Source organism: Argentina anserina, chromosome 1 (genome assembly GCF_933775445.1).
Source record: "Argentina anserina chromosome 1, drPotAnse1.1, whole genome shotgun sequence".
Taxonomy (NCBI): domain Eukaryota; kingdom Viridiplantae; phylum Streptophyta; class Magnoliopsida; order Rosales; family Rosaceae; genus Argentina; species Argentina anserina.
Window position 1 is genome coordinate 24,229,454 of NC_065872.1, and position 72,089 is coordinate 24,301,542.

At 37.4% G+C, this 72,089-nt stretch overlaps 1 protein-coding gene, 1 long non-coding RNA gene, 1 other non-coding gene and 1 pseudogene across 6 annotated transcripts; all 4 read left to right on the top strand.

The window, feature by feature from the left end:
• The first annotated feature begins 5,737 nt into the window (after window positions 1–5,737).
• LOC126785695 (thioredoxin-like 1-1, chloroplastic) lies at window positions 5,738–7,618 on the top strand. 2 transcript variants are annotated; one of them, XM_050511328.1, is made up of 4 exons: window positions 5,738–6,036; window positions 6,132–6,308; window positions 6,396–6,560; window positions 6,964–7,618. In XM_050511328.1, exons 1-4 carry the CDS (start codon window positions 5,830–5,832, stop codon window positions 7,246–7,248), a joined length of 834 nt encoding a protein of 277 aa, XP_050367285.1. In that variant the 5' UTR covers window positions 5,738–5,829; the 3' UTR covers window positions 7,249–7,618. The 2 variants fall into 2 exon arrangements, with proteins under 2 accessions (XP_050367285.1, XP_050367277.1); XM_050511320.1 differs by having other exon boundaries at window positions 5,739–6,036; window positions 6,129–6,308.
• A 3,761-nt stretch (window positions 7,619–11,379) lies between these two features.
• On the top strand, window positions 11,380–13,032 carry LOC126804766 (uncharacterized protein At2g29880-like; annotated as a pseudogene).
• A 10,442-nt stretch (window positions 13,033–23,474) lies between these two features.
• On the top strand, window positions 23,475–26,520 carry LOC126794412 (uncharacterized). Of its 3 annotated transcripts, none has more exons than XR_007672146.1 (5): window positions 23,475–24,324; window positions 24,753–24,881; window positions 25,120–25,630; window positions 25,715–25,749; window positions 26,039–26,520. It is a non-coding gene; the product is annotated as an uncharacterized LOC126794412 (long non-coding RNA). The 3 variants fall into 3 exon arrangements; XR_007672147.1 differs by having other exon boundaries at window positions 25,120–25,319; XR_007672145.1 differs by having other exon boundaries at window positions 25,120–25,749.
• A 31,659-nt stretch (window positions 26,521–58,179) lies between these two features.
• LOC126805357 (small nucleolar RNA R71) lies at window positions 58,180–58,286 on the top strand. The gene has a single exon (XR_007674028.1). It is a non-coding gene; the product is annotated as a small nucleolar RNA R71 (small nucleolar RNA).
• Window positions 58,287–72,089: the final 13,803 nt, after the last annotated feature.

Sequence of the window (72,089 nt, forward strand, 5' to 3'; positions counted from 1 at the left end):
GAGATTTTGATTTTTTGTTTCAGTTTTTCTTTGGCTTATTTTTTGAATAAAATTTGTTTGATTCAAAATTTTCTCTTTTGTGAAAATAAGGGTTGTGATGACTGGATCTTGAATGATAAGGAATGAATTTGTTGGATGACTTTCTTCGTCTAGAGGGAGGTAAAGATGGTAAACGATATTGTTTACAAAATTTCCTAACTCATACTTGGCTAATTTGTTTTCCTGATTTTAGTTGAGAATTTGGTTTCATATCAATACACATTTTCATGCCTTTTTTTGGATAACTGTAATTATGTTTCCATAGGTTAAGGAGTCATTTAATAAATCATGTTTCATTACTGAGGACTTGTCTTATTTTATTTGCAAAAAGTTTGGGAATACCATTTATGAATTTTTCTTTCCAAAATGATTGGTTACTGTCATCTCGAAGCATTACTCTAGATATGAAAACATATTTATACCATTTAAAATCACTTAAGGTTGGAAATTTTAAATTACTGAGTTGATCATGAATTCGAGAAGTGATATGACTCGGAGTACCTATAAAATGCTGAATGATTGTATAGAATAAGGTGTTTATAGCATCTGAAAAATACCCATATTGCAATGTTCATCAAAGATGGGGTCACATCTGGTTCATATTGTATAGCATGTTTAATATCAGATCATGCATCATGAGTGAGATGTTTTTCCCACCAAGAATGCAGCATTCCGGTAAATCTAGAGGATAAAATATCAATAATTTCAGGTTGTGTGAAGTTGTGATCTGTGATATAACTATTTGCTACCATAGACATGTGAAGTAGTTTATTTAATATTTCTTGTTTTGATAAATTGTCAATGTTCCACTCATATGTTTTGTCAAAAGAAACTACAAATTTGGTATTTGAAGGAGTGATGGGTTGAATATCTATTAGGAGTGGTCTTTCAGTCTAATTTATAGACCTCTTTATTCAAGAATATATATATATATATATATATATATATATATGCATGTTTCATTCAAGTTCACAACCTTTCCTAGTTGATTGTAAAACATTCATGTGAATGTTCAATGTGCTTATTAGATATTTGTATGATGTACATGTAGTAAAAGAGTCCCAAATGTGGAGATGGTTGGTTTCATCAACACTTCATTGATTGGTAATAAAGGGTGTGTGAGTGCAACAGTGAGACCCCGAACAATAGCAAAAAATCTTCAAAAGTGCCTCTCCAAATAAGATTTTTTTATCTTACCTTGAAGATCGAGTATGCGTATGCTTAAGCCAAAATTTAGTCATATGTTAAATTTCTACATAGAACTATTTGTAATATAATTTTTCGGTTACTTTAGTTTCATTGAACCTTGACCGTGATCGATCCAGACCATAACATCGTCTACTATTTGGATCCATTATATATATATATATATATATATATATATATATATAGATGTCCCAATGTTTAGAGTCAATTGAAAGATATTCTTAACTCGTAAATTGTTCTTCAAAACTAATTGTTACCGAATGTTGTTTATACAGTGTTGGTCTTTTAAAATGTTGGTCAACTGTTCTGTTGATAGTCTGGTCTTTTTAAAATGTTGGTCAACTGATATGTTGATGGTCAACTTGTATATAGTGCCACGGCAAAGTAATGAGATCAAAGCTGCTGAATGGAAGCACTTGCCAGTGAGTGCTCGAATTTCTACTTCCTTTTGGCTAATAATTAGTCTAGTGAGCTGGTAGTACTATATACTATATAAATACATATATGCGAGTCAAATAACAAACTTATATCTGTAATTTCAAAACGAACCTTGGAACTTGATTGAGACTATACATACATATATGTGTGTATGCATACAGAGCGCTTCTAGTGAGGGATTTTTTTTGTCTGAAAAAGGGATAGATTATTACACAAACTTTTAAATCATCAAATAACATTTCCACCGTTATGTTTATAGCTCTATATGAGTACATAACTTATACAAATTTTTAGATGATTTGGTGATTGCTAAGGCCTTTAAAAGTGTGATTTATTTTTAATTACCTCGGACGATTCATGATTCTCATAAATTATTGAACTTTTTGACTTAATCACAGATCACGGTGTCTCCCTCAAAGCCACAAGGTCATGAAAAAAAACAAATTGTGGCTCCTTTTTCTTGTAGGAGAATTACTCTCTGTAATCAAGATAAAAAATGATATATAATCCGTTATTCTACCAGATTCTTAATGTAATGCATATATAAAGGTCTTCTTATCAATGAATAAAGATGATGCTTCTCCCTATTATAATGTGTATTACATTCTTCTGTAATATGTTATCAGCACGTAATTCTAACTTTGAGTTCCTAGTTCTAGAACCCTAGTTTTTTAAGAAGAAAAAAATTCATTATGCCATGAAACAATTTGGCAAAAGATGACTGAAAATACAAAAAAAAAAAAACAAAAATCGGTTTGTCCAAGGGCACCCAGAAATTTGATATGGGCACCCTTCCTCTTCTCCGATCTACGTTGATTGGCGATCCTCCTCGCTGACTATCGTCAGTTCCAGCGTTCGTCTCCAGATCCCCATCGTCGATCCAGATCGCGCCGGCAGCGAAAAGACCAGCAAGAACAAAGACCATCGACGACGACGCTCCGACTCTGCCAAGACCCAGATCACGGTGTCTCCCTCTGCCCTGGCGTCGCTCTCTTTCGACGACAGCAAGCAACCTAGGCCACGACGCCTTGAAACCTCGACGTTCGTCAAGCCCCCTTCCTTGTTGCACCGCCGTAGCGACCTCGACCCGAATTCAGGGTCCGACCCGCATCGGTGATTTTTTATCCGACAGAGTTGAGAGGTTTTCTTACCTCTCGGGTAACTGGTAAAAAGGGGTATGATAATTTTGTCCTAGGTAAGCAGTGTGTTTACCCTCAGTTATTTTATTCAGTGATTTACTTTGATTTTATATATGGTGATTTTAACTAATCATATGATTTTATTTTCTATGAAATTAATCGCGTGACGATACAAAATACAATAGTGAGAGTTAATTCACCGCCTATTTGTGGAAATGTGGATTCAAGCATAATCATGGAATCAGCAAGAGCAACACTTATACGTTGTTCACTTGGCAAACAACCAAGTATGTTTTAATTAGCGTTACTGCTTTCATGCAAATTTAAATTTCTCTGAATCTTGTCTTTCATCGGGTAAGTTCAACCTCCCTTCTTTTCAACCTGATTCTTTCGCTTCTCGTGTGGTATACAAGGATATGAATCCCCTGGTACGAAGTTTTAGGAGCGGCTAGGAGTGCTGCTTTTACCATCTGTAGCTGTTGTGTGTAGTTACATGTTTAAAAACACGGGACAAACATCGGTTTGCGACAGAAAATGTCGCTGTTTGTGACTGAAATTGTCACTTATACCATTGTGACATAATAAGTCATGATTTATCGATTTAAGTTACCACACTTTGGGAGTTGAACTACAATTCAGTACTTGGAAGTTGTATCGGATTTGATACTAATGAATATTCCCTCTTGTTGACCACAACATACCCCTGGAATTTGGCATTTTCAAGTTGGATGTATTTATGCACCTGGTCTGGATTAATTTGCTTTGGTGCAACATAATTTCATTAAAAGACAGAAACAATATGGTCAAAATATACAAGAGTTAGATATGAGAAGTTCTTGAAACAAGACACTCATTATATGGAAGAACATAAGAATATCTTCTCACTATTACGGATTACAAAAACAATTATTCATTGCGGTTGTAAAATGAAAAGAATGAAGCATAAAACTTCGGTTAATAGTATGAATGACTACAAATCCGTGTATTTTCCCAAGTTTTTGTGAACATATTCACTGCACAAGTAAACAATACACTTTGAATTGATTTCATGGTCAGGATCTCAATACAATTGTTGGCTATAATTTTCTCATGTAGTTCAAGTAAACAAACATACAAGAATGTTTTGATATGATTTAATTATCAAAAGTTGTTTGTTAATGTACTGTAATGCATTACATACTACATGATACTACCTACATAAGACCACATTTTTTATTGTGGCATTAGTAAGGCTTAATCTTTGTGTGGCGCAATGCACACTTATATGATCTTTGATTTTGTTATTATACATATGTTTTCGAATCTCCACAATCTTTGGCAGATTAGGTCATTATCTATTTGATTTTGATCAACACTTTGCAACCTAGCATTGTAAAATGCCGAAGGACTCCGAGCCATGAGCATTTGCTCTCAGCTTTATTTCGAACCGGGAATGCTTGTTGTAGCATACTTATGCCTTATTGGCATGTTGAAGCCTTGATTAATGTCTAGTTATGACATGTTTCCACCTTGTTTTAGTGATAATTTGTAGTGTTACACGTCATGTAATGCACTCTATGTTCCACCGGTTTTAAAATATGGTGATGTTTTCACAAAGTTCGAATTGAACTAACGCTCGAAAGACTAGGATGAGTGGCAAGGCTATAACAGGTTTTGCGAGATGGTCTTGTCTTCGGCCAAGATGCTCCGTTCGCGGCCCGGTTTTACCCCAAATGGCGCAAAAAAATAGCTAAGCACTTGACTCGGTCCCTTATTCCCCCTCGGCAGCCCCCTACAGACTCCCCCCCCCCCCCCCCCCCGCAAACCCCCACAACCCCCGTGCACGGCCTCTTCACGAATTCCAAGCCTTTTCAACTTTAATTTTTTGACGCCGGTAACCCTTTTTGGGTATGTATAGGCAACACTGATTCTTGTATTTGAATCTATGGTGTATATACATGATATTTGCATGTCAATTCATTAATCGTGAATGACGTTTAAGGGTTCAAAACCCTTGAGTAATGTTGAGCGGCCATTCGGGACTACTTTACTGTACTTTCCGAGCTTTATACTGTGATGTTTATATGTCTTAACATAAGATTACTTGTCTCTATATTCTTGTTTTTGAATATGTTAAAGAGATTGCATAGCTAAAGAAAGCTATTAATGGATTTAGTTTTTGTTAATCTATTGTGACTACGATGACTAGATCATCGCAAAAGAATCAAAGAGTGATTTATAGCTCAAGTTTTAATGTCTTATGACGTTATGATTCAAGTCACATGTTTTTATGCATCAAGAGAACAATTAAACCTATGAATTGGTTTTTGTTATAGTAGTTGTCTATATTGATGAATTAACAACAGAAAATGATTTTTTTATAAATTAAAATATTATCGGACACTTATTAATAATTTATTATTTGTATTATTATTTAACGGTTACAACGATTCAGACTTAAAAAGACAACCGTATCAACTCTTTACTTAAAAAAAAAGAAAAAAGAAGAAGAAGACGGTCAAACTCTGATGTATTTTTCGGGTGGCATGACTGTGTTTCTCGGGTCCGGCTTTTCGTAATTTCGTATGGATTGCTTTATCATCAAATAAAGGTCGTCATTCTCCCTTGAATCAAGTGGCCTTGGCTTTCGCCTTTTTCTATGGAAATGACCCACACAATTTGACATAGAGAGCGTCGCGATAAAGCAAAGTTGCCAAAGACAGGTGTTGAGTGGTAAGACTTAACATACGTCGACTAAACCACCACCGGAACCGGACCCATTCTCCTATCCAATTATACGTTATCCACTTTACAACCTCCTTCATTCTTTCCGGCCGTTGGATTCCATCGACGGTTGTGGACGTTCCAGACAACAACATTCTAGAAACTAGAAACCAACCCCCGTAAGTCTCATCCATTCCTTCCTTTTTCATTTGCTTCATTCATCTCTCTCATTCTCCTTCTCTCTTTCTCTCTCTGGTTCGGTTTGTTTTTGATTTTATATAGATTTTGATTTTGGTGGAGATTTATGGCGGAGGTGGTTGTGAGCAAGACCGGTTTGTTCTCGTCATGCCATCATCAAAACATGTCTTTGTTTCCCAAGACTTCTGGGTCTTCTAATCTCTCGGTCTCGTTCCCACCAAAGAGCGACTTTCATGGCCAACGGATTGGGCTTCAACAGCTCGGACGACCCTTTCCCACTCCGCAATTCCAACCTGTTCATTCACAGCTTCAGGTTTGCCTTCTGTACATGATGCCCCAAATACTTGATTGAATCAATTACTGTTGATCGCTGATTTGTTTTTTTCTGGTTTTTGGGGCAATCAGCAGCCGGGTTTTCGGATCGGTAAAGCTCATAAATGGTGGGAAAAAGGGAATCAGCCCAATATGAAAGAGGTGACATCAGCACAAGACCTTGTGGATTCCCTTTTGAACGCAGGAGATAAGCTTGTCGTGCTTGATTTCTTCTCTCCCGGTTGTGGTGGCTGCAAAGCTCTTCATCCCAAGGTCTGTTTCAGTAGTTGATCTCATCTTGTAAATGATTAATAGTTATATTTTTCTTAATTGTTGCTGATGCTCTTTAATCTTTTGCAGATATGTCAATTTGCAGAGATGAACCCAGATGTTCAATTTCTTCAGGTGAACTATGAGGAACACAAATCCATGTGTTATAGCCTCAATGTTCATGTCCTACCCTTCTTCCGCTTCTATAGTGGAGCTCAGGGTCGTGTATGCAGCTTTAGCTGTACAAATGCCACGGTGGGTTTAACTAGTCTATTGAATCCTTATGAAACTGGGTTATTTTTAAATAAATGTTTGTAATTTGTTTATGAAATTATACCTACGTACATGAATGTGTCATCAGTCTCACCTCCGTCGAAACCTACATGGGTTAATTTAGAATACATGTTTGTAATTGGTTTTAGTCCAAATGGCTATAATTTAGTGTTGCATTCTATTTACATTGACAGTTGTGATCCATCAATCTATTCTGATCTTTCGTGTTCTATAGCTCGAAATATTTATGTCATATTAACCTCTGGCCGGGTATCTTGAGTATATATGCAATATCCAGTATATCTGTGCTTTTGATAGGGTAATCTGGATCTCTATGTTTCTGTTTGATTATTTCTTAACTTGGTTGTGGCCATGACTGATGCAGATAAAAAAATTTAAAGATGCGTTAGCCAAACACAAGCCAGAACGCTGCAGCCTTGGGCCAACTAAGGGGTTGGAGGAGAAAGAGCTCCTTGCTCTCTCCGCTAATAAAGATCTTGAATTCACCTACACCCCTAAAGAAGTTGAGGCCGTGCCTGCAAGAGCGGTTGAGGAAAGTTTTGTGACAGCACCATCTTGTTCAGTTCGGGAATCATTTCCTCTGCCTTCAACAACATTGAAGTCTGGTAAAATCTCCGAGGAGAGGAGCATAGTCAGTGCTGGGAGATGATGCGATGCAGTCAGGTTTTTACAGTCCGTCTCTGTCATTAGAGCCCCTGTACAGCTGTGATGTTTTCTTACTGTATTGTAAAGATGCATGCTAGGGATCAGGATAATAGTGAAGGTTAAGTCAATACTGAGAGTTGTAGCAGGCTTTGGGATATGTTTTTGGGGAATCCTTGGCTGAAATATGGGAGTAAATTGATGAGCTACCAATTGTACGTAATCATTGGTTTGCTCTGTTATGTTGTAATTGTGTAATGTAAAATGCTTATCCATGCTTTATCCGTGGATGGAAGAATTATTGGAGTGTATCTGTAAGTATGCAACCATATTTGATAACTAGCGTTAGCGATTGAATAAATTATACTCTTCCAATTTGTATGTATGTGTAAATTCCCCCTCATTTTTTTTTAAACTCTACTCCCCGATTTTTTTTGCATGCAATTGTTGGTGAGATTTTGGTTTGACTTGGATCTTAGAGAAGTTATAGGTAATCTTTCCTATTGGCTGGTAGTCTTGAGATCGGATTCTCCGACCTACCATTGGCAGGCGAAAACGTGGCCGGCCACCTGCTTGTGGTTTTGATTAGCCTAGCCTTAGGGGGTTGTATTGAATTAGGAATCTATAGGATTGTGTTGCATTTCAAGAATCCTTTAATTTGTAGGTATTCAATCATGATTTTAAAAACTTCTTTAAACTCTTGAGGTATTTAATCATTATTTAAAAAACTCATGCTAAATTAGGTAGTATTCAAAATTCCACCGATTTTGATAGATTTATGAAGGTTGATTTTAAGAGATTCTAAGGGGCTTGGTATAAATACCAAATCCTATCAGAAATCATTATATTTGTGGCCTGATTTCTCTCTCTGAAGATAAAATACAAAGGCAAAGGGAGAAGAACACTAACTGACTTGCTTCCCCGACAAGCTAATTTGCGGTTAGAAGATGAACTGCGGGGGTGAATCGCACTGGAATCTCTCACTTGTTCACAAGGTATATATCAATCTCTTTTTCTCCATATCTCTGGTAGATCTACATCCATGTGCTTGTGAAGTTACATTGGATATAAGAAAAATTAAACAATTAGAAGAAACAACACCAGCAACTCGGTAAGTTCCCTCTAGGGGTGGACAAACTGATCCGAAAACCGAAAAAACCGGACCCGAACCCAAACCGAACCCGAAAAAACCGAAACTCGAATAAAACAGAACCGAAAATAAAAAAACCGAACCGAACCGAATCTGTTTGGGTTGGGTTTTGGGTTCAGTCCCTTAGAAACCGAACCGACCCGAAAAACCCGAAGTCAATGGTCAACGTTACAAAACGACATCATTTTGTCATATTTATAATTTTACATTATTATTATTTTTTTAATAAAAAAAATAGTGTAGTCGGCCTCATAGCCGCACGTAATTTCTAACTTAATTGACCTAATGTATAAGAGGCGTATTATTTAGCCGTCTTGCTTCCTTCATATAGTCGCTTCATAATGTGATAGTTCTATTTTAAACCTAATATAAAGGTTATGATATATTAGTTGACACTTAGGCAATCACCAACTCTAATTCGAAATATGGTCGATCGACACCAGCAGATGTCATCGTTTTATATATATAGGGACCACGTAAAAATTTCATCCATTTTGAACATAATTTGACCGTTCGTACCTACGGTTAACTAAAAAAGAGGCGTTTTGACATATTGAAACCCTATTGACCGGGATTTTGCCAAATAGATTTCTTTTGTGCGACCGCGCACGATAGGTAACAAAAATTAGGTGATTTCAGATATGCAAACAGCTTTCGGCGTTCGCATATTTGTAATAGGTCCTCCCTTAGGGCATAATAGTGGTGTTTTCGATATACAGAAAATTCCGACGGTCAAATGAGGTCTGAATTGGATGAAATTTTTATAGGGTCACTAAATATATATACCGATCACATCAGCTGGTGTCGATCGATCCCTATAAATTTTCTTCATATAGTCGCTTCATAATGCGATAGTTTTATTTTAAACCTAATATAATGGTTATGATACATTAGTTGACACTTAGGTGATCGTCAACTCTAATTCGAAATATGGTCGATCGACACCTACAGATGTGATCGGTATATATATTTAGGGACCCCGTAAAAATTTCATCCGTTTTGGACATGGTTTGACCGTTCGGACCTACGGTCAACAAAAAAAGAGGCGTTTTCACATAATAAAACCTCATTGACCGGGGTTTTGCCAAATAGATTTTTTCAGTGCGACCGCGCACGATAGGTAACAAAAATTAGTTGACTTCAAATATGCAAACGGCTTTCGGCGTTCGCATATTTGTAATAGGTCCTCCCTTAGGGCATAATAGTGGTGTTTTCGATTTACCGAAAATTCCGAGGGTCAAATGAGGTATGAACTTGATGAAATTTTTATAGGGTCACTAAATATATATACCGATCACATCAGCTGGTGTCGATCAATCCCTAGAAATTTTCTTCATATAGTCGCTTCATAATGCGATAGTTTTATTTTAAACCTAATATAAAGGTTATGATACATTAGTTGACACTTAGGTGATCGTCATCTCTAATTCGAAATATGGTCGATCGACACTAGCAGATGTGATCGGTATATATATTTAGGGACCCCGTAAAAATTTCGTCCGTTTTGGACATGATTTGACCGTTCGGACTTACGGTCAACTAAAAAAGAGGCGTTTTCACATAATAAAACCTCATTGACCGGGGTTTAGCCAAATAGATTTCTTCTGTGCGACCACGCACGATAGGTAACAAAATTAGTTGACTTCAAATATGCAAACGGCTTTCGGCGTTCGCATCTTTGTAATAGATCCTCCCGTAGGGCACAATAGTGGTGTTTTCAATTTACCGAAAATTCCAACGGTCAAATGAGGTCTGAATTGGATGAAATTTTTATAGGGTCACTAAATATATATACCGATCACATCAGCTGGTGTCGATCGACCCCTAGAAGTTTTCTTCATATAGTCGTTTCATAATGCGATAGTTTTATTTTAAACCTAATATAAAGGTTATGATACATTAGTTGACACTTAGGTGATCGTCAACTCTAATTCGAAATATGGTCGATCGACACCAGCAGATGTGATCGGTATATATATTTAGGGACCCCGTAAAAATTTCGTCCGTTTTGGACATGATTTGACCGTTCGGACTTACGGTCAACCAAAAAAGAGGCGTTTTCACATAATAAAACCTCATTGACCGGGGTTTTGCCAAATAGATTTCTTCAGTGCGACCACGCACGATAGGTAACAAAATTAGTTGACTTCAAATATGCAAACGGCTTTCGGCGTTCGCATCTTTGTAATGGATCCTCCCTTAGGGCATAATAGTGGTTTTCAATTTACCGAAAATTCTGACGGTCAAATGAGGTCTGAATTGGATGAATTAATATATATATATATATATAATATTACGTATTTTACATACGGGTAAAACCGAAAAAAAACCGAACCGAACCGTACGGGTTGGGTTGGGTTGTGGGTTACAGTCTCTAAAATAGAAAAACCGAACCGAACCGAACCGAATTTAAAATTTGGGTTGGGTTATGGGTTTTGTCCAAAACCGAACCGAATGGACCCGTGTCCACCCCTAGTTCCCTCCTGAGATATTGCTTTTCAGGGTTGCTGATAGAATTGATCATTGCAGAGAAATAGTGATCAAACAATCCTCCATCAATTAGCTATTTAGGGACGTACATGTATAAGAAAGGCCGATCTATATTCCAAGTTTTTTCTTTCTGAGAATTTAATTGATAGATGTTCAGATCTAGATCAGTGGTGATTGAGTATAGTTTAATCTTTCATTTGTTGGGTTGGTGTCTTACTAGTTGGCTGCTAATTTATATCTTTGTTTGGAAAGATATGAAGATGCAGGACAATTGTGGAGATTTCAATAGTTGAGTTAGAGTAAGGCATAAGATGATGTTTGCTTCATCCAGTTAAAATACTGTGAAGAATGAGTCTGCACCATTTAACAAAATTATGATGTTACCACTACAAAAATATTCCCAACAAATTCTTCGATTGTAAAAATACAAAATTCAATTCATTGTTTACATTTTATGAAACTATTTTATAAATACTATTTTGGAAATCATTACCGAACATGCCGTAAGAGACCATGAATCTATGTGGGACTATGTTGGTGAGTGATTGGGGGTTTGGGTTTGCATAGATCAATCCCTTAACAATTCTCAATAAGTTTATTTTTTGAAAAACTTATCAGCAGACCAGTGAATATAAAAATTCACAACTAATTGTAAAAATTCTAATTTTGAGTAGATTTCAACTTCGAAATAACCTTTAAGATGTCTACTATGGTATTATGAAGACACCAAATTGAGTTGTTAAAGAACTTTTTCAGTTTTTAGTAAAACTACAATTGATGTATATGATTTTTCTCAAAAACCTTTATGCAGCATACTTGTAACTTTCGAAAATCATAAATTATAATATAAAAATCATTTTTAAGAGATTCAAACTTTGAAAAAAAACCTTTAGGATGTCTTATATAATTATCATGAAGACACCAAATTGAGTTGTTAATGCAATTTTTCAGTTTTTAGAAAAAAATTTAACTAATGTATCATTTTTCTCGAAAACCAGAATTTATTCTAAATAATCATTTCCTTTAAGATGTCTACTATAACTATGATGAAGACACCGAATTGAGACAACCAACGAATTTATATATTTTTCAGTAAAAATGTAACTAGTTCAAAATCTCATAAACACATCTTCAAGTTTGCAGATTCCATTGGGTCTAACTAATGGATCTCAATTCTTTTGCGATTGGTTTTGCAGGGGCACCACATGTTTATTTTATCTGTTGGGAGCTATAATCTTTGATCCTTGGAGTTAATATAAGGTACACTAGCTAGCTGCAGTTAACATGCATTTTATATCCTTATATGATCATGCAACATATATAGGTCATAGTACTTAAAACACTATGTTCTTATTATGGCTTATTTGCATTTGTGTTAACTTTTTTCGAGTTAAAGAATAAGAAACAAAAAAAAAGATTATATATATACTAATGAAACAAAATGTCTATGTATGTATAATATAGTATAATCAGCATGGCTATGGACAACAAGATGGGAAAAAAATAGAAATTATCAGTAGTGGACCAAGGAAGAGAGTGATGCCTTATTAATACTCATGGTTGATGCCACCAATAGGGGATAGCATGACAACAATGACATATCTTTAGTAAGCAAACTGTGGAAGAAATAATACTACATGTTCTTAATAAGAACATTGGATGTAACGAGACCTACAAAAACTATAAAAGCAGGTTGAGATGGTTTAAAGATCGATGGGCATCTTACTGTAGCCTCTTGAAATTTAGCTCGGGGTTTGGATATGAAACAACTACAAAAAGTTCACTACTCCTAGTGAAGTTTGGGATGGATACCTTGAGTGAGCTTCTTAAATATACGAATCTTCCCTATTCTTATAATAAACATGTAGTTAAAATTGATGCAATAATAATTTAAATATTTTTTTATAGGCTCATCCAAAGGATTCTGACTTGCGCTATGGGACAATTGATGATTATGAGGACTTATAAATTACTGTTGGGAATTGTGTAGTTGTCGGGAAATATTCAGTTGGATTGGGTAGTGCTACTAATACAAGGACAATAGGTGTTGGAGAAGGTAGAGAGGTCAATATCCATGACCTTTATTGTGAAATAGATTGTGGATCATTTGTTGGAACAAATCAAGATATGTCATTAACTGTGTGGAGTTGAAATAATCTGTGGATTTTGAGAATCCATAGAATCTAATAAATCAATTATAATTATTTAAAATCAGAGTTGAATACAACCCGCTTAGTGTGAGCTCGGCAGAGCATTGCCGGGCTTTGTGCCTTGATTGTTTATAGTTTTTGTTTTCTTTTTAGTTTCATTTATCTGCATTAGTGATTTTAGGTACCGATAAGCCTAGGATTGTGGGTTAGCCACTAATGCACGATGTACGATAAAATTGGGCTAAATACTTCCCTTACTTGATAATGATACCTTCGCTTGCGTTCAAGTCATTATCAGTCTCCTTCCAAGAAGAGTTCCTTATTAGCCAACTTTTCAGTCATATTTCCACACACACCACCAGACACACACTTTTTCAGTCACATTTTCACACACACCACCACCACACACACACACACACACACACCCAATGGGTGTAATAAGGAGAACTCAACTTTTCAGTCAAAACCACTCCAGTAAACCTGGAGCGTGTACAACCAAATTAAAACCCTAGGTTTTGGTAGTAGTGAGAAGGCGGCGGAATTCCTCCACCGGTCTTTGGTTCATTCAAGTCGGTGCCCAAGGGCGTAGTATGATGCTTGTGTATATTGATTTGCCATTTGGATTGACATCATATCTTAAGGGTGTAAACAACGTTGTTGTCAGTGTCCATTAAACAATGGGATTGTTGCGGGTTCTCCAAGGCTGCAAATAGTGGCTACAGTGGTTGTTCTCCAAGACTATCTCAGCGCACGGAGGCAGCTGTAGGCGGTGAAGCTTAGGTTTTGAAGTTGAAAAGTGGTGGTGACATGGGTCCTATGGTTGGGAGACCGCCAGACTGATTAGGCAGTGGGGCTGCTCGGAACTCTTCATAGGTTGGGGTTGACTTGGTGGCCATAGAGAGTTGGGCTAGTGGGCTGACAACTTCTTAGTGCCGTAGTGGTGTGGTCTGGAAGCTGGGCTCATGCAGTTTTCTCTTTTCCGTCTTAGTTGGGCTAGGTCTATTGGAGCTTTTTGGAAAAGTGACATCTCTAGCCTATACGATAGTCTGATTGAAGTTTTACTGGTCTGTTGAGTGGAAATGTACACCATGAGGGTCTTAGGCGTCATATTTGCTAAGACATATGCTTTGGTCTTCGATAGTATATGAGAAGGGGTTCTTTCATTTGCTTTTTTAGTTGTAGTTCTAGATGTCCACCTTTTTATAATGGATTTTTTTAGGCTTAACTAGTTTGTTTTTCTTTCATTGCTTTATTTTTGAAACTCTCTAGTTTTGAAGCCTTGGCTTCTGCTTGACCTAGCATAAGCTGGTCACAAGGTGTTCTCGCCTTTGGAATACAATGCATAACTTAAAAAAAAGGGTGTGATAAATTTATATATATATAATAAATAGGGATTTACAACATAATAGTAGAAGACAGTGGGGTAGTTACAATACATGGAAGTTATCTGCAAAGGAAAATAATTTTCATTTTTTTTGTTTTCGCTTTTGCTTTTGCCTTTTTATCCCTTAATTGTATTATTCAATTTTGAATTAGTAAATGATTCCAAAATCTATCTGTAATCTCACATCCAATTCGGCTAGCAAGACATGTTCTCGTTATAATAATACTAGCCACATACATGTACGATGCACGTGATATTCATTTTACGAGGTTGCAAAACTTTGTGTTCCTCAAAAGGTGATCTTTTTATGTAATTATGTTTACAATAAAGGCTACTTTTAGGAAAAGACATTGGTAAAACATTTGAGATTTTACGTAGTCATCCCTATGTCTAATTCTCAAGCCTGAGGGTACGTAAGATAACAAAATGGCAGATCTGGCAGAACATATTTTGGTGGTACTCTCACTGCTAGCTTTATAGTAGTGTATATACATATGTGTGTGTATATATATATATATACAAGTATATATGCACAGCAAGATGTGAAAATGTGACAAAAAAGTTGACCAAATAAAGACCTCCGCTCTTGAAGGGGATTGTATATATATATATATATATATATATATATATATATATATATACATGTATATATGTATACAATCCCCTTCAAGAGCTATTTGGTCAACTTTTTTGTTAAATTAATACTTAATTAATTAATAACCTCGCTAAAATAATAACTTTGTCGGACCCGACTCGGTGCTAATGTGCTAAATTAGTATTTCTCCAAAGAATCAGGGATTCATATCTATTACATTAAGGCATAATCTACTCTAATAAGGGAACCTATTTAGGTTAAGACACATGAGAATAAAACTGTAATATCCCGAAACACTCCCGCTTGTGTTGCATGGTTAAGTTGCATGGTGCACAAAACGCTGTCTCGGTAAAAACCTTGTAAAGAAAAATAGAAACCTATTGGATCTTAGGAAACAAGATTGCATAACAACACAAAACAAGATTTTGGAATGAAAATTAGATTCTCGCATGGAATGACCTTCATTCACTTAGATGACCATAACGTTTTTGTCACAACAGGTATGACCGAACCGTAAAATATCCTAGAAAGTAGACACCCGTGGCTTTCTAGTGACATAAAGCTCACACCCTAAATTGACTAGATCTGTTCACAAAGCTCCTTCGAAGTTCACTGACTTGCAAATTCTCGGAAAGAACTGTCATACTTTGCTAAAACGGCCATAATTCACTCAATACGATAGATATAGTCGAATGATTGGTGTTTTTGAAAAGTAGAGACATAGATCTTTTCAACGGTACCAAATTCACCATTTTTTTATTGAGTGAGCTGTTATGTATGTCTTCTTGAAGTTTACTTACGAAACTGAACAGATTCTGATTTGTCACATTTAATGTGTCTTTCACAATGGAATGGGGGAATGTACCAATGCAATGGGGAAATTGCCCAAAAATATACTTCTCCTAACTCTAGAATCTAATGTGCTTCATCCTCGAGCCTTGCTCCACCTTGACGTTCTTCCGGAGGTACTTTGGGGAATTAAAAGCGTAAAACATGACTCAATTGTTATTTTTATGTTTCATACCTTCGTATTTCATTAGAATGTTATGGATTTTAGGGTTTGGTTTATCTTTGACGTTGAGAACATGATTGTTTTATTAACTTACAGATTCTATAAATTTATGTTCTTGCTCTGGAAAAATTACTATTGTACCCTTGTGTGTGTCTTAGCCTTATCATGTTTCCTGTTAGAGATAGATACGCATCTCTCTAATAGATTAGGACTCCGAATCCTACGAGATTGTGGTTATGTAATGCCTATATATAGACCCTATTATAAATCAATAAACGGTTATGTTATGTTCTATTACTTTGTTATTATTCTCGTTTCGTTCCTCCTCCAACACGTTATCATGCACTTTATTCTAAAGTATCTGAGCGACGAGGCCACCACTAAAAAAATAACCCTAGCCCTGAGATCTTGTCCCCCGGCGACCTATTTGCCTTGTATTGTCGGAAAATTAGATCATAGGCCGACAAATTGTTGTCGGAAAAGAAAGAAAAAGAAACAACAGAAATCGTTTATGCTCTGGGCACCCATACAGTTGCTATGGGCACCCATCCTCTCCTTGGCTGCTCGCCCAACGCCGCCTTATCGTCATCGAGGGACCACAGACCAATGCCGCCGTGCGCCCTCTGCCCAGAATCCGTACGTCCTCCGCCCTGGACTAGTGTCTGCGCATGGCGGGTTTCCCGATCCGCGATCACGACTTTCTTCACGTCCCTACGACGCCTTTTCTGGGTCGTCGACAACCCATGCATCACATCATTGATGCCTTGAGCTTCCAACAACGATGCTTTTCTCCGTTCGGCAACCCAACACTGCATCTCCAAACTGGCATCGACCCAGATATGCAGAGTTCGACCCGTCTGACCCTATCTCAACCCCAAGCCAACTCGTCTCGGATTTGGGCCTATGGCCTGATGAGCCCGACAACCCTTTGGGCCTTTAAACTATTTTTTTCATTTTCTTTTCCTATTGATTCATTACATCATTTATTTGCCATTTTAGTTTTCTAATTATGTTTCACGTTGCATATAAAAAGTGATCACTTGTCGTACTATGGTGATGACATTCATGCCGAGATGGACGATACTTTTGTCATTTACATGCGATTTCAATCGTATCCTCGCAAGATTTTTATGTCATCGGACGAAGATCGAAAATGAATTCATCAAGCAACTTCTTGCATGACGATCAATTTGTAGAGCAATTTAATTATATGCGGTCTATTTGGCAGACCAAAAAATATGTTTTTCTTAAAGTTGCTTCTTTTGAACACATATAAATTATAGGGCGCTATTAGCCTTCTTCATGTCTCATTTTCGGCCTTTCTTATAACGCCGATGAGACCAAAGAGAGATATGTTTCCCTTTATTGGTCGACGTTTTTCCTGTGACGGTCTTGGGGAGTCACGTTATTATTTAAAGGGAACAAATCGATTTCGTGTGGTCGCCTGAGTGCACCTCTATTTTGGGTGCGATCATGAGAATCGCCGATATGCATCGATTATTTTGTGACCATATACATCACAACCATTCTAATTTCAGTTACAGACTTGAATAGTTTCGATTATTCGAAACCTATACAACCCTCGTTTCTTATGGATGCGTCGCCATCGAGACGGTTATTTTCTCAAACTCATGTCTATAAACGATAATCCCAAGGTTTACGTATTTATTTATTTGAGTTGAAATTTATTACTCTGATGGAGCACTATTTGCTGACAAAACATCTCAAAAATAAAAACATTCTATGGGACGCACACACTTAACGTAATTCAATAACCGTCTATGACGTTGTAATACCAGAGTTGACCTTGATGCATATTCCACATCCAAGAAACACATGCCATTTTTTTGGCACCTGTATCTATTTATTTGAGGGAACATTTGAAATGGAAACGCCCGCCCGATCCGATATGCAAAATTTTGTTGCTACGAACTTTTGATTAGTCAATCTATTTTCACTATGTTTTCTACTTACTATTTTTCAAGTATGACGTTGGCATTGGCATGTTTCTTGCTTGATTTTAGCTTAAGTCGTCTATTGGAATTGGAAGCTTGGTTGTGTTGTATTAAATATTGGCATATTCAATAAAATTTCTCGTATTCCTTGTTTACAAGATGAACACGTGAGAATTTTATTTGCCTTAAACCTAGCATGAATGGTCAACGTTTGCAACTCACGTGGTTTTTAATGGGCTGCTTTTGGGTTACATGAGACCCTAATAGTACAATATTGAGAATTTAGACCTTAAAATTTAGTAAAAAATTGACGTTGTTTTTCCTGGTTACTGTTTCGACATTTTCGGAACATTTTGTCGGCGTTTTGGCCGCCTTCCAGCCACTTGCCGTCGTTTTCGGCGCCACCATCCGGTTCATGCCGGTGTCCCCTGTTATACATGCCGCTCCGGCCGCCGCCGCCATTTTCCGGCATTTTGTTCGTCATTTCTCGTCATGTTTCCGGTATATTTTCAGCAGTTTTTATTGCCATGTTTTCCCAGTCCAATTTTCACCTGGTTTTGAGTTAATTTGACATGGTTTTCCGGTTAATTTTCCGGTTTTTCTCCAAATCGTTTCATAGCTCAAACGATTTTATTATTGTTGGTGACCACCTTCACCAATTACATGGATTTTACCACCCTAATTGTTTGATATTCAACTGCTACAATACCATGTTTTTCCAACCCTTAAAGTTGAAGAATGTAATTCTATTGCCATGTGATACATTCGATGGGATTGCACTTTGGTTCAATCCCCCCACCCAGACTGTTCTACGGCACATGTAGTTGTTTTACAGATCTCATGCGGAGATTGTGTTCTATATCTTCGTGCCTTGCTAAGTTTTAAAAGGCCATACATGCCAATGACGAATTTTCATCTTGATATTTGTGTTAAGAATGGAGAGGAATAAATCTGTCAGATTTCATTGACATTAGCTTTGTTAGCCTGCAGACATAGCTTTGCTTGCCTGTAGCAGTAGCTTTATGTAACTCAAGATTCTTTGAATCATGGGTTCGGTTGTTGTCTTCTCGATTTTGACATGATGATTTTTGGTCATTTTGAACGAGATATGATGATTAGAGTTCTTTGAAATTCACATGATCATCTATTTTTCATGTTCATAAAGTGATTGGAGGACCACCTCACCTGTGCTCCACATGGTGAGGCCATGCCTATCTGTGACTTGCACGGTAGGGCCGAGCATGCCCCTCTCGGCGGCTCCATAGCATTTACGCCGTCGGTGGCGGCATCCCCTCCTTCACAGGAGCTTGTGATGCCTCCCATGTTTTCTAATTCCTCCGTGGCAATCTCTGATGCTCATCGCTCATTTTGCAAAGCTTGTTGTCTTGCTAAATTTCAAGGAAGTCCTTCATTTGCTAAGGCTCCAACCGAGAATATTCCATTCTTCCATTCTTACAAAGTATTTAAAGTGCCATTAGTGGACCCTATCCAACCAAATGCGGACATTTTTTTGGTATTTTTATGGTATAGGTTAAGAGCATCGACACGTTGGTCACACGTCGCTTTTCTTTCCACATTGAACGCTGAATTTGTTAAAGTTTTTATCTATGATCATCATACTAAGGGATCACCACTTTTCCCATCCTCTCAAATCTATTTGATTTGATACCGTTGGAAAGTTCACCTCCACGACTTTGATGATTTCGTTTTGCATATCTACTGGGATCGTCGTTGAACATATTGTTTCTCATATTCATTCACTACATGATCTAGCAGAGGCTCAAACTTGGTTATGGGTACTAACCTGCCGATTTTTGCATAGAGATATGTAATGATGTTGCATGCAGCGACACTTTTTTGCTTCAGACTCAAAACTCACCAAGCGTTTAGTTCGTACCAGATGGTCATTGGATACGGTCGCAATGTTCTTTTTACTAATGCCTATTTGGTTAAGTTATTTATGTGCCTCTTTTGTAGTAATCTCAATGGGTCTACAACGTGCACGTGTGTTGAATGGATTGATCTCCCATGATTGATGATGTATTCGCTTATGCTCTTATTCCGTTGTAAAGTATCAATGATGAGCAACTTGGCCGAAGTGGAAAGAATCAATACAGGCTAAACTAGACTTGTTATGTTGGTCGTTGTTCGTAGGTGTAATGAGAAAGATGAAGTCATGAGATATTTGCAGGACTTATGGCGCAAAGATTGTCTCATTATCCTAGTATTGACTACGATGAGTTATATTCTCTCATTATGGACATAATTGCTTTCTGCTACTTAATCAGTAGTAGTGTCTATGAAAATTGATTTGTAGCATATGATATTGGTCATAACATATCTGTAAAGGGATCTTGACACAGATATGAGAGTGCCCGAGGGACTTTAAATGCCTCTAGACCACGTAGATCTTATGTAATCAAATTGCGACGTTTGAGAGAATGTAGTACAATCGGTTACAAGAACTTATACCCATACATGTTCATATAAAAGCCAATTTTGGACTCTCTATTCAATCTAAGTAAAGATGATGAAGAGATTCAATGAGCTATGGATTCATACATGTAAGCATTGTTGGGACACTATTGCTTTCATTATGATGTGATCAACTATGTGCCTATGCATCGTCATTGGATTTGCATTGCTCCTTTGACATGGGTTTAGTTATACACTTAGTGAACCAACACAAATCCTATCCACACCAACGCCGCCACTAGCTCCAGCAACATCACGTATGCCTTAGTGTAGCAGTCGACACTGGTAGCCTAGAGGATGCGTACGGCTCCGTCTCTGACCAAAATCAGTCCTTCATTGGTCCATTCTCCCATTCCTTTGTGAAAGACACATTGAATATGACAAATCAGAATCTGTCCAGTTTCGTAGATCAACTTCAACGAGACTTACATAACAGATCGCTCAATGAAATATGGTGAATTTGATACCGTTGGAAATGTCTATGTGTATACTTTCAAGGGCCACCAATAACTTGTTCATATCTATCGTATTGAGTGAGTTATGGCCGTTTTAGCAAAGTAGGACAATTCTGTCCGGGAATTTTCAAGTCAGCCAACTTCGACAGAGCACTGTGAACTACTCCGATGGAATTAGGTTGTGAACTTTATGTCATTGGAAAGCCACAAGTGTCTACTTTCCAGAATATTTTATAGTTCGCTGATACCTATTGTGACGAAGACATTATGGCCGTTTAAGTGAGTGAATGTCATTCTACACGTGAATCTGATTTTCATTGCAAACTCTTATTTTGAGTTGTTATGCAATCTTGTTTCCTAAGATCTAAGTTTGGCTAAGTATAGCATGTATGATCTAAGGATGTGTGGTTAGATTAATGATTAATCATTAGCCCAAAACTACTTTTGAGACGCATGAAATGAACATTGTATACGTTATACTTCGTACTACATGATTATGGCACTAATCAGGGGGAGTTGTTTCGTAGATTTCAGGGGGAGTCTACCTCACATGATGCTATCAAATGTAGATGGTGCGTTGTGCTCTTGTTCCCTTCGATCATGTTTTTTTTTACCCAAGAGGTTTTAATTTTGCTTGACAATGTTTTTACCGAGGCAACGATGTGTGCATCATGAAACTTAGGCATGCGACACAAGGGGGAGTGTTCTGGGAGAATTACTATTCTACCCTTGTGTGTGTTTCAGTCTTATTAGGTTTCCTGTTAGAGATAGATTCACATATCTGTAATAGATTAGGACTCTGAATCCTACGGGATTGTGGTTATGTTATGCCTATATATAATTCTATTACGTTGTTATTATTCTCGTTTCGTTCCTCCTCCAACAGTTCTTGAATTTTTGACGAGGATTGTGTCACTTTGGATCATGTCATGCTTGATGTGTTGAAAACTTGTGGTCTGAGCTTTGTTAAACACTAATTTGTGCAGGTTAATATAACTATTAACTTATGCTATGCCGCTAAGAAAAGCATCGGTTAAACAAGTGGTAAAGGTTGAGGTTCATTGACGTGGGTTTCAACTTTGATCATTAGTTGCATGTCTAAATTCTTTCTTTGATCTTAATGATTCATGTTATATGTTGAATGGATGCGCTACATATTAACGTAACATATTACATGAAATTTCTTAGGGTTAGAACTACTCACTTAGGATATCATAGAAGATTATATGTGGTATATAGCCACTACAGAATATACTTCAAATTTAATTCTCGTATTCAACTTGCATGATTTAAGGCTACATGATTTGAAACAATTCAATTACATGACTTTGTGATATTCTATGCAGGGGAGGTGATCAAGTGTATATAATTGTATATATAGTAGATAGGTCTTGTATTTCTTTATGTTCTTGATAAAACAATTTCTCAAACTCTTTAAAAAAATTTATATATAATTGTATATAATACTTGTAGATAAGATATATTTGTAAATAGTAGTAGTTCCTAACGCTCGATCTTGCAGAGTACCCTCAATCTCCAACATATAACGATACCCTCATTATGCCAATACTGTCTATATATGACACATATCAGGCGACATATGTTGGGTTAAATGTTGTTCGGAGGTTTGGAGTGATATAAATATTTGTATATGTCGTCTGAATAGAGTCATAAATTCAAAGTTCTTTGGGTTGAAAAAAGGGTAATATTTAGGCGACTTATATATGTCGTATGACGTTTTACCTTAATTCTAGAGGGATTCTAAAATTGACCAAAAAATGAAGCAACAATAAGACGACATATTTATGTCATCTGATTTTGGAGTATAATTTGGAGGGATATCAAAATTTGACTTCTTCAACTCCCTCTCAAACACCCATAGTTGACTAAATTAGTGGTGTTAATCAGGTGACATATAAATGTCATCTGAAACAACTCATGGTTGACTGAGATAATGATGATAATCATACAACATATTTTTGACATCTGATGATGTTAGTCAGACGACATATAAATGACGTTTCTAACACCCCATAGGTGGTGACATTGAGATTACATATATAGGTCATCTGATATTTAAGCTTTATGACCTAAGTTTTCGAAGAATACATCGTTGAAATTTACTTTATCTCCCTCCCAAATTTCTCCTCAATTAGCCATATACTTGACTAGATAAGACGACATTAATATGTCATTTAATATTTGACATCATTGTTTTAAATCAAATTTAAGATCAATTTCCCGAACTCTTGGAGTAATACTATATATATATTGAAATGAAAAAACGTTTGGAGGCAAAACGTCATTAAATACACTTTTCATGGCGTTTTTATGAAAAAACGTTATTAAATTTCCGAATCCAAACATTAATGGCGTTTCAAAATGCCGTATATATTAATGACGTTTCTAAAACGCCATGGCAATATTATTCAATGGCATTTTCAAACACCCTAAACTATTTTGAAACACAAACACCGTAGAATTGCCATATTCCAATATTTAACAAGTGTTTTTTTTTTAAGTTTGCCTCTTGAATCGTAAGAGGGGGTCTGGAGTAAAAACAAAGTCTTCTCACCCCTTCTCCAGAAACCAACTTCACTCTCCACAAGTCCTCTCTAGCGAAAAGCCAATTTTTACAAAATTCTTCTTTAAATTCCTAAATTCTTGATGCCCATTCTTACCAATTACTGATCGGGGGTCTAGTAGAGTTCAAAGAATTCTAGGTCTAGAGCTTTAGGATTTCTGGGTTTAGAGTTGGAGGATTTCTCGATCTAGAGTTCAAGGACTTATGGGTCTAGTATTCGAGGATTTATGGGTCTAGTGTTCGAGGACTTCCGGGATTAGAATTCGATGATTTCTGGGTTTAGTGTTCGAGGGCTTCTGGGTTTTAATGTTCGAAGACTTCTAGGTTTTGAGCTCGTGGCTTTCTGGGTTCGAGGACGAGGCTTTCTGGGTCGACGAGAAGACGAGGTTTTCTATGTATTCTTCAATTTAAATTTTGGTCCCAAATTTTAGGGTTTTATCTTTTCAATTCATTTTAAAGGTTGAAATGGTATTCATTTCAACTAATAGCAGATCTACTGGCATTTGCTATCCACAATATTGGGTATTAGGTTATTTATGTTTGATTTTGGGGTTCTTTGTTGGATATTGCTTTCGACATTTTGGAAAATTAGGGCTTTGATATGACAATTTGTATTTTTGATCACTATACGGAGTATGTATTCTTGAATTATCTCTATTTTTTGGTCTTCTTGGTTTCTTTCTCTCTTGTCTGGGATTTGCAGGGTAGGTTAATTATTACCTGATCGAATCATGTTAATTAGCTTCTTTTGTTCTTATTCCATAAGAATGAAGCTAGTTTGAAGAAGGACCGATCAAGTTGCTTTGCATTCGGAACATCCTAAATGAAGCAAGGTAATAGTATTATCAGTTCTTATATCTTAAACCTTAATTAAGTTGCGCACATGGCAAGGTAGCTACTAGATCATTTTTATAAGGACTTCATCATTTTTATGAACCTTGATAAAAAAAAAGAGGACTCATTTCATGTTTTTTTTTGTGGTTGCGTTAACCTACCTTTGTGTTGAAAATTCCAAAATTAATTCTTTGATTTCGTGTTCAAAATTGTTGTGTACGTGTTCACCGCATACTCTTTTCATCCATAGTAGACAATGTGGTATATAGTATACGGCTACAATTAGAACTGATGAAAAGAGAACTGTAATGTCAACATCCTTGCATGTTTAGACCTCTTTCAATAACCTCCTTTCATTTGGTTCTTTATGTGCTTAATTTTTTGTTAGTTTTTGTTTTTTATTTGCTTTTTATCTCTTAATACTTAGGGTGACTGAAGAGGGAGTCGATGCAACTGAAAGAACCTGGGTGATGAGAAGCCTATGGGGGAGGTAGATGCAGCAAATGGCAACAAATATACTACTGCTGAGGAACTAAAAGAAAAGGATCATGAGAAGGTGAGTTATCAAATTCAAATGCCAAAGTAACATATATCCTGAATTACTATCTAGTAGTTTTATAGTTACCTTTAATATTAGAAATACTAAAACCCTGTGGTATACAGATACATACTCTGCACCAGATAAAGATTTTTCACGTACTAGTTAAAATGGCTATTGGATCCAAAACTGGAAATTTCTCCTATTAATAGAGATCAAATGTTAACATGCATCAATATTGGTCTGTTGTGCACAGAAGAAAATGCAGATGACCGACCCACCATGTCAGATGCGATGTCTATGTTGACAAGGGACAGAGTGCCTTCGCCCAAACCAACAATGCCATCATTTTCTAGATACAATAATCTGATGAGTACTAATAGTATAGAAGGAAATGAGCAAGAAACCATGTCCTTCAGTGGTTTATCAATATTTGGCCAAAATATTGACTACGGTGTATGTGCTTTCATATGTAACTACTTTTAAATTTTAATTAATTGGATCATTATTAATTTGTTTTGAATGTGACATCATATTACTTTCTCACTGTTTTTTTTGTTCATTATAAAAAATTGACTAGTACTGTGATTCTTCTATTCATTGATAACTCACCAGTTGCTAATGCTCTCCCTTTCTTTTTATGAAGGTTTAGTTTTGTCTTCTTTTACTTTGTAAATTTGCTCCTTTCTTTGTGGATCTAGTACATCTATCTTAGTATCTTACTGCATGTGTGCTTTGTTCATCTAACATCTTCAAGTTCCTAAAAGGTATGTACGTATTGATGCTAACTTGGTGACATTGTTTACAACATGTCGCAAATCTGTCTAACAAAACTCTTTTGCTTCTTGCAGGGATTTGAGAACGGGGAGCAAATGTATATGGACCGGTAATCTCCAAGTTTTCATTTATCAATATTCTCCAAATTTTCATTTATTCTTTGATTTTCTTTTGGTGGTCATTCAACCTTTTTTATATTTTTTATTTTTGTAATTTCAGCAATCACATTGTATACGTTGGATTCTGTGTTTTTGAGTTGTTTATGCTTCATATTGCTTATAGATTTCTATTAGATTTAGCTAGTTTAGTTTCATCATTTCTTTGGTTTTTGATATTGTTATTTAATACTAAGGTCCTACTACGTTTTCTTATATATATTCATGTTTCTTATTTAACAGGGAATGTTCCTGTTTCATATTTGAATTTGTGTTGTCGTAACTCCTAAGAAGCTTGCTGCGATCTTCAAATTCAGTTGCTATTGTGACATTTCCACCTAATCTTCTTTCATCATCCTCATCTACAAGATGGCAACATGTGGCGGACACCTTGATGTGTTAGTTGAAGTGATTCATGTTGTTCGGTACGCAGTAGTAACTTGCTATAAGTAGTTAGATATGCATTGTAAGCATCGATCTGAAGGTTGAATTTGGACATGGCCGATGTCGCATCTTTTGCGAGCTATTTTGATGTGCAAGTTGTTTAGTTGGTTGCCCTTGGATCAAAAGCCAATCAATGGTTGAGATAATTCTGCCGAGCTCACTGGACCTTTGAGTAATGATTCGATCATATTTCCCTGTAGGAATAAGATATTGATTTGATTCCAAATCATACAAAAACTAGACTCACACAACTTTCTATCCATATAATGTACGTCTTCTAACTCCATCGCAGCTATCCAGAAGAGCCCGTCAAAGTTGGACTACGAATCTTGACAGCATTTTGATTCTTGCATGGATTGGGTTTTTAAGTGCATATCTTGTTCTCTTTCCTTGTGGAATTAGGATTGTTTTCTTTCTTCAACATGTATTTGTATTTCCTAATAAGAATAAGTACGTTAAAAACAAAGAAATACGAAAGAATGAATCCTATTCGAACAAGGAATCATATCTCAACAAGGATTCTGAACACTTAGCACGATTTCTGCATCAATTCACTCATAATTGATATAAGCTCTACCTAGACACTTATTCATACAAACGAAACTAAAACATACTAAATAAGAGGTAACAAAGAGTAAGAATAAGACATAATCACATTAAGAACGTCACACTTTGCGCTCCTATCAGTAAGCAGTAGTAACTTACTATAAGTAGTTAGATATGCATTGTAAGCATCGATCTGCAGGTTGAATTTGGACATGGCCGATGTTGCATCTTTTGCGAACTATTTTAATGTGCAAGTTGTTTTGTTGGTTGCCCTTTGTGTACAACTGCTACTTGTAGTACTTTATGATGGTTTTGTGTTACAAGGATAATATATACATGGGATGTAAACTATTAAAAATAATTTTATGGTGATTTGTGATTATTGATTCTCAGGTTTTTATGAAACAACATACAAGCAATACTCTATTTGGAATGTGTTATCTTAAAGAGGCAGAGACACCATATATGTGTAATATCGGCTGCATAGAATGCAACATATAATATCTATCGCTGAAAAGAACATCAGGCGACATAAGACTTTTTTCACATATGTCACCTAATACACTTTCCAGCGACATATATTATAAGTCGTCTGATAACTATAACGGCAACAGGCTGCTATGCGACATATTTGAATTTTCTCCAGCGACACAACACATATGTCGCCTGAAGGCATAATTGGCCTAGTGCCTTTCTTACACTATATTATCTTCTACATGGTTTTATTGATGGCTTTAAAAATTCTTAATCAAATGGCACCGTTGTCAGGGATTGAAATAACTCACTTTTCTATCCATAATTGATGCTTAGAAAAACCCTAGTAGTAGTCTAATTCGGCTGACATCTTCTTTCCTTTCTTGACTAGGATTGCTTATCCTCGGACAACTCGACATCTTCTCAATAATCAAACATAACTTCCTCCAGAAAATTGATATTGATGAGATTCTAATAGTTCTAGAAACGAGACTCATAGGGATTTCCATCGATATATTATTCATAATTTTCCTCAATGTAGTTTTCCTGCTATGATCCATCAAAGTTGATTGTTCCGGAGAGGCAGAATCCCGGTTTTGGGTTTTATTGCTCCTTTAGGTTCTTTAAACATATATTCCTCTTATTTTGCTCCAACATACCTAAAAATAAATAACTAAGTTAAAATAGACATTATTAAGAGAATAACTAAACTAAATGAGAGAGATAACATATTAAGAACGTCACATTATATGCTCCTATCACTGTTCAAGTAGCGGTTCACTATTATGTCAATAACGAAAGAATATACTTCATCGTAGTTAATATTAGGATAATGAAACAATTATTGCGCCATAAGTCCTTTAAATGTTGCATGACTTTATCATTCTCATTACACTTATGAACAATGACTAACTTAACAAGTCTAGTTCAGCCTATGTTGATACTTTCCACTTCGGTCACACTGCTCATTGTTGATACTTTTCAACAGAATAAGAGCATAAGCGAATACATCATCAATCATAAAAGATTAATCCATTAACACATATGCGTGTTTATACGATCAATTAAGAGATTTTTTTTGTTTATCAACTAAAGAAATTTGTAGTGTCCCACAGAAGCTTAGTTGATAGATATGTTTAGAGAATATCTCTTGATAATAAGCGGAATAATTGTGCCTTCGCGTTTCGCTTCTTTCTCGTTATTGATTCTAGAGAATTTAATGGTCTCCCCCTCTTCCGGGTAGGAACCAATACCGAAGTTGTGACATTTACTAGTCCATCTTTGCATTTGCCGCCCTTGTTTTGTGGTGCAATACCACGAGCGCCGTCAACACCATAGCGTACAATGGTGGCAACGGTGAGGGATGATGCCAACGGTGCTAGGACCAAGTCATATGAAATTCTCTCATATTTTGGGAGTTCTAATATTACCAGCACATCACATCATTTATGTGCAATCTCATCACTTTTGCAATTATCGGTAATGTCATGGAGCATCATTTCTTTGACTTTCTAGAGGTCGATAATGCGTTGTACTTCTTACTCACTTTGAGTAGTGTGAGATCTTAATGAGACATAGTGCCACACCATGTCAATTTTTGACGTTACACCTGGAATGTGAGCATTCCATATTTCCCCTATTGATGGGAAGTATGTCTCATCAAAGTGACCGTCTGTGAATATCACATGATAGATATCTACAGTTGTAGAGTGGAAATAACAGACTTTGTTGGTGATTCATAACCAACCAAAATACTTAATCGTCTCACGTAGACTCATTGAGATACTAAAATTAAGGCACATAAGCAACTTAACTAAATAGGCGTTTAGTGAACAAAAATGTTGGGAACATATCTAGTAACCATCTAGTACATACTAAATGCTTAGTTAGCTAAATGTTTGAAACGAATAAGTGTCGTTGCATGCAACATCACTACATATTCCCATGTAAAGACTGGGAAGTTAGTACCCATAACCAAGTTTGAGCAACAAGCCGAAAAATCTTGATGTTAGCCTATACTAGATCGTTATGTGAATGAACATAGGGAAGAAAATGTTCAACGATGATCCTAGTAGACATGAAAAATCATCAAAGGCATTGGAGGTGAATTCTACATCGGTGTCAAATCGAATAGAATTGATAAGATGGTAAGGGTGATGAGCCATTAATTTGATGTTCTCAGCTAATAACTTAGCAAATGCAGCATTCCTTGTGGATAACCAAACGACGTGTGACCAACGCATCGATGGATCAACTTATACCATAAAATACCAAAAAAGGTCTGCATTCCGATAGGTTAGGTCCACAAATATCACCTTGACTACGTTGTAAGAATGAAATATGCTCGATTGGAGCCTTCACATTAGAAGGTTGACAATATCAATTGAGCAGCTTTTGTAAAATGAGTGATGGGCATGAAGAAATAGCTATGATAGCATAACAAGAGGCATCACAAGCCCATGTGAAGGGGTGGACATCACGGCCGACAGAAAGGCTAGAACATAGCCGTGAGGAGGCCTCACGGTCCCCCACGGAATGACATGGAGAAAAATCTTCCAAACGCTTTTGGAACATGAAAAACATTTGATCATGTGAATTCCAAAGAACTTTAATCATGATATCATGTCCATAATGACAAAAAATGATCATGTCAAACCCAATAAGGCAGCAAAACCAAACCCATGATTCAAAGAATCTCGGGCTACATAAAGCTACAGTTGTAGGCAAGCAAAGCTACATCTGCAGACTAATAAACCTACTGCCAAAGCTTGAAAAAGCTATTGTCAGCAAAATCTAACAGATATATTCCTCTCCATTCTCAACATAAGTATCCAGGTGAAAAATCATTGGCATGTATGACCTTAGCAAGGTGCGAAGATATATAAAACACAATCTTCACACAAAATTCGTAAAACAACTGCCTGAGCCGTAGAACAGTGTAGATGGTTGTGCAATCAACAAGACACTCGACATCACCGTGGGACAACATAAACATAAATTAAGAGAGTCAGCGACACGGAGAGCATGTCTAAACAATATACTGTAGAATATAGTATGAACGACAATCAGAACAAAGTGCAATCCCATTAAGTGTATCACATGCAATGGTACTACATTCTTCAACTTACATGTTGGAAATGGATGTTAGAAAGAAACCATCCAAATGGTGCGGGGTGCTCACCATTAAGAAAACTAGTTCAGCTATGAAATGACTTGGAGAAAACCAGAAAAGATAACCGGAAAACCATGTCAAAATATGCTTAAAACTGAATGAAACTTTGGTAGGAAAACGCTTCAACAAAGAATGTTATAAAGATGCTGGAAAAACAACGAGAAAATGGTGAAAAATCACCGGAAACTGGCCGGCAGGAGCTGGTATATAGGCCGGGTAGGGTGCCTGCGGGGTGACGGGGCCGTGCAGGGAGCTGCGGAGGCCGTGTAGGGGCTACCAGAGTGGCGGCAGGAGGCTGGACATGACATGGATCAAAACGAAGTCAAAATTTGATGTTTCATTGTTCGTTTTCCAAATTTCTAGTGTCAAATTCACAATGGAGTGCTATTAGGGTTCCATGTAACTGAAAAGCGGCCAATTTAAGAACCACAACAAGTTGCAAATGTTCATTCATGCTAGATTTAAGGTAAATAAAATTCTCAAGATATCAACTTGTAAACAAGAAATACTAGAAATTTTATTGAATGTCAATCTTTAAAACATCAAAATCAAACTTGCAATTCCAAGAAATGACTTGGGCGACGTGGTGGCATGAAAGATTTAGATGTGACGATGACTATGATGTTGTTTATGAGTCTGATTGTAAATGATTGATTCAATGCATGTCATGCATTGTTGAAATGTAAGTACTTACAATATGCAGTTTGTAAGTGATAGAGCTTTCATGTTGAAATGTACAATTTGTATTATTAGTTACATGGTTAGTTACCTGAGTACATTTTTTCAATTATATGAGCAGTTACTTGACCATATACATAGATAGCTACTTGTTCAATAACATAGCCTAGTGACAAGGTTGAGAAATATTATTATCATGATGCTTAAGTAGTTATAAGACTAGTTATATCATGCAATGATCAGTATCTTTAACTATTACAATACCGGTAACATAAGTAGTGCTCAGTTGCTTGAGTAGTTATATGAGAAGTTTTTGAATAGTTGATAGGAACATTTTATGCGACATTCTTAAAATATTTTTATCTCCATTTGTACTTTGCATAGCCCTTATTGTTGTAATATTAAGTCATGGAGTCGAGTTAAGGGTCTATGGCGGCGTTGGTTGCATTTTGGTGCTAAAATGGGTATAAAACGCAAAAATTGTTGAGAGTACTTTATAGAGTAGTATTCCTTGTCGAATTAGGAAATCTAATTGGGTTAGGAGTTTTATTATTCGACATTTCTGTAACATTTGTGAATTATTTTATCCTTATTATTTTCTTTTCTTATTTTCAAAATTAAATGAGAGATAAAAACTTGGAAACAAAACAAGAAAAAGGAAAGAAGTAAATTAGTTTCTGAATGAGATAAAAATGAAGAAGTATGCAGCATCAAAGGAGGAAATGTTCATCTGGCCATAAATAGAAAATAAGAAGAAAAGAAGAAAAAGGAAAGAGAGAACTAAGAGATATTTCAGAAGAATGCATGTAGTCTAGAAGAATGGAGAATGCATGTCAGTAACAAAGATAATGATCATTCAATGGTGAAGGAAAGAAAAGAAGAAAAAAGAAAGAGAGAATCAGCTTATAACCATGCAATCCCTCTCCCTCATTCCTCTATAAATTGCATGACATTTTTTTTCACATTTGCATCTCTTCTCTCATGCAAAAATTCTCCCAAAACTCTGCCAAAATAACACCGTAGACTCCCCCATAAAAATCAACAAGCTTTACATCATTCCACCACCGTTCTACGACCACCATCACCACCGAGTTTCATACCTTGCAGCTGTACCTCTAAGGTTCCTACAAAGTGTGATCTCGCGATTTATCTTCATGACTTTGTTTATTTTTGTTATTCTATAATTCGTTGTCTATGAAAATTGTAGTTTGTTGTCTATGTTGAAACAATGGTTTTGTATTTTTCTCAAAAGTTTCATATTATATTTGATATATTTTCGAGACTATTCAGCCCTTTGTTCTAATAATTATCTTTCTATTCGTGCGTTCTACATATGATTTACATGCTCTTAGATAATTTTCAGATTCGTGCGCACGAATTTAGTGCTTGAATGCAGTCCATGAGATTGTGTTTGAGTGCTATTTTCATCAACCATATTGATACAAATCGAATCATGCCTTAAGTAGATTTGGTTTGCGTTAATTAAAGTGGAAAAATTATGGAAATTTACATGTATGTCATGGTGAGTGACGCCTCCATGTTAACATGTCTCCAACAAAGATTTGGTGCTTTAATGTGATTTTGTTTGACTTATACTTTTAAGTGTTTTCAAACTTAATTGCATGCAATTTAGGTGAGGCCCTAAGTCAACCTAAACGATATTAGAAATCTTGCATGATTAGATGTTTCTCCTAAGGCTCTAATTGTACCGGTGTCTAAAAGTATGTGATCAAGTATGTTAGAATGCATGTTAGAACCCAATTTTTAATTATGTGGTGCGTTGGTAAATTTGGTTTTGTTTGGTAAAAGTGTCACTTTGTATTAGGAATATATATTTATCATAATTAGTTTCCTTAGTAGTTTAGGTGTGTATCTTGTATATAAACCACGTTGTTGGTGAAGAGTAATATATCTGAAATTCCCTTTGCTTTGTTCTGTTTGACTTGGCATCAGAGCCGTAGTCTGATCTGGGTTCTTTTGTGGTTTTCGCTGCAAGAAAAAAATTCAGCTCCTTTTGTTGTTTGGTTCTTGTGAACGTCACAGTACTTTTTCTTTGGTTGTTTCTGCTGGTCCCTTTGAAGTTGTTTTTGGTTCTTTTTTAATTTGGTGGTTTCTCTCTTTGAAAGTTGGTGGTCCTCTTCTTGATTTGTTGCTGGTTCTATTCTGTTTTGTCTCCATCGATTTGCTGGTCCTTGAAGTTTTTTATTTGATAGTGGAAAAAAATAGTAAAGATGGTGTTACCGATTGAAGGACATAAAGATCCATATGAGAGTGCATATGGAGAGAAGAATCCTATGACTCATGAGGTTGTAATTGTTTAGAATATCACTGACAATTCTACTTTTGGTGGAAAACTCGATGGTACTAATTATCAATTCTGGCAGAGACTCATGAAGCTTCATATTCAGGGTATTGGAAATTGGGGTTATGTTGAAGGTACTAAACCGAGACTTGTTGCAGGAACCAAAGCTGAGGATTGGGATATAGCAAATACTAATGTGATGGCAGTTCTTCTCAAGGCCATGATTCCAGAGATAATGAGATTGTTCTCTAATTATGGTTCTCCAAAGGAAATTTGGGATGCTGTTGCTGCTAAATACTATGATGGGAGTGATTTTGCTTGTGTTCATGAATTGATTGCTAAGGCATTCAAAACCACTCAGAGCGGACAACCAGTTGCAACCTTCTATGCAAACTTGAAGACAATTTGGCAGGAGCTTTATCAAAGAAACCCTCACCCTATGACATGTGAGGCAGACATCAAGTCTTATCAGACCGAGCAAGACAAGATGCGTGTCCACATCTTTCTTGGTGGTTTAGATCCTCGTTTTGAAGGAGCAAAGAATGAGTTGTTGCGTCGTGAAACTCCACCTACACTGGAGCAAGTATTTGCTTATGTTCGGAGAGATGAAGGTCATAAAGTAGTTGCTGAAAATCTCCATAATGAGATCTCTAGCCTAGTAGTCCAAGCTGCACCTCCTTATATTGGGAACACTACCCTAATTCCATCTCAAAATCAGTATCAATCAAGGAATCAGGGATATCAGCAGAATCAAAATTATAGCCAATAATTTGTCACTATTGCAAGGATTTTGGCCATATCAAGAATCAATGCCCCAAGCTACGACCTTTAGGTTCCAAGTCAGGGTGGAGAGGAGGCAACAACAACAATAGAGGACGTGGAGGCCGTAGTGGTGGACAAAGAGGCAAAGCAGTAGTTCAATTGGTGTCGCAACCTGACTTCTACGGTGGTATTGAAGGGCAAGACCCTGCAAAGGGTAAGGAAGCTCGAGGTAAAATTGGTATTGCATTGTATGTTTCTGACTTTACTGGTAGTAATACTTGGATAATTGACTCTGGCGCGTCTGATCATATGTCGTATGATAAAACGTCTTTCATTTCTATGTCTTCCCCCACTATATCCCATGTGTCAAATGCCAATGGTGACTCTTTTCCAGTCTTAGGTATTGGGTATATTCAGGTCACACCATCCATCATATTGCATAACGTACTTTATGTACCCTCGTTGTCTCATCATCTTTTGTCTGTTTCTCAATTATGTGCACAAAATAGGTGTTCTATAACCTTTTACCCCATGTATGTTGTGTTTCAGAGTCTGTGTACCAGGGTGATCATTGGCAAGGGAGACCTGAGGGGGAGACTGTTTCACTTGGATTGCATGTACACAGAACCGACACAAGTGCCAAAACAGCCTTTAGCCCTGACATTGAGTTCTGACAGATTGAGCGAGATATGGTTATGGCACATATGATTGGGACATCCGTCTTTTAGTGTGATGAAGAAGTCCATGCCTTCGTTATTTTTGGGAGTTCGTGAGTCTAGCCTACATTGTGAAACTTGTGCTTTAGCTAAGAGTCATCGGTCTAGTTATCCTTTGAGTTTCCATTCTAGTACTATGCCTTTTGAGTTGATTCATTTGGATTTATGGGGTCCATCTAAACATTCTACCCTTTTAGGGATGCGATATTTTGTGTTATTCATTGATGATTTTACTTGATTATCTTGGGTAGTATTGCTTAAGACCAAAGATTCTGTTTTCTCTGCTTTTACAGCATTTCATAATCTGATTTGTACTCAATATGATGCTCATGTTAAAAATTTTCATTTTGATAATGGGGTTGAATTTGTCAATCATATGTTTCATGAGTATTTCAACAACATGGCATCATACATCAAACTTCATGTCCACAAACACTTGAGCAAAATGGGGTGTCTGAAAGAAAAAATTGACATCTTCTGGACATGGCTCGGTCTCTCCTTTTGAGTGCTAATATACCTAAGTACCTTTGGGGTGAGGCTGTGCTGTGTGCGTCTCATTTTATTAATCGCCTTCCATCAGTTCCTCTTCAAGGTCGTGTCCCGTTGGATGTTATATCGTGTTTTTGGATGTGTTGCATATGTTCATTTGTACAAGAATCAGAGAACAAAATTAGATGCTAGAGCTCTTAAGTGTGTGTTTGTTGGATATAGTACTAATCAGAAAGGCTACAAATGTTATCATCCTCCATCGCAGATATTTTATACTACCATGGATGTTACGTTCAGTGAAAATTTATGTTATTTCCTTCCTCCAGCGGTCCCTCGTGAGGGGGAGCCATCATGATATTATGAAGATATGTTCAGTAGGCAAGATGGAAGACTGGTTGACTTTTCAGGTTTAGAAATGGCAGATTTGGAAAACAAAAAGTTGACTGATGGCTCAGACATGAATGGCGATACAGAGAACCCGACCAACCCATCCCTGACGTCGAGTCCCAGTCATGGGGAGACGTCACCGACGTCGACCGGAGGAGAAACTGAACAGACGCCCCCGATGTCGACTGGTCTGGGTTTTGTACCGACGTCGATCGGAGGAGAGGAAACATCAGTTGCGCGTGCGCCGACGTCGGCTGGTTTGGGTCCGGTGCCGACAATGGTATTTGGAGAGGAACGATCTGACCTGTGCAACAAATCATTGGGATCCGATCCGCTTGGGATTTATCAAGCAATTGTGAACAGTTCTCCAAGCTTCCCCTCTCCTACGCAAGTCTCACACGCCAATTCATCACCCGAGGTATGTTCTCGTCATTCTCATGTGTCCACTAATGTTCCATTAAAGCAATTACCTAGTCGTTCTACTTGTGGTCAGCCTCAGAAACACTATGAACCCAGTTTCAATGCAAAATCGAAATATCATGTTGCTAATTATGTGTCGACCCATAGGTTGTCTAAACCATATGTTACTTTTGTGAGTCAATTATCTTCGGTATCTCTTCCTAGTAAAGTGCAGGATGCAATGAATGATGGAAAGTGGATGCATGCAATGACAGTCGAAATGAATGCTCTCGAGAAGAATGGTACATGGGAGTTAGTGTTCTTACCGCTAGGAAAGAAAACAGTTGGTTGTAGGTGGGTGTATAATGTGAAACACAATTCTGATGGTTCGGTGGATAGGTACAAGGCAAGATTAGTGGCTAAGGGCTACACTCAGAAGTATGGGGTGGATTACAATGAGACATTTGCACCATTGGCCAAAATTAATACCATTCGGGTGCTTCTTTCATTAGCTGCCAATCTTGATTTACATGGTAACTTGCATGAGGAGGTTTATATGGATTTACCTCCTGGGTATGGCGTGTCTACAGGAGAACAAGTAGTGTGCAAATTGAAGAAGTCACTTTATGGGTTGAAGCAATCTCCTAGCGCTTGGTTTGGGAGATTCACCAAGTTCATGAGAAAAATTGGGTACTGGCAAAGCCATTCAGATCATACGTTGTTTCTGAAACATAAAGGTGGTAAGGTGACTGCCTTAATTATTTATGTTGATGATATGGTTGTAACAGGTGATGACCTCGAGGAGATTGAAAATTTACAAAACCAGTTATCTTATGAGTTTGACATGAAGGATTTAGGAAATCTAAAGTATTTTCGAGGAATTGAAGTTGCTCGTGATAAAGATTGTATTGTGTTGAGCCAAAGGAAATATGCTCTTGATTTGTTGGCAGAAATAAGTATGCTTGATTGCAAGCCTACCGATACTCCTACTGAGCAAAATCATTGGTTAGCAGAGTATTTGGATCAGGTTCCCACCAATAAGGCGCAATATCAGAGATTAGTTGGCCGGTTGATTTATTTATCTCACACTAGACCTGATTTTCCGTATGCAGTTAGTGTAGTGAGTCAGTTTATGCATAATCCAAGTGAGGCTCATATGGATGATGTAGTCTGAATCTTGCGATATTTGAAGTCCGCTCCAAGGAAGGGATTAGTGTTTTCAAAACATCGTCATTTAGATGTTTCTGGATACACTGATGCAGATTGGGCAGGTAATATTACAGATCGCCGGTCCACATAGGGTTATTTTACGTTTGTTGGTGGTAACTTAGTCACCTGGAAGAGCAAGAAACAGAAGGTGGTGTCTCGTTCTAGTGCAGAAGCATAGTACAGAGGAATGGCTCGAGGTCTTTGTGAGATGTTGTGGTTGAGACATTTGTTGAGAGACTTGGGGTTCAGACAGAGAAAAGCTATGCCTCTCTATTGTGATAATAAGGCTGCAATTGAAATTACACACAATCCTGTGCAACATGATCGAACTAAACATGTGGAGGTAGATCGACATTTTATTAAAGAGAAGTTGGATGACCAGATTATCTATTTCCCGTTTGTCCCCACTACGGAGCAGCTGGCTGATATTCTTACGAAGGCTCTTTCCACTAACGCATTTCATGACTCGCTTAGCAAGTTGGACATTTGTGATTTGTATGCACCAACTTGAGGGGGAGTGTTGACATGAGTAATCTTCTCGTGTGTAATTAGGTGTAATATCCTAAACTACTTTGTTTGTTTTATTAGGTTATTTTTAGTTTTATTGAGATTTTAGGTATTTTTACTGTTGTAAAAAAAAAAAATTTTTTACTTCTGCGTTCAGTAAGAACGCAGCAATCATTTTCTTTTTTTTTGTCGTGCTCTCTCTCAGCACGCATGCAAAGTGAGAGATGGCATACATAGGAGAACCTAGAGTGTTGGGCTAGTTGATTAGGATGGATTGGGAAAAGAGGAGGGTGGATTTCGATCAAAACAGATGGGAGGAGTAAAGAGAGAGTTTTGGAAAAACAGATAGAAACTTAGTGGGTGTGAGAGGGAAACTCAGTTTGGTCTTGTCTCTGTGTAAGGTATGATTCTCATCCCCTTGGGTATTTTCGAATTTAGTTCTTGAGATGGATGAGGATTACTTGCTATTACCTTGATTCTTAGTTTTGTTCAATTATATGTTTCCTATGATTAATTGTACAGTAGTATTTGGACTTCGAATTCACAGACATGGTTAGACATCAGAGTTAATTATAATTTCATTATGTTTTGATTAGAAGTCATAGTGATTGCAGCTCTAAAAGAATGGTGTTCTTGAGATGTTCTTGAGTTGGGTGTCCAAAACAGATTTTGGATCTTTTTGATTCATTGTTGATTGTGTTTAGGATCGTCTTAGAGCTCTGGACTTACTGTAAAACTGTTTTGAAGCTTTATAATCTTTTATACTACCCCATAAATTGAATCAAAGTCTGAAAATTTGAAATTCTATGTTGCTGGAAATTTTTCCAGAAAGGTGCAGAAAACCATGGTTTCGGACCAACTTTGCAACATCATAACTTTTAGCTCAGTTCTTGTTTTCGATTCCAAAAGTGGTATTGTAAACTTCATATATCCCTCTATATGCATACCAAATTTCATTAGGTTTGGTGTACTTTTGGTATGTGAAAATCCTTCCTAAAATCTATCAGTTACACAGCTATATCTGTTTTTACTGGTGCATATCAGTAGACTTTCGAAATTCATAACTATTTCTAGAAAAATCATTTTTAGGTGATTCAACTTCTGAGATTTTTATTAGGATGTTTAGTTTATTTCCTCAGAAGACTACAAAGTTAAATTCTTTATGGTTTTACCCAGATTTCATTGTGAAAGGGGCTGGGTCAGGAAACTGTTTTAGTATTGGTTGTGTTAAGTTAGATTTCTTGTGGTTTACTTCAAATCCTTTGTTTGTTAAAGTGTCCAGACAGTAAATTGCTTAAGGTTATGACATCAATTTATGCCTTTTTGGCAATTGAAAGTTCCTTGTGTTGAGTTACTTGTAAGGTAGTTTACTAACTTTGTATGTACTTTACCATTTGGTAAGGTTCCGGAGAAGTGGTTGGTGATCCACAAGAGTAGGCAACGAAACTAGAGCTCGGGTTTGCGCTGTGAAATTCGAGGTAGGGTTTGATGGGGTGCTTGTTTCATGTTGTGTTTATGCATGATTTGTTTGGCTATTGTTAGAATTGTTTGACATTGATGTGTGAAATTTTGTTGGCGTTGCTTTATATTGAATTGTTCATATGACTTAGATATATGATTATTAGAGATTAAGCTTATTGATTTGATTATGATATGCTCATTTATGAAGTCATGTTCTACTTGATTTATTATTACATGACATTGTGGGAAAAGTGAGTAGTGTGTTAGAAGTTAAAAGAGGAGTGAGTTTTGGAATTATATGGGATATTGTTAGTAGGAAATCATTTGTGTAGTTGAGTTTCCTCATGGGGCATTCAAGATCCAGGTTAGCCCACACGTGCACAAGTTTGGGGAAAGTAAGCCCTTTCGACGTCTGGAGTCGATGAAATTATCTTATCGGGTTTCGGGTTTGGAGACCATGAGTATAACAAGATGACTAACAAATGAGAAGAGTTTTATGAGGGTGATGTGAGGTGTGGGAAGAGTTAAGTTGATCATCGCATGCTTGCATTCTTAATATGTCTATTTGTTTCGTTGTCATTATTGTCATGTGCCGTATCTATTTATCTAGTTTTATTGAGTGTAGCTCACCCCATTCAAACCCATTGCAGGTATTTCTTGAAGTGTTTGGGAATCTTATAATGTAAATTAGAACCTTCTTGCTTTTGTTTGTAAATAGAGCTTGAATAAAGAATAGTCGTTATGAGGAGTAACGCTATTCTTGTTTTGGTTTGTTTGTTGTTTGTTTGTAAACACTTTAAACTTGTGTGCATTTAGCACCTTTTTTAAAGGTTTGTAATATAAATAAAGGTACAATCGTTTCTTGTCTTACGTTATGTAATGATATCAGTCTCATTTTAATTATGGATATTAAGCTGTCTGTAATTAGAGTGTGATTCACATCTTAACTCGAGATTATACCTTTACTTGAGTTGGGGTGTGACATTAGGTTACTACTTTGTATTAGGAATATATATTTATCATAATTAGTTTCCTTAGTAGTTTAGGTGTGTATCTTGTATATAAACCACGTTGTTGGTGAAGAGCAATATATCTGAAATTCCCTTTGCTTTGTTCTGTTTGACTACCCATGAGCCTCTCTAAGGCTCTAGAGAGTTAGAGAGATGTCCAAAGGGTGATCAAACCTTCTAGAGACTTTCAAGACTTTCCATAGCCTTCTATGACTCTCTAGAGGCTTCTATGACAATCCAAAGGATTCCATGACCTCCAGAGGTTTCCATAACCTCTTATGACAATCCAAAGGGTTCTAAAACTTTTTTTAATATTCTGGATGCTCTCAGAATGCTCATGCTTCTCCCTTACCTTCCTTGAGTCACGCTTGCCTTAAATATACTTGAGGAAACTTCTTTCAAGATTGGTTGGGTGTGACATCTCCCCTACCTAAGCACTCGATGCCCTCATTGCGCATTCCTCGTTGTAACGCTGGATTTTATCCTTGAATTGTCATAGTTTATCTGCAGACTTCAGGCTTGCTTCCTTATTGGGCAAGCCCCTCCACTTGATGAGTTACTCTTTATGCCTTGGCATGCCTCGACGTCAAGTGACTCAATTTACAAGTACTTTATCCAGTTCTTTGCATAAAGAAGTGACAGTCGTTGTTGGTGCCTGTAATACCCGAGATTTTTAATCTCGTTTAACCGACACATTAGAACTAATTAATCGACAACTAGAATAAATGTCGAGTAACGTGGTTTAATACGTCGTTATTAAACTACATGTCGTCATGTGTTATTGACGCTTAAATTTATTTTTACTAACTTTACAAATATTTTCTTGAGTTTAAAATGATTTACTCAATTTGGCTTTTACTGACTAAAATCGTAATCATCAATTTTCCATCGCAAAACTCGTAGCCGTTGAATTAGTTTTCGATAACTAGTCACAGTCATGGCTGTGGAAAAACCCATACCTGTTTTCTTATTTTAATAACAAATCTAAAGCCCAATTTTCAGCCCAAAATTCCCTTCCTTATAATTATAGTTATAAATCTTATCAGACCCCCTCACTCTTTCTTTCACTTCCTCGGTGACAACAACACAGTGAGAGAGAGAGAGAACATCTCCCACTTTTCCGCCGAACACCTCCACCTCTCTTTATCTTGCCACCATTTGACTAAAGCATCAACATGCAATCACACCGATAGATTCACCCTCTCTTTCTCTACCCGATGATATCCATCAATCATCAGTTCAACCAAATTATGGATTTTGACAAAAAGCTATGCATTAAATGCATGCAAAGAACCCGAGACTAGAAAACTTTTAAAATAGGATTGTTTAGAATGTTATAGACCTGAGAGTAATGGGATTCTGGGATACCGGTCCAGGACCCCTCGATGTCGAAACCGTAAAACTTCCGGAGGGACAATGCCCTGTTACTATTCCACTTTGCTCGCTATTCATTTATTTTAGGGTATTGTCTTAAATGGACACTCTCGCTCCCTTATTGTTTTTAGCAATAAGGGCGGTTGGCCTCGACTTAAGAGGTGACTCGTTCGCCTATTAGTCGTTAGGATCGGTCATGCATTCCATTATATATATTACAATTCTATGAAAAGGTGCCTACTGATTTAGCATGATGTATTTATTAAACTTGCATTGTTTTGAAAAGATTTTTCTACGGATATCCAAATAACCTACCCTCAAATGTTTCATAAAACCTTATTTCTTTACCCGATTTTGGTTTTCAAACTCATGTCCAAAAATTTTATTCACGGATTTTTCATCATCTTAGTGAGCGTAATACTTGAATTACACTTGTTAATCGTTAAATTATCTCAAATATACTGCTTGCATTCCTTTCTGGGATGTGACAGTGACTATTGTTAAAGTCCCCTTGTTGTGTCTTCCTTGAATTGTAATGCCGACAACATCTTTATGCCTTATTTTACGCCTCTAGTTGTCGGTACTACACAAGACTTGTTGCCGTCCATGATAAAGGTGGGCATAAAAACCCATCCAGAATTTTACCGAGATGGGACGAGATTAAAATTTAGAAACGTCAATCCCATCTCGGTTATGTCATGTTTGATTACGGTGGGATGAGACGTGGGACCAACAGTTCAAGTCCCGTTTATTCCCGTCTCATCCCACTTTTAATGAAAACTTAAAAATTATTATACATTTGTGTCAAAATGAAACTACTTTATGTTCTCGATAATTTTGAAGTTAAACCATTTATATAATAATTGTAATTGGTGATACTTTAAAATATTATATGTATTTCTTTTGTTAAAATTTTATTGTTAAATATTAATTTGTTAATGAAAAATTAAAAATTATAGGTTTTTATTCAAATTTCGAGACGGTGGGATTAGGCATGTCCTGATTCTGATCGTGATTAATCCCGGTGGGATGAAATGTTAAAAACACAAGGCATGTCCCATCTCGTCCCATGCCTAGCCGTAGTCCATGATGTACATGATGTTAGTGAATGGCACCAGGAATGCCTCGACTTCATCATGGAATTCCAACCCCAGGATAATTTATGTTGGTCTTGACTCCTCGAAGTTGCCATAAATGGGTTGAGCAGGTGAATTAATCGCTTTGATGGAGCCCCCTCCATCATTCCCTTTAAGTCTTGGCCTTCGGGCCTATTCGATGAAAATGAAGTTGTCGAGCATCGTCGTCGTTGACTATCCACCTATACTGATGTATGTGAAGAGTAAACTTTTGGCTTGGAGCTTAGGTGTGGATTCGATTGTAGTGAGGAGCCCCAAAGACCCCATGTATGCACCAGTATTGTTGCCCTTGACTTCCATTTCACTTTGATGACTCCCAAAGAAGGTGCTTAGGGCTTTTTTTTTGTGGGCAATCCCTAGCCCAATATGGACTGTGGCAGATGAGTCACTTATTGTTGTTAGGCTAACCCGAGCTTCTTGTTTCATTTTGCTTACCTTTATTTTTAGTCCTTGCCGAGTAGCTGTCTTGACAAAACTCGTCTTTGCGTTGGCCTTTGTCTCCCCCACCATTGGTATGCCCCTCCCTTGACTTAATAGACTCCGTTAGGCTAGTATAGTCGATTAGGCTTTCGGCCACAACTATGGTGGTAGCAAGGTCTTACACCCCACATTGACTTAGCTCGGTCTTAGCACATGGTTGGAGACCATCCATAAAGTTGAAAAGAGCATCATGATGGAATCTCAAGCACTAAGTTGGTGAAATCCGTGATGTAACTCTAAATGCTTGAGTCTTCACAAACAAGTTCGTGCCTCATCCTCAACAATCTTAGTATAAAATTGTCCCTTAAGCTCTTTAGTAAATTCATCAAAGGAATTAATGGTGCGCATACCTATTTCAACATTTCCTCGCATTCTCCAACATCATGGAAATGTCGGTGAGGTAGAGAGTTGCGGTCCTGATCTTGACATCCTCCTCTGTGATGCCTATGGCTCTAATGTACTAGTCGAGCCCCATAAGAAGTTATCCACTTCACGAGCGTTGCACAATCCTTCGAAGCCCTCAAGCTTTGGGACCTTACGACCTTGATATGCTTAGTCTCCACGGCACTGCTGGTGCTGGCTCCATAGCCAATGCATGATTGCATAGGGCCAAGTCCCCATGCATCTTCTCCATGCTTTCAAGTGTGTTGTTATGCTCCCCCTCGTGGACTTCACGCATTTTGGCAAGTTCACCCATGAACTCCTTGCGAATCTTCCCTATCTCGCGCCGCAATGACTCCTCTAACTGGAGTAACATGCCCTTGATCTCAGTATGGATGACGACATCCTCCGCCTCTAAGCCTTCCACCCGTTGTCCTAGTTCATCCACCAGGGCCCCCATGTCACTCACGCTTTCTTGATCGGTTCGATTACTCGAGATCAATATTAACCCTGTAAGCATCGTTAGTAGTATAAAGCAAAAGGGTATCGTTCACAAACCGGGGATCCAACCAGGGCATAGAATCACAAACATTTAACAACGAATTCATTCGAGTTTAAAAGAGTTTGATATATAGGATCGGGTTGAAAGATAAAAACAGAAAATAAAACCTAAACTAATATATACATGTGATCAACCAACCAACACATAAACAATCACCAAAACAATTCACATAGAGAAATCGAAACAAGTCCTATGTCTCCCTTTTAGAGTCATGCCGAGATTAGCTCATGAACAACTAAGGTTAGATCATGCAATTTAAGTTCCAAATCAGTAACCTATATGCATAGACACTTAACACATTCAATTCTTGCCACTCGGCTTCATTGAAATCTAACATGTTCATCTTACCATACAATCCCAAAGCCATGCATATCGAATTCATCAAGTATGTCACCTACTTAACCCCCAATCATGCAATTTCGAAAATCATATAGAAAAGAATAAACATGTTCATAGCATAAGTCTTTAATCCAACAACCTAAATATCATGCTACAATCGCATACATAACACTTAGGAATCGAAATTGTTCATACATAGTACACGGCAGAAACCAAAAACAGAAAATCCATAAAACCAAAACATAAATTCGAATCTTTATATAAATTGAATCAAGTAGCTATTTCATAGACAAAATTGAAACAAGATTACACTACACAAATCACATACTCATCCAAGAACAAGAAAACCAAAAACCGAATTGAAACAAAGAGAGAATCATGGTTACACTTTATCAATCAATAGATTCTACAAGGTGTAGCCAAGACTTCTAGGGGAATGGAACCTCTTCTCAATCGTGCTTGAAGGCTATAGATGAAGTTGAAGAATGGTGGAATCGGGTTTAGGATTTATTGGAAGGGTGAGGGATTGATTCGGCAGAGCTATGGCTTGTGCTTGTGTGCAAGGTTGATGATGATTTTATGTGGAAATGAGGTGCTATATATAGAGGAAGAAACCCAAGGGAGGATGGCCACAAAGTCCACAAAGTTGAAACCAAATTGGTTGAGGTTTCTTAGATTCGGCAGATTTGACCTTTGTCCCTTGTTGTGGCCATAACTTTCTCTAGAAAATAGATATTGAGATGATTCCAACTGGCAATTTCAACTAGACTTCCGTGGCTTTTCATCCATATATCATGCACTTTCTCAATCATTCTGAGCTGTCCAGTAGAACTCGTCAAAGTTGGATGATCTGCAGTGCCAGAATTCTGATTTCTATAAAGATTGCATATCTTTTGCATTAATTGCATATCTTCTTCCTCCTTTAATGCTGATTTCTTTTGCACAAATTTCTTCCTTTGAATTAGGGAGGCAGCAAAAGTCTTAATTGTTGCAGCCATGTTTGATTTTTCTTACCTCTCCTCATTAAATTTGCTGCATGCCTTCTTTGACTCTCTTGCCTCTTCTCATTTAATTTGCTGCATGCCTTCTTTGACATTCTTTGATGCAGGGATTTATGGAGATTCTGATCATATTTGTGCTCTATATGCAGGAGAAAAAATGTCCCAAGTTTCCCTCATAGCCCTTGGATCAAAAGCAAATCAATGGCTGAGATAATTCCGTCGAGTTCACTGGACCTCCGATCAATGATTCGGTCATCTCTCCCTGTAGGAATAAGATATTGATTTGATTTAAAATCCTACAGAAACTAGACTCAAAATCCTTTTTATCCATATAAGGTACGTCTTCTAACTCGATCGGAGCTATCCATGGGAGCCCGTCGAAGTTGGACTATGAATCTTGACAGCATTTTGATTTCTTGCATGGATTGGGCTTTTAAGTGTATTTTCTTCTCTTTCCTTGTGGAACTAGGATTGCTTTCCTTCTCCAACATGGATTTGTATTTCCTAATAAGAATAAGTATGTTAGAAACAAAGAAATACAAAAGGATGAATCCTACTCGAACAAGAATCATATCTCAACAAGGATTATTAACACTTAGCACGATTTCATCATCAATTCATTCATAATTGACATAAGCTCTACCTAGACACTTATTCATACAAACGAAACTAAAACATACTAAATAAGAGGTAACAAAGAGTAAGAATAGGGCATAAACGTATTAAGAACGTCACACTTTGTGCTCCTATCATTTCTTACGACCACCGAGATAGGTGTGAATCGAATGCAGCTATTATGTCATTGGACCGTTCCTGTCATTGAACGACATGGTTGCCGAGCTCTTCGTGACCTCTTTCTTGCGTGTCGTCGGAAGCATCTCCTCGAGCAGGTTTGGTAGCACTGTGCTTCACCATTGTGCCAAGCGAGTCTTTGATTGAATTTCGTCTCTAATACCCCCTTTCAGGAGCTTACTCTTTTGCCATGCTATTCATGTAGCCTTAGCATGTCTCCTATGCTAAGTCAAACTTGCTCACGCAAATACTTAGCTAGAACAAATGAAAGAGTGGAGAAGATCTCTAAAGAGAACATTACGAGAGCATTACAAGATTGTTTACAAGAGAGCTTGATTCCTCTATCTCTCCATGATCCAAATGAGAGGGGTGCCTCCCTAGGACATTTACAAGTATAGAGTGTTACAGAAAATTCTATACATCCCTAAGAGATTCATTGAGTATTCTAGAGACTTATGGAGTGTCTTTGACCCATGAGCGCCTCTAAGGTTCTAGAGAATTCCAGATATGTCTGAACGGTCCCCCAACCTTCTAGAGACTTCTATGACATTCCAAAGGGTTCTAAAACCTTTTGTAATTTTCTGAATGCTCTCAAATGATCATGTCCTCTCCCATACATTCCTTGAGTCATGCTTGCCTTAAAAATTCTCGAGGAAAATTCTCTTTAGATTGGTGGGGCATGACACATAGCTACCCAACCGATAGTATCGTCGCCATTGAAATGTTACAACTCGATTTTCCACATGGTGCCTCTTGTTTATGTTGTTGATTTGGTATGTGCTTTTGAAGGCCAAAATTTGGGAGTTGTTGGAAGTTGGGATTAGGAGTGGGTTGATGTTGGTGAAAATTTTGGTGGGGACCGGTTTTGTGTTGCTGTAATGGTGTGTTTGGGTTGGATTTTTCGTTTGAAATTTGCTTGTTGGAATTGTTTTAGAGTTCCGTTGAGTACTCCGGAGCTTGGAGGTTCCTCATTGGAGCCACTCCAACTCTGATACCAGATAGTAAGATATAAATAAGAGGAAAGCTAAGATTAGGTAATGCATAAAAGTTAATTGATTGAATTATAGCCCAAATTAGGTTGATAGTTACATATATAGGCATGTTGCCTTACAATGAAAATTGTAGCAATTGATCTACGGACCGCCCAAGCTCACAATGGGACAATAAAACAGTACCTGAGAATGTAAACAAGAGATGCAGTTTGCAGCTACAGAAGGCATCGGTGTATTGAGCACTGTACTACCGTACTTGGTGATGCGGATCGTATCTGGTGCTGACAGTTGTTGTCCAATAGTAACAACATACCATCTTACTCGCAATCTTTATTTTCTGTTCATTCCTATATTTGTTTTCCTTTTAGAAGAGTCCTCACATGGTGAAGCTTAAGATATTGCCAAGTCAATAGATGAGTGTAATAGTTATGATAAAGAAATAATATTAGGATCAATGATGGCTTACGTTTTTCATTATATATCAAGGACTTTATTTTGTTTGAAGAATGGTCAACTGGTGCTTGCACCATTGTTTTCGGGTCAAGGGTTTCTAACCTATTCTGAAAGTAGCTAAATGTCTTTAGTTTATAAATTACCTAGAATTTAGGTGGTAACTTGAGAGTGAAGAGTATATTCATGCATGAACTATAGTGTACTTGTAGTGCACGTTTGTTTCACGGGTCTAACCTTACTACCTTAATTAAGATCCCAAAAGGATTTTGGCCTGCTTTTGTTCCAATGCGGCAATGGCATTACCTAGTACCCGAACATCAGTTTCACCTCTTGACTCGCCTAAGCATGGGTAGAGCAAAAGCTTTACCTTAGCTAAGACGATGAGAGCCACCCAATCTCAAAATGAACAAGTCTTCTTCCTAATCGATTCCTCAAATTAATTCCTTTCTCTCTCAAGATTCTTAGCACCCAATTTCCTCTTTGCTTATTCTCTATTACAATCTGGATTTCCGTAAAATTAATCATTGATCCTACTGTTAGTGCTCCGTTTGGAGAAGAACTCTTCAGCAACAAATTGGGGATTGACGAAGATTTCGCTCAACATCTTCTACAAAGCTTTGGATCGGGTTTTTGGATCTGGGTTTTGGGGGTTTAGTGATTTAGGGTTCTGGGTTCTATGGCTTTCTTTGATTTCCTTTGTTACCATCTTCCTTGGTTGTGCATTAGAGAGTTGGCGTGTATAATTGGGTTTTGTTAGGCTAATTCTCTTGTTCTGGTTTGACATGAAACACTTGGTAAGAATTGATGCTTTTGTTCTGGTATGCAAGAATGAAAGATGAAATTGGGTTTTCTCCACCAGATTGTAGTGCCTCCTTATGCACACAAAACATGGTCCAAATCAGTTTTCCGTGAGCCTACTCAAGTGAAGGTAGGACAAGCACTAATATAAGAGTGACTCAGAACAATCCCAAGTACCAAACACACACATAAGCTAGTAGTTGCCATTATGGCCAGTCATCAATTTAGAAAAATGGTTACCCGTTTCAGGCATGTTTACCAGAACTCAAATACATAATTTATTTTTTTATTACTGGGTATCTGGACTGAACATATGTGATAATCGCCCTTTGTGTTTCAGACTTTCAGGTACCGTGCACCAAACTGATTAAGGAGCAGATCTAAGTGGTTCTTTTGACATCATGAGTGTCACCTTCTGTCGTTTATGGTTTATAGTTTTGCTTTGAAATTTGATGCTTCCTTGATAGATTGAGCTTCTGATGTCTCAAACTTGTACTTAGGGAAAGTGGGAGTAGCTTTGTAGGTTATGAAATCCTTACTGGGAGGCTCCTTTTGGTCTTATATGGATGCCCAAAACATGCATTTTTGATAATTCACTCAGTAAATTTATTTTGTCATGTATATATGAAAGCCGATGTTCTTGTGCGTTTTATATACCAGATATTTATGTCTTATTTATATTATTTTATGGGCATCTAGCGCATTTAATCACCGTCAACTTTAGGATGGATTGATTTTAATTTACTTGGTGCTGGAAATTGCTTGGAAATTTCCCTTAAGTTGTACTGGTTAAATTCCTAAATCTGACCATTTAGCTTTGGATACCTCTGTCATTTCTCATATTTTCTACCACCAAACTGCTCAACATCCTTATACCTCGTTTTGGCTTAAATCTTGAAACCAGATATTCCTTCAAAGGTTAACTTTTTGCTTGGCTCATTTTTAAATTCAGATTACGCACTAGTCTTGTGTTTCGTATTTCATCTATTCCTTGCCGATGCTCATTTGGAATCTGTTGATCATTTGTTCCTTTGGATTGGTTTGGTGATTTTCTTTATTGGCTTAAATCGTTAGTTTTCTACTCAATCTACCAAAAATCAATTGAATTTCCCCATATTGAGGCATCTCCCGGTACTTTCTATCATATGTGTTGCAAAGATTTTCTTGAAGGCCAGTCATGTTCATTATGGTCTGTCCGGGAAACTTAACTTTGATATCGATGTCAAAGCTACTATAGGTTTTATTATAACGTGTTGGTGTTTTGGAAAACAGTTCCATTTTGTGAGTGAATGGAGTGCAGATGATCTTCTCCGTGCTTTTGGGTTGTGTTTCAGGTGTGATACTTGCTCGATTACTCGACATCAATATTTAACATTGTACGCATCATTAGTAGTATAAAGCAAGAGGGTATCCGTTCACAAACCGGAGATCCAGCCAGGGCTTAGGATCACAAACACTTAACACGAATTCATAAAGATAATAAGGAGTTGATATATATGATCGGATTGAAAGATAAAAACAGAAAATAAAACCTAAGCTAATATATACATGTGATCAACTAACCAACACACAATACATCACCAAAACAAATCACATAAAGCTAACAAAAACAAGTTCTATGTCTCTTTTTAGAATCATGCCGAGACTCCTTATGAACACTTAAGGTTGGATCATGCAATTAGGGTTCTAAGCAGTAACCTAATCTCATAGACACTTAACATTCGATTAATACCAAGCAGCCATAATCGAAATCTAACATGTTCATTTTATCATGTAATTCCAAAGCCATGCACATTGAATTCATTAAGCATGTCACCTACTTAACCAACAACCATGCAATTCGAAACTTACATATAAAAGAATAAACATGTTCTTAGCATAAGTCTTTAATACAACAACCTAAATATCATGCTACAAGCATAATCATAACACTTAGGAATCGAAATTATTTAAGAACAAGGCACGGCAGAAACCAAAACAGAAAATTCATAAAACCAAAACATGAAATCGCATCTTTATATAAATTGAATAAGTAGCTATTTCATAGACAAAATCGAAACAAGATTACTCTACACAAATCGCATACACAATCCAAGAACAAGAAAACCAAAACTGAATTAATCAAACTGAATTAATCATGGTTACACTTTATCAACCAAGCGATTCTACAAGGTGTAGCCATGGCTTCTAAGGGGATGGAACCTCTTCACAAGCGTGCTTGAAGGTTAAGGATGATGATGGAGAATGGTGGAATCAGTTTTAGGATTTTCTGAATTGGTGAGTATGGAATTTGGCAGAGCTATGGCTTGTGCTTATGTGCAATGTTGATGATGAATGAATGGGGAGGCCGAGCCTCTATATATAGGAGTCAATGAAGCCTTCTTGCCGTCCCAATTAGGAGATAAAATCTAATTGGGAAGCTGAAATCTTCTTTGTTATGGATTTTGATTCATGTACTCCAAATCTAACTCTATGTAGGAAACCAAATCCAATAGGGAGAACACATATGGGCTGCACGGCATCTCTCCTTGTTCAACTAGGAATAGCTAGGACGGCCTCTTCTTCTCCTTCTTCAACTCGGATATGATTTCCTTGTCTCACTAGGAATGCATCACAACATCACTACTTCTTTTCCAAGTGTGATTTGTCTTTCCTGAAAAAAAATCGACGATTAAGGAATATGAAAGAATGAAAATAGGAAAGTAGAGTCCTAGTCGAGTAAGGAATCCTAGCTCAATAAGGATTTCTAACACTTAGCACAATTTCATCATCAAGTCATTCAATTTCGGCATAGCTCTCCTTAGAACATACAAATGACAATTATGAACCTAAAACAACTAAATAAGAAGTAACAAAGCATAAGAATAGGGCATATACACATTAAGAACGTCACACTTTGTGCTCCTATCAACAACCCCACACTTAGACTTTGCTAGTCCCTTAGCAAACACTAAAAAGGGAAATCAAAACATAAAACAAAAACAATACATTAAAACTAACGACACAACATACTAGTGCCTTCAACATTTTGTCTCACAGATCTTCAAACTCATAGCATGAAGAATAACATGCAATCGAAATAGATAAGATGAATTCAATGGTTAATAAACATGAGATTTCGTTTAACAAGTAAGACATGGCAGAAACAGTGTGATATTAAGCTCGACATGTTCAAAATAAGTTTAACTTCAACTCACAAAGGATATGCACTCCAAATCTTTTCTCTTAAGAACATGGCATATGCTTAAAAGCTTTTCACACACAAGAGTTATAAACATATAGTGAAATCGAAAACCTCATGAAAGATACCAATCATATGCACAAATGAACCCAAACCATATGCTTACTCATGAAACAAACTCCACAGATCAAGAGCTACTCATTTTAAGAATCATGCGGATCTTTAGAAAAGGACAAGCTTAGGCTCGGCATGAATACATTTTTCACGGTAAAGGAATCACAAAGGTCATCCTCAAGACTTAGCAGAGCAAAACATCCACCTTATGTCGCCATACTCCATAAAACAAGGGCCAAATATCATCATGTTAGACCCATTCTTCACTTTAAACATTGTGAAAATGAACAAAGGCTAAAGTATAACATTATTGAGCCTTTAACAAATACATCACAACTCCAAATTCACATATACAAATGCCATGTATGCCGAGATCTTCCTTCTCATTCATTCTTTTTCATTTTTTTTCTCTTTTCAAACTGTGCATCTATACTTTTTCTTTTCTCTTTTTCTCACAGCATCATACAAATTTTTTTCCATACTCTTTTCACAGCATACTTACATACAATAGCATAACCCCACACTTGAATCAAATCATCACTCTATATTAACTCCAAGAATTGGCTCTGCCAAGCCTCAAAGACAAGGTAGAGATATAACTATACTAAGCAAGGATATAACATGTTGGTAATGAAAGAAAAAGCTTAACGTAGGCTCAAAGGGGTTAACACTAAGGTGTCCCAAACATGGCTCAAATAGGGATACGGCTTTTTGGCTTAAAGAGGTGGGAATCCTAAAAAGATCCAACAATCATTTTCAAAATCAGAGTATGTTATGACAAAAAGTTTCGAAAGTTTCACAAAGTAAGTTCTAGTATTCTCTAGTTCATTGCAATTCTATGGCATATGAATTGATCAGAATAGATATAATGAGGTTATAAAGCCAGGAAACGATAGAATAAAACTCTCCAACGAAAGGCACAATATATGGCTCGAATCTCACATAGGTTTACATGAATTCAAACAAGTAAGGAACATGCTCATTCTGTACCTAAGTTTCAAAATCCTCATCTACTACATGTTCGTACAAAATCTACACATCGATTAACCATCAAATAACAATTAAGTTCAATTCAATATCATGATCATCTATCAACCATAAATTTAAAGATCAACTCATCCTAGACAGTTAAAGCCATATCAAAGACTCAAAACAAAAACAACTTAAAAATAGAAAAAAAAAACCAAAAATAACACTAAAAATCGAATAACAAAACAACAAAATCGAAACACATAAGCATCAAACAATAGAATACAACGAATAATGTATACCCCACCCCACACTTCAAACTTACATTGCCCTCAATGTACAATATGATAAGCAACAAAAATTAAAAAGAGATAAGGGATAAGAAAATGCAAACACTCGTTGATGGCTCCTTCATTGGCTTAAGTTTAGAGTCTATAGCCTAGAGTATCTCCAAAATATCACTTTCTTGTCGTAGGATCAAGGAGAGACGTCTCCTCCACGTTATGTTCCACAAAATTCTCATAGTATGGCTTCAAGCGATGTCCATTGACCGTGAACTCCTTTTCATGCACCATACTTTTGATCTGAATAGCACCAGAAGGAAAAATATTAGTAATAACAGACGGTCTAAGCCACCTAGAACGGAGCTTGCCCGGAAACAATCGAAGTCGAGAATTAAACAAAAGAACTTTTTGCCCAACGACAAAGTGTTTCTTCCTGATCATGTGGTCATGGAACGTCTTAGTCTTCTCCTTGTAAACCATTGCCGAATCATAGGCCTCATTCCTAATCTCTTCAAGCTCATGCAATTGCAACTTCCTATGCAATCCGGCCTCATCAATGTCCATGTTAAAATTCTTCACAGCCCACCATGCACGATGTTCAAGCTCCACAGGAAGATGGCACGCCTTGCCATAAACTAATCGAAATGGTGACATGCCAAGAGGAGTCTTGTATGCCATCCTATAGGCCCAAAGAGCATCATCCAATCGTTGAGACCAATCGTTGCGTGATGGTCCAACAGACTTCTCCAAAATTCTCTTGTCTGACGATTAGATAGCTCTACTTGTCCACTTGTTTGGGGGTATAAGGGGTAGCAATCTTGTGCTTGATTCCATACTTCTTCAACAACGCTTGAATGGTCCGGTTACAAAACTGAGATCCTCCATCACTAATGATAACTCTCGGCATACCAAACCTAGAGAAAATGTTAGAACGAAGGAAATCTCCAACAACTCGAGAATCATTAGTCCGGGTGGTTTTGCTTCCTCCCATTTCGAAACATTGTCAACACCAACGAGTATGTACAAGAAACCATTTGAGCTAGGAAAAGGTCCCATGAAATCAATACCCCAACAATCAAATATTTCAACATATACAATCGGTGTCATACGCATTTGGTCCCTACATCCTAAATTTCCCATGCGTTGGCACCTATCACAAGTCATGCAAAAATGATATGCATCTTTGAAAATCGTAGGCTAAAAGAAACCACATTCTAACACCTTAAGAATAGTCCTATGTGAACCAAAATGTCCTCCACAAGATTCAGAATGGCAGAAAGTAAGTATAGAATAATGTTCAGATTCAGGGACACACCTCCTAATGATTTGATCAACACAATGTTTCCACAAGTATGGTTCATCCCAAACATAATACTTAGCTAATGCCTTGAGTCTATTCTTTTGAGCATGCGATAAAGTATCCGGAAATTGCTTAGAAACAAGATAATTCACAATATCTGCATACCATGGCTCACTTACCTCAACTCGAAAGAGTTGCTCATCCAGAAAACTCTCTTGGATAGCCAGGGGCTCGGCATCTCTCACCAAACGACTCAAGTGATCCGCCACAACATTGTCACTTCCCTTCTTGTCCTTGATCTCGAGTAAGAGAATCCATCGAATCAATCTCGGTTTGGCATCCTTCTTCGTCATTAAGTACTTCAAAGCTGCATGGTCAGTGTAAACAATAAGTTTGGATTGAAGTAAGTAAGAACGAAACTTATCTAAAGTAAAGATCACGGCAAGAAGTTCTTTTTCAGTTGTGGTGTAGTTCCGTTGAGCATCATTGAGCGTTCGTGAGGCATAATAGATGGCGTAGGGCTGCTTATCATTCCTCTGCCCTAGCACGGCTCCAACTGCATAGTCGGAGGCATCACACATCAACTCAAATGGCAAGGACCAATCCGGCGGTGCCATGATAGGTTCCGAAGTTAAGAGCCTCTTCAAGGTCTCAAATGCATGCTTGCAATCATCATCGAAGTGAAAGGGAACGTCCTTTTGAAGCAATGAACTCATTGGTCTCGCATTCTTGGAAAAGTCCTTGATAAACCTACGATAGAAACCTGCATGTCCAAGAAATGATCGAACATCCCTCACACTTGTGGGGAGGGGTAAGTGACGCACAAGATCTATTTTAGACTTATCAACCTCAATTCCTCTAGATGAAACAATATGGCCTAAGACAATGCCTTGCGTAACCATGAAATGACATTTTTCCCAATTCAAAACCAAGTTAGTTTCTTCACAATGTTTAAGCACAATGTCAACATTATCTAGACATGTTTCAAAATTTTCACCATAAATAGAAAAATCATCCATGAAAACTTCAATTTTTGAACCAATATACTCAGAGAAAATGTGATACATGCAACGTTGAAACGTACCTGGAACGTTGAATGTAGTCTTCTCTTGATCTTCTTCCGCAACACTAATTTGATTGTATCCACTATATCCATCAAGGAAACAATAGAAAGAATGACCAGCTAACCTCTCAAGCATTTGATGAATGAATGGCAACGGCATATGGTCATTCCTTGTTATAGCATTGAGCTTCCTATAGTCGATACACACACGGTGACTGGTCACTGTCCTTTGAGGCACTAACTCATTATCTTTGTTCTTCACCACCGTGATTCCTGACTTCTTTGGCACAACTTGAATGGGAGAGATCCACCTACTATCCGAGATGGGGTAGATCATGCCACAATCGTGAAACTTAGTGTTCTCATCCTTGACAACTTGCATCATTGGTGGGTGAAGGCGTCTCTGACTTTGCTTGGTTAGTTTGGCATCATCTTCAAGCAAAACTCGGTGCACACACATGGTAGGGCTAATTCCTTTGATGTCGGCTAGGGTCCATCCTATTGTTGTCTTGTGTCTCTTCAACACTTCAATCAATCTCTCCTCTTGTTCCTCGTTGAGTGCAGATGCAATGATCACTGGCAATGTATCCTCATCTCCCAAAAACGCATAGTTCAAGTGGTCCGAAAGAACCTTAAGATCTAGCTTTGGAGCTTGCACCACATAAGGAAGATTCTTGTTAGTAGTTAAAAGAATTGGACTAGGAGAGACATAGCTTACCTCACATGTAACCTCGAGAGAGGTCACGTTCTCTAGAACGAAGGATGGCACGGCATCATTAGCTTCTAACTCCAAATTGTTAGAACCATCACTTGTAAATCCGGCCCCTTGGGCAATAGTGAGTGCCAACTCGTCATGTGCCAATGTATCTAGATAGTTATCTGCAAGGGAATCAAGAATGTCAACTGAAAAACAATCACTTAATTTCGAAAGAGGATACCTTATAGCTTAAAAGATGTTGAAGCTAATCACTTCACCATCGAACTCAAATGTGAGTGATCCACTAAACACATCAATTTTTGTTTGTGCAGTCCTCATGAAGGGACGTCCCAACAAGATAGGGACCTCCTTGTCATCTGGCTCAGTTGGCTCCATGTCAATGACATAGAAGTATACAGGGAAAATTAAGCTCGAAACCTGCACAAGAACATCTTCAACATAGCCCAAAGGGACTTTGTTGGAACAATCAGCCAATCGAAGCACAACATTATCACGTTTCAAATCACCTAGACCTAGGTCCTCATAGATATAGTACGTCATTACATTGATAGATGCACCTAAGTCTAGCATTATCTTTTTAAATGTCATGTTTTCCGATTGTACAAGGGATAAAAAAACTCCCTGGATCCTTAAGCTTTGGTGGTAGCTTCCTTTGGAGCACGGTAGAAACCGTCTCACTCATTGTGACAACCTCCTTCTCTCGAGTCATTCTCTTATTAGTGCACAATTCATTCAAAAACTTAGCATACCTAGGATTCTGTTGTATGCATTCAATAAGAGGCATGTTCACTTCCACCTTCTTGAAGATGTCGAGCATGGTTTGATCAGAGTCATCATTCTTTTGCTTTGCAAATCTACTAGGAAAGGGAACACAAGGAAGATCATTAGTTGAAACCAAACCACTAGAGTTAGGATCCTTACCTTTGTCATGCATGGCATGACCTCCTTGGGGTAGAGGCACGACATCATTAGCCTTAGAGGAGGCAGGGTCCTTCTCTAAGTCATTAATATTGAAACTCTCAGCCTCTTGTCTTGTAGAAAGCACGGCCTTCTTGTTTTGCTGCAATGGAGCATCCAAGATCCTCTCACTTCTTGTAATCATGGCCTTCACGTTAGGATTTGGCTCAGTTTGGCTCGGTAACTTTCCTCATTCATGGATCTTCCCCATGAAGTCGATCACTTGTCCCATCTGCTTCTTAATCTCGGTTATGTCCTAAGAATTAGTTTGTTGACCTGTAACTAAAGCTTGAGTAGCAGAGTTTAAATTTTGTTTCCCTTGAGCAAGGGACTTCAAGAGTTCATCATAGTTAGGTGCAGATGCATTATTCGAACCATGAACATTAGATTTAAAAGGAACAGAACCTTGAGGTACTTGAGGCCTCACAAACAAACCTGAAGGATGAGGTCCTTGACCTTGAGCATTGGACGGTTGAGCATTGTTGTTCCAACAAAAATTTGGATGATCTCTAAGTCCAGGATTGTATGTGTTCGAGTAAGGATCGTACCTAGGTCTTTGTTGCCCCATAAAGTTCAACTCTTCTTTAGTCATTGCACCATTTGGACAATTCTCCGTCGTGTGATCTTTGAAAGAACAAATGCCACATGCTTGAGTGTTGATGCTTGAACCATTGAATGTCTTGACAAGAACGTCAAGCTTCCTTTCTAAAGTAGCCATCTGATTTCTTCCATCACAGCATACACCCCACAGCTCTTGCTTCCTCTCTTCTCCTTGGAACTAAATTGGTGATTGTTGTCGGCCAAGTCATCAATCAAGGTGTAAACTTCTTGACCGGTCTTGTTCATGAATGTGCAGCCACATGCCGAATCCACCATACTCTTATTGGTGGTGTCGAGTCCTTCATAGAAGAATTGCACCAAGTCATCCAACGAAAGACCATGGTGAGGGCAGTTTCTTTGTAGTTCCTGAAATTCCTCCCATGCCTCATAGAGTGAATCACCATCCTTTTGAGTGAAGTTCTGAATCTCCGTCCTTAGTTAAGCAGGGAAGAATTGCTTCAAGAACCTCCTAGTTATTTCATCCCATGTGGTGATGATTCCTGCATGCAAAGAGTACAACCAATGCTTAGCATCATCCTTAAGGGTAAATGGAAACAAAAGCAACCCCAAGCCTTCTTGAGAAAGATGATGAATTGATTGGAGCTTGCAAATGTCCAAGAACTCCCTAAGGTAAACATTAGGGTCTTCCATTGAGGAACTAGAGTACTTAGGCAGCTGCCCAAGCAATTGAACTGGAATGGAGAAGTTGGCTTCATCAAGTAGAGTGAAAGCAATGCATGAAGGTGATTTAGGGGTGGTGGGGATGAACGCATTCTTGAGTGCCATTGGAGCACCAACAGGAATTATGTCACGGTCCGCAATTGTGTCTAGCTCTGAATTGAATACGAAGGGGAAGGAAAGATCGTCGTCTTCTTCTGATCTAGGTGAAGAGTTTAAGATTGAATGGCTTGGAGATGCTTCAAAATCTAAGGGTCCACTCGTGAAAGAGTTGTTTAAATCTCTAAGTGCTTGAATTCGATCCTTGAGCTCTTGTGTTCTCTTAGATATCTCGGACATGCACAGTTCCTATGACACAAATGTTAAAGAGTTAGCATCGAAGAATACACAATGAAGACATACAAATCGTGCCTTTCCTTAGTCATGTACACGCACACTTATGGAAGAGGCACGGCAACTATGTTTTCAGGTTCACAAAGAGTTAGTTCTTTACATTTCCAAAAGTTCATACAATTCACAAGTACATTTTGTCGTTTCAATGGTTGAACGATCGATTGATTCTAAGTTGTAAACCAAGGTGGACGTGCGGCCTAAGTATGGATGTCTAGACACAAGATCAAGTCTTTGTTTCAGAACGCCGTGTAGCTCAATTAGAGATAGTGAACATGGTAGGACTCATTTTTTGAACTACGGAGAGCAAACTCCCTATCGACTCCATCACCGAGATGTATGTCAGTCAGTAGTTCTCTAAGATCCAATTTTGGTCCCATGCACCAGAGTAATAAGAAGCGTGCCCCTTACTCAACTGGACTTAACCTTATGTGTTAGACAAATCTCCAAGTGTTAATAAAAGTCACCCTCGACCTCATGCAAACCCGAGAGCTAGCATGAAGGGTTAAGGCTAATATTAACACAAAGGACTTTACCTATTCCGTTTGATTTACCACTTACAACAATCATTCACTCAAGCACCAAAAGAACAACCTAAGATATATTTACTATATGTATAACGAAACAAGATAAGAATATAGAAATATACAATATAGACAATGAATTCGATATTAAAAGTTAGGGATCCATCTCTATGGATCCCCGGCAATGGCGCCATTTGATAGTTGCTTGATTACTCGACATCAATATTTAACCCTGTATGCATCATTAGTAGTATAAAGCAAGAGGGTATCGTTCACAAACCGGGGATCCTGCCATGGCTTAGGATCACAAACACTTAATACAAATTCATAAAGATAATAAGGAGTTGATATATATGATCGGATTGAAAGATAAAAACAGAAAATAAAACCTAAACTAATATATACATGTGATCAACCAACCAACACACAATACATCACCAAAACAAATCACATAAAGTTAACAAAAACAAGTTCTATGTCTCTTTTTAGAATCATGCCGACACTCCTTATGAACACTTAAGGTTGGATCATGCAATTAGGGTTCTAAGCAGTAACCTAATCTCATAGACACTTAACACATTCGATTAATACCAAGCAGCCATAATCAAAATCTAACATGTTCATCTTATCATGTAATTCCAAAGCCATGCACATTGAATTCATTAAGCATGTCACCTACTTAACCAACAATCATGCAATTTGAAACTTACATATAAAAGAATAAACATGTTCTTAGCATAAGTCTTTAATCCAACAACCTAAATATCATGCTACAAGGATAATCATAACACTTAGGAATAAAAATTATTCAAGAACAAGGCACGGCAGAAACCAAAACAGAAAATTCATAAAACCAAAACATGAAATCGCATCTTTATATAAATTGAATCAAGTAGCTATTTCATAGACAAAATCAAAACAAGATTACTCTGCACAAATCGCATACACAATCCAAGAACAAGAAAACCTAAACTGAATCAATCAAAGAGAGAATCATGGTTACACTTTATCAATAAAGTGATTCTACAAGGTGTAGCCGTGGCTTCTAAGGGGATGGAACCTCTTCACAAGCGTGCTTGAAGGCTAAGGATGATGATGGAGAATGGTGGAATCAGTTTTAGGATTTTCTGAATTAGTGAGTATGGAATTCGGCAGAGCTATGGCTTGTGCTTGTGTGCAATGTTGATGATGAATGAATGGGGAGGCCGAGCCTCATATATAGGAGTCAATGAAGCCCTCTTGCCATCCCAACTAGGAGATAGAATCCAATTGGAAAACTGAAATCTTCTTTGTTATGATTTTGATTCATGTACTCCGAATCCAACTTGATGTAGGAAACCAAATCCAATAGGGAGAACACATATGGGCTACACGGCATCTCTCCTTGTTCAACTAGGAGTAGCTAGGCCGGCCTCTTCTTCTCCTTCTTCAACTCGGATATGATTTCCTTGTCTCACTAGGAATGCATCACGGCATCACTAATTCCTTTCCATGTGTGATTCGTCTTTCCTGAAAAGAAATCGACGATTAAGGAATAGGAAAGAATGAAAATAGGAAAGTAGAGTCCTAGTCGAGTAAGGAATCCAAGCTCAATAAGGATTTCTAACACTTAGCACAATTTCATCATCAAGTCATTCAATTTCGGCATAGCTCTCCTTAGAACATACAAATGACAATTATGAACCTAAAACAACTAAATAAGAAGTAACAAAGCATAAGAATAGGGCATATACACATTAAGAACGTCACACTTTGTGCTCCTATCAAGGTGCTGGAGTGTTGTAGGTATCCTTTTACTGATGTGGAGATAGCTAACAAAGGCTAAGATCAAATGGCACTAACTGGAGCTGAAACGATGGCTAATGCTAATCTCCTAATCTGACTAGAAATCAGTGTGTGGAGATTTTATGGCATTGCTTTGAATTTAGTCCGAATAGATTGTAAACCAGTAAGCCTAATTTCTTCTAATAACGGGTTTAATAAGTTGAGAAGTATAATATAATTGCATGTTGAAGAATACTTTGTGGTAATGACACTAAAGATATGAATTTCACATTGTCGTGAAAAGAATTACAGCAGAGTTTGAACCATTGGGCAAAACCCCTAACAAAGCATGATTTTGAACTTTCAATGATAATACTTTCCTGCTCCCATTTAGCTCGATCACTGCGTATCAGTAAGCGTGTATCAAGATGGTGCTTTTGAATCTGCACACGTATATGATGAGCACTTGATATAAACAAACACCAAACAATTTAAACATTTACAAGAAGCTAGTTCAAACGAAAGGAAAAAGAAAGCTCTTACAAAAGAAAAATCAGAAAACATTTGGTCTATGTAGCACCGACACTTCTAAGGCTGGCATGTCGAAGTGTCTGACACTTCCTGACACTTCCCGACACCGTGTCCGACACGCTAAGTGGCGTGTCAGTAATATTGATGTTTCCGACACTTCCTGATACTTTAACCGACACGCCACATTATAATTCCAATACGGCACATCATCATTTTAGATAAAAAAACCAAAAAAATGAAAACTAACCAAAAAAAAACCAAAATTTTGTTTTAGCCCCATTATTTTCCCAATCTTCTTTCCTTATATTTTTTTTTGAATTGTTATGCAATTGAATGAACTTAAAATTTTACTTTGACATTATTTCATGTATTATATATTTTTTTACGCACTGATAAATATATTAAATTATATATAAATTGCCGTGTTGAGATCAAAGTTTTTTAGATTTGCCGTGTCGGTGTCGCGGTGTCCGTATCAGTGTCCGTGTGTCCGTGCTACTTAGCATTTGGTTTATACAGCCAGCCATTCACAACATATCACAGTTCCTATCTAAAGGAGTAGTGATATTGGACACAGATAGGCCATGAAAAATGCAAAGCAAAAACTTGAGCATTAAATAGTTTAACTTTAGGTCTTTAGTATGTATGATCATAATCTCAGCTAAGAAATCAATTGAACATAATGAAAAGTACTCATAGAATTAAATTAATAAAAACCAGACTCGACCAGAAAGAAAGTATCAAAAATTCCAGACAAAAGGCCGAAACCAGACCAATCAACAACAAGAGAAGATGCAAAACAAATGAAACATCATATCTGATCGATCGACAACCCAACTAGCATCAACAGCAAGAAGAAGAAAATAAGCGAAATATAATTTGAATGGGGGGATGAGCCCGCAAAGCCATCACTGCCCCCATGAGGGGCTCTGACGACGGGCAGTCTTCATCGCATGAGTAGAAAGCAAAGGAGTCAAGAAGGAGCCGCCGGCAGCCCTAAAGGAAGGGAGGGTGGCTCAAACAACTCCATTTGTTGCTTCTCCTGCTCGGATAAGATCAAGTTGTGTGTCTATTCTTAGGGTTTCCGCACCCTTTTATAACGCCGCTTTACTCCGTTACTCCCCTTCTCTTCTCCACCGGCCCACTCTGTGTTACACGGTCATACTGTCTCCATATTCAACAGCAAAAAAATATTTTAAACTTAAGTGTATGATTAAGTTGCCTAGTGTCATTAGTCTCCTTTTTTAAGAAAAAGGTCGAAAATTTACCTCACAACGAACTAATTATCGTATTCATACCCGTTATAATTCCAGGGCTAGTCACAAAAGTTGGGAAGAAAACCTAGCTGAAACCAGTGTCATGAATGCGTCGTCAGGCGGTGCGTCCTTGGGACCTCGACAGAGCCGGCCTCAAGGGTTGCAGCTTGTGGCAGCTGCCTCAGGCCATCAGTCTACGGCAGACTTTGACAATTTTTTTAAAACAATTATGTACTGAAACAACCAATATTACCTATTTACCTTCTCATATATGACTATAAAATCCAGTATGGTGCAATGGAAAGCTATATTTGAGGCCCATATGAGGTAAAACGTTCATGTTACATAGAGATGAGCTGAGGTTCATTTTTGTTCTTTTTCTTTTACTTGGTTTCATGACTACTACATCAAACCTCTATAAATAAATAATACTGGACCAATGAAAAATTATTACTTTAGAGACATAATTATATTATCAATAAATAAATTATTAATTTATTAATAAATGAATAAATTAGGCTCTTGCTATTGGAACCTCCAAATTTTCTCAGTTGACCTCCATGTATTTTGAATTATTGAATCCCTTTACATAATGACGATGAATGACAATATGTGTATAAAAAGAGATAATTTTATAGATTTTATTGAATTCAATTGCCATATTTATTACTTTCCTTATTAATATTTATTTCAAATTTGTCTACATAATTAGTTTATATATTTAATAAGAACTAAAACTATACCTAAGATCGTTTATGTGACACAAATTACCATTAATATTCATGTTTGAACTGCAACTATTAACTATTTATTCCGGGAGAATATATTATTTTACCATCGTATGTGTCTTAACCTATTTAGGTTTCGTTATTAGAGTATATTATGTTTTAAGTAATAGATATGAATCCCTGATTCTTCGGGATATTCTGTATGTAATGCCTATATATAAGCCCAATCATCAATCAATAAAGAGTTACGTTATGTTCTATTACGATGTTATTATTCTCGTTTCATTATTTCACACTATCATGCACTTTGTTTTAGAGTGTCTGAGCCATGAGGCAACCAGAAAAATAAATCATAACCCTAAAATCTTAGTCTCTACTAGCCTTTTATTTTTGGCATCGCCGGAAAATTCAAAGCAATTCTAGACAATTTTTTGTCAGAATATCAGAAAAACAAAGATTGAATCTACTATGGGCACCCAGATTTCTTCTCTGGGCACCCATCGTGTTCCTTGACCTGCGTCGGTCTTTTCCACGCCGACGACCTCCTGCCTTACTTCCTTTGACGCCGGCCCAACACGTCTCTCTCCTAGCCGCTAACGTCTGTCCAGCCTAGCGCCAGACCCAACGAGCTCCGACGCTGCTCCTCTTGTCAATGCCGACTCGAGCTTGCCGACCCAACAATGGCGTGCGCCCTCCGCCCAGCCTGGCCTCGATGATGCTGAGCTTATATGTCCAGTGACCCATGCAGTTTCTTCATGAGTCCAACCCAACACCGCTCTTGCCATCGGCGTCGTGGTTCTCACTTACATCGACCAACGTCGGCCGTCGTCGATGATAGGAGCACAAAGTGTGATGTTCTTAATATATATATGCCCTATTCTTATGCTTTGTTACTTCTTATTTAGTTATTTTAGGTTCATAATTGTCATTTGTATGTTCTCAGTAGAGCTATGCCGAGTTTAGATGAATTGTTGATGAAATTGTGCTAAGTGTTAGAAATCCTTATTGAGTTAGGATTCCTTACTCGACTAGGACTCTACTTTCCTATTTTCATTCTTTCCTATTCCTTAATCGTCGATTTCTTTTCAGAAAAGACAAATCATACTTGGAAAGGAAGTAGTGATGCCGTGGTGCATTCCTAATGAGACAAGGAAATCATGTCCGAGTTGAAGAAGGAGAAGAAGAGGCCGGCCTAGCTATTCCTAGTTGAACAAGGAGAGATGCCCTGCAACCCATATATGTTCTCCCTATTGGATTTGGTTTCCTACATCAAGTTGGATATGGAGTACATGAATCAAAATCCATATCAAAGAAGATTTCAGCTTCCCAATTGGACTCTATATCCCATAAGGGACGGCAAAGAGGGTTTATTCTCTCCTATATATAGAGGCTCGGCCTCCCCATTTAATCATCATCAAATTTGCACACAAACACAAGCCTAGCTCTGCCGAATCAATCCCTTACCCTTCCAAGAAATCCTAAAACCGATTCCACCATTCTCCACCAATCTTTAGCTTGGAAGTACGCTTGTGAAGAGGTTCCATTCCCTTAGAAGCCACAACTATACTTTGTGAGATCACTTGATTGATAAAGTGTAACCATGATTCTCTCTATATGTTTATTTTGGTTTTTGGTTTTTCTTGTTCTTGGTTGTGTATGTGTTTTGTGTATTGTAAACTTGTTTCAATCTTGTCTATGAGATAGTTACTTGTTTCAAATTATATAAAGTTGCGATTTTAGGTTTTTAGTTCTATGATTTTAGTTTATGCCGTGACATGTCTTTGTGTGATTTCGAGAGTATTTATGTGTTATGTATACGCTTGTAGCATGATATATAGGTTATTGGATTTATGACTTATGCTATGAACATGTTTATTCTTTTCTATGTGACTTCGGAATTGCATGATTGTTGGTTAAGTAGGTGACATGCTTAATGAATTCAATATGCATGGCTTTGAAGTTGCATGGTAGGATAAGTATGTTAGATTTCGATTAAGACCGCTTGGAATGAATCGAATGTGTTAAGTGTCCATGTGATTAGGTTACTGCTTCGAACCCTAATTGCATGATCCAACCTTAGTTATTCATGATAGTGTCTCGGCATGTTTCTTAAAGGATGACTAGAATCTGATTTTCGTTAGCTTTGTATGAATTGTTTTGGTGATGTATTGTGTGTTGGTTGGTTGATCACATGTATATATTAGTTTAGGTTTTAATTTATGTTTTTGATCCTATATATCAAACTCTTTTATATCTTTATGAATTCGTGTTAAGTGTTGTGATCCTAAGCCCTGGCTGGATCCCTCTTGCTTTATACTACTAATGATGCTTACAGGGTTAAATATTGATGTCGAGTAATCGAGTAACTATAAAATGGCGCCGTTGCCGGGGATCCATATAGATGGATCCCTAACTTTTAATGTCGAATTCATTGTCTATATTGTACATTTGTATATTCTTATCTTATTTTCTTGTAATGTATAGTAATTTTATCTTAGAATGTTGCTTTGTTGATTGAGTGAATGATTGTTGTTGGTTGTAAATCGAACATAATAGGTAAAGTACATGTTGTTAATATTAGCCTTAACCCCTCATGTTTTCTTCCAAAGTTTTTGCATGAGGTTGGGGGCGGCTTTTATTAACACTTGGAGATTTGTCTAACACCCAAGTTTGTTTCTAGCTGAGTAAGGGGCACGTGCTTTCATTACTCTGGTGCATGGGAGCAAAATTGGATCTCAGAGAACTATTGACTGACATACATCTCGGTGATGGAGTCGATAGAGGGTTTGCCCTCCGTAGTTCAACAGATGAGTCCTACCATGTTCACTATCTTTGAATTAGCTATCCGGCCTCTGAAACAACGATTCAGACTTGTGTCTAGGCATCCATACTTTGGCCGCACGTCCACCTTGGTTTACAACTTAGAATCAATCGATCATTCAATCGTTTGAATGATAACTTAGGAATGTAGAAGTATTCAATTGATTGAAAGAAATTTGTAAAAACTTTTTGAATGAAACCTTGTATGTTTCTTGTATGATTTTTGTATTCTTTCATGCGAGAGTGAGAGAGTTTGACACTCTTATTCCACCACCAAAGAAGGCCGTGCCTTCCAATACAAGGACGCCGTGTCCATGTCTCAAAGTTGATCATGCCGTGCATGACAAAGGTAAGTTTTCTAACTCATGTTGATTAGTTTCAACTAATGTCCTTGCTTGTGTACATTATCTAATAGGTTGAAGCTACCACCAATGTTTAACGGATCTATGGAGTAGATTAAAGTGATGACAAGATCAATTCCTAGTTGGATTAGGAGGGGAGTGGCCACGACACTCCTAGTTGAACAAGGAAAATGTGCGCATGTCATCAAGAAGGAGATTCCCATCCGGCTTGGGATTTCCAAAAGTAGAGGGAGAGATGGATTCCTAGTTGAGTTAAGAGAGGGAAGTTGTTGTGAAAAGAAGTCCTAGTTGAAGTAGGAGAAGCCATGCCGTGTGTCATCAATGAAGAATTCCCATTCGGACTTGGATTCCAAGTAGGAGTGGGAGAAGGTTTCTTTCTACCTCATGGAAAAGGATTGAGATTGCTATATATAGAGAGAGCACGGGTTCAACATAATTGTTCATTCTTTTTCCAAACATTCACCAGTTCATAAGAAAGAGAGGAAGGCTAACACATTTGGTTCCATTAATTCACAAAAAGATTTTCAAGTGTGCAATGGAGGTGTTTGCGTTTTGCGAAGACAACATATTTCCAGAGAGGGACAACCTTGCGTTTCATCCTAGGTGCATTCTGTTGCCGGCTCCTAGGCATAATCATAACCGTATGGAGGTCACATACAAAATTTTGAAGACCATGCCGCTCTTTAGAGGGTTTAAGATTGAGAAGGCTGATGTCCATATATTTCTTTTTGAGTTGAAGGTGAAACATGCTATTCAGTCCATGGAACGTGGAGACTTAGAGTTATTGTATCTTGAGATGTTTCCCTTCACTTTAGTTGACAAAGCAAGAGAATGGTTGCATTCTATTCCAGAGAATTCCATCCGATCATGAGATGAGCTTAAAGGAGCATTCCTCAAGGAGTTCTTGGCTTCTTGCTCACGGCAAGAAGAGCAAGGATGAGAGAGATGATTCAAGCATGTAAACAAGAAGATGATGAGCCCTACCACAAGTACTTAAAGAGATTTCAAGAAGTAGTAGCACCGTTAGACCATGACATGAAACAACATGCGTTGACTAGTACTTTCTACCAAGGTTTGCTAAGGGAGTATCAAGAGTACATTGATTCGTTTTCACCAAGAGGCTTCATGAACCTTGAGGTAGGAGATAAGATCATGCATATTGGAGTACTTGGAGAAAGAAGGGATAGTATGGTTTTGACGTCATACTCTAGGGTGAGTGGTACTTCTCGGTTCAAGGGAGTGGAGATAGATGGAAGGAAAGCATGGAAGTGTGGGAACACTCGAGGCTATTTGAAGCCTCTTGTTGGCATGAAAAGCAAAGGTAGACCGGCTAGAGTTAAGACTACGCCTACAAGAGCAGAGCACCGCCGAGACAAGATGATCAATGAGATGCAACAATCGATTTTGGAATTGGCAAAGTCGCATAGGGAGCTCAAGGATCTTGTGGAGGAGATTCGTGCTAGCTCCAAGGAAGGGAGCAAGGAACTTACAATTGAGGAGTTGGAGTCTTACAACCGTGTCAATGAGGAAGAGGAAGAGGAAGAAGAAGATCCGAGTTTGAAGGAAGAAGTTGATTCGAGCTACCAGAACAGTGATTCAGACTCAAGTAAAGATGAGGAGGATAATGGCGACATCATGATTATATCTTCTGATGATGAGGAGGATGACCATGTCGTATTCTTCTAGTGGATGAAAATGAAGAAGTCTAGGCTATAGACTCTAAACTTAAGCCAATGAAGGAGCCATCAACTAGTGTTTCCATTTTCTTATCCCTTATCTCTTTTTAATTTTCGTTGCTTATCATATTGTACATTGAGGGCAATGTAAGTTTTAAGTATGGGGTGGGGGTATACATCATTCGGTGAATCTATTGTTTGATGCTTATGCATTTCAATTTTGTTGCTTTGATTTCCGATTTTTAGTTTGAAATTTTCGATTTTAAGTTGTTTCGTTTTTGTTTTGAGTCATAGGTATGCCTTTAACTGTCTATGATGAGTTCATCTTTAAATATATGGTTAATAGATGATCATGATATTGGAATGAACTTAATTGTTATTTGATGGTTAATCGATGTGTAGATTTTGTACGAACATGTAGTAGATGAGGATTTTGAAACTTAGGTGCAGAATGAGCATGTTCCTTACTTGTTTTGATTCATGTAACCTATGTGAGTTTCGAGCCATATATATGTGCCTTTATTTGGAGAGTTTATTCTATCGTTTCTTGGCTTTATAACCTCATTACGCTTTATTTTGATCAATTCATATGCCATAGAATTGCAATGAACTAGAGAATGCTAGAACTTACTTTGTGAAACTTTCGAAACTTTATGTCATAATATACTCTGATTTTGAAAATGATTGTTGGATCTTTTTAGGATTTCCACCACCTTCAGCCAAAAAGCCGCATATCCCTATTTGAGCCCTGCTTGGGACACCTTAGTTTTAACCCCTTTGAGCCTATGTTAAACCTTTTCTTTCATTACCAACATGTTATATCCTTGCTTAGTATAGTTATATCTCTACCTTGTCTTTGAGGCTTGGCAGAGCCATTCTTGGTGTTAATATGGAGTGATGATTTGATTCAAGTGTGGGGTTATGCTATTGTATGTATGCTATGCCGTGAAAAGAGTATGAAAAAGAGAAAAAATGTATTGATGCCGTGAGAAAAAGAAGAAGAAAAAAGTATATAAGCACGGTTAAGAAAAGAATGATGAAGAGATCACGGCATGGCATTGGTGTATGTGAATTTGGAGTTGTGATGTATTTGTTGAAGGTCAATAATGTTATACTTTAGCCTTTGTTCGTTTTCACAATGTTTAAAGTGAAGAATGAGTCCAACATGATGATATTTGGCCCTTGTTTTATGCAGTATGGCGACATAAGGTGGATGTTTTGCTCTGCTAAGTCTTGAGGATGACCTTTGTGATTCCTTTACCTTGAAAAATGATATCCATGCCGAGCCTAAGCCTACCATTTTCTAAAGATCCGCAGATTCTTAAAATGAGTAGTTCTTGATCTGTGGAGTTTGTTTCATTAGTAAGCATATGGTTTAGGTTCGTTTGTACATATGATTGGTATCTTTCATGATTGGTTTAGGAGGTTTTCGATTTCACTATGTTTTATAACTCTTGTGTGTGAAAAGCTTTTAAGCATATGCCATGTTCTTGAGAAAATATTTGGAGTGCATATCCTTGTTTCTGCCATGTCTTACTTGTTAAACGAAATCTCATATTTATTAACCATTGAATTCATCTTATCTATTTCGATTGAGTGTTATTCTTGATGCTATGAGTTTGAAGATCTCTGAGACAAAATATTGAAGGCATTAGTATGTGTGTTGTTAGCATTAGTAGTGTCGTTATTCTTGTTTTTATTTTATGTTTTGATTTCCCTTTTTAGTGTTTGCTAAGGGACTAGCAAAGTCTAAGTGTGGGGTTGTTGATAGGAGCACAAAGTGTGACGTTCTTAATGTATATATGCCATATTCTTATGCTTTGTTACTTCTTATTTAGTTGTTTTAGGTTCATAATTGTCATTTCTATGTTCTAAGTAGAGCTATGCCGAATTTAGATGAATTGTTGATGAAATTGTGCTAAGTGTTAGAAATCCTTATTGAGGTAGGATTCCTTACTCGACTAGGACTCTACTTTCCTATTTTTATTCTTTCTTATTCCTTAATCGTCGATTTCATTTCAAGAAAGACAAATCATACTTGGATAGGAAGTAGTGATGCCGTGATGCATTCCTAGTGAGACAAGGAAATCATGTCCGAGTTGAAGAAGGAGAAGAAGAGGCCGTCCTAGCTATTCCTAGTTGAACAAGGAGAGATGCCGTGCAGCCCATATATGTTCTCCCTATTGGATTTGGTTTCCTACATCAAGTTGGATATGGAGTACATGAATCAAAATCCATATCAAAGAAGATTTCAGCTTCCCAATTGGACTCTATCTCCCATAAGGGACGGCAAATAGGGTTTATTCTCTCCTATATATAGAGGCTCGGCCTCCCCATTTAATCATCATCAAGTTTGCACACAAGCACAAGCCTAGCTCTGCCGAATCAATCCCTTACCCTTCCAAGAAATCCTAAAACCGATTCCACCATTCTCCACCAATCTTTAGCTTCGAAGTACGCTTGTGAAGAGGTTCCATTCCCTTAGAAAGCCACATCTATACTTTGTGAGATCACTTAATTGATAAAGTGTAACCATGATTCTCTCTATATGTTTATTCCGGTTTTTTGTTTTTCTTGTTCTTGGTTGTGTATGTGTTTTGTGTATTGTAAACTTGTTTCGATTTTGTCTATGAGAGAGTTACTTGTTTCAAATTATATAAAGTTGCGATTTTAGGTTTTTAGTTCTATGATTTTAGTTTATGCCGTGACATGTCTTTGTGTGATTTCGAGAGTATCTATGTGTTATGTATACGCTTGTAGCATGATATATAGGTTGTTGGATTTATGACTTATGCTATGAACATGTTTATTCTTTTCTATGTGACTTTGGAATTGCATGATTGTTGGTTAAGTAGGTGACATGCTTAATGAATTCAATATGCATGGCTTTGAAGTTGCATGGTAGGATAAGTATGTTAGATTTCGATTAAGACCTCTTGGAATGAATCGAATGTATTAAGTGTCTATGTGATTAGGTTACTGCTTCGAACCCTAATTGCATGATCAAACCTTAGTTATTTATGATAGTGTCTCGGCATATATCTTAAAGGAGGACTAGAATCTGATTTTCGTTAGCTTTGTATGAATTGTTTTGGTGATATATTGTGTGTTGGTTGGTTGATCACATGTATATATTAGTTAGGTTTTAATTTATGTTTTTGATCCTATATATCAAACTCTTTTATATCTTTATGAATTCGTGTTAAGTGTTGTGATCCTAAGGCCTGGCTGGATCCCCGGTTTGTGAACGATACCCTTTTGCTTTATACTAGTAATGATGCTTACATGGTTAAATATTGATGTCGAGTAATCGAGCAACTATCAGTCGACCAGCGCAGCCCCTCATCTGCAGATTCCGACTACAGCTTCCAACCAAGATTTGCAGATCAAGAGCTCCAGATTACAGCCTCCGCTCGACCTGTTTTCTTTGGATCTGAACCGGTCTTGACCCGGTTTCAACTTTAGGTTGACCCGTATCCGACTTGGGTCTACGGCATGCTGGGCCCAATAACCCT

What these genes read in the sequence shown, in the direction of transcription:
- LOC126785695 (XM_050511320.1), top strand. Translation starts at nt 5,830, where the DNA reads ATGGCGGAGGTGGTTGTGAGCAAGACCGGTTTGTTCTCGTCATGCCAT. An exon ending in CTGTTCATTCACAGCTTCAG is followed by an intron (nt 6,037 to 6,128) that starts GTTTGCCTTCTG and finishes TGGGGCAATCAG; the next exon opens with CAGCCGGGTTTTCGGATCGG. An exon ending in TTAGCTGTACAAATGCCACG is followed by an intron (nt 6,561 to 6,963) that starts GTGGGTTTAACT and finishes TGACTGATGCAG; the next exon opens with ATAAAAAAATTTAAAGATGC.